Raw genomic sequence first — 53,512 nt, 5'->3', positions numbered from 1 at the left:
AACACGTCGCTAGAAACACAAACAATCATCAATACCACATTACATTATCACTTCAATTCATCATTCGCCATACAACTGTACGATCCCACATTGAAACAGCATCATTGCCATCTCACCCACTATATGGAATCATCCTTCTCTGTTGTTCCCAATGCGACGACAGACAACGCTAGTGCGTCTCTGCGCTTTCAGGAACAAGAACAACTGCACAACTACACTCAACAAAATAACCTCTCTCAAACACTAACAAACAACACAATCAACAGACACCACGTCATTCACACACACACACACAAACACAAACACACATAAACTAAACGCTCTTACACTTATCACGCAAACAAACACGTCGCTAGAAACACAAACAATCATCAATACCACATTACATTATCACTTCAATTCATCATTCGCCATACAACTGTACGATCCCACATTGAAACAGCATCATTGCCATCTCACCCACTATATGGAATCATCCTTCTCTGTTGTTCCCAATGCGACGACAGACAACGCTAGTGCGTCTCTGCGCTTTCAGGAACAAAAACAACTGCACAACTACACTCAACAAAATAACCTCTCTCAAACACTAACAAACAACACAATCAACAGACACCACGTCATTCACACACACACACAAACACAAAACACAATAAACTAAACGCTCTTACACTTATCACGCAAACAAACACGTCGCTAGAAACACAAACAATCATCAATACCACATTACATTATCACTTCAATTCATCATTCGCCATACAACTGTACGATCCCACATTGAAACAGCATCATTGCCATCTCACCCACTATATGGAATCATCCTTCTCTGTTGTTCCCAATGCGACGACAGACAACGCTAGTGCGTCTCTGCGCTTTCAGGAACAAAAACAACTGCACAACTACACTCAACAAAATAACCTCTCTCAAACACTAACAAACAACACAATCAACAGACACCACGTCATTCACACACACACACACACAAACACAATAAACTAAACGCTCTTACACTTATCACGCAAACAAACACGTCGCTAGAAACACAAACAATCATCAATACCACATTACATTATCACTTCAATTCATCATTCGCCATACAACTGTACGATCCCACATTGAAACAGCATCATTGCCATCTCACCCACTATATGGAATCATCCTTCTCTGTTGTTCCCAATGCGACGACAGACAACGCTAGTGCGTCTCTGCGCTTTCAGGAACAAAACAACTGCACAACTACACTCAACAAAATAACCTCTCTCAAACACTAACAAACAACACAATCAACAGACACCACGTCATTCACACACACAACACAACAAACACAATAAACTAAACGCTCTTACACTTATCACGCAAACAAACACGTCGCTAGAAACACAAACAATCATCAATACCACATTACATTATCACTTCAATTCATCATTCGCCATACAACTGTACGATCCACATTGAAACAGCATCATTGCCATCTCACCCACTATATGGAATCATCCTTCTCTGTTGTTCCCAATGCGACGACAGACAACGCTAGTGCGTCTCTGCGCTTTCAGGAACAAAAACAACTGCACAACTACACTCAACAAAATAACCTCTCTCAAACACTAACAAACAACACAATCAACAGACACCACGTCATTCACACACACACACACAACACAAACACAATAAACTAAACGCTCTTACACTTATCACGCAAACAAACACGTCGCTAGAAACACAAACAATCATCAATACCACATTACATTATCACTTCAATTCATCATTCGCCATACAACTGTACGATCCCACATTGAAACAGCATCATTGCCATCTCACCCACTATATGGAATCATCCTTCTCTGTTGTTCCCAATGCGACGACAGACAACGCTAGTGCGTCTCTGCGCTTTCAGGAACAAAAACAACTGCACAACTACACTCAACAAAATAACCTCTCTCAAACACTAACAAACAACACAATCAACAGACACCACGTCATTCACACACACACACACACACAACACAATAAACTAAACGCTCTTACACTTATCACGCAAACAAACACGTCGCTAGAAACACAAACAATCATCAATACCACATTACATTATCACTTCAATTCATCATTCGCCATACAACTGTACGATCCCACATTGAAACAGCATCATTGCCATCTCACCCACTATATGGAATCATCCTTCTCTGTTGTTCCCAATGCGACGACAGACAACGCTAGTGCGTCTCTGCGCTTTCAGGAACAAAAACAACTGCACAACTACACTCAACAAAATAACCTCTCTCAAACACTAACAAACAACACAATCAACAGACACCACGTCATTCACACACACACACACAACACAAACACAATAAACTAAACGCTCTTACACTTATCACGCAAACAAACACGTCGCTAGAAACACAAACAATCATCAATACCACATTACATTATCACTTCAATTCATCATTCGCCATACAACTGTACGATCCCACATTGAAACAGCATCATTGCCATCTCACCCACTATATGGAATCATCCTTCTCTGTTGTTCCCAATGCGACGACAGACAACGCTAGTGCGTCTCTGCGCTTTCAGGAACAAAAACAACTGCACAACTACACTCAACAAAATAACCTCTCTCAAACACTAACAAACAACACAATCAACAGACACCACGTCATTCACACACACACACACACAACACAATAAACTAAACGCTCTTACACTTATCACGCAAACAAACACGTCGCTAGAAACACAAACAATCATCAATACCACATTACATTATCACTTCAATTCATCATTCGCCATACAACTGTACGATCCCACATTGAAACAGCATCATTGCCATCTCACCCACTATATGGAATCATCCTTCTCTGTTGTTCCCAATGCGACGACAGACAACGCTAGTGCGTCTCTGCGCTTTCAGGAACAAAAACAACTGCACAACTACACTCAACAAAATAACCTCTCTCAAACACTAACAAACAACACAATCAACAGACACCACGTCATTCACACACACACACACACAAACACACACAATAAACTAAACGCTCTTACACTTATCACGCAAACAAACACGTCGCTAGAAACACAAACAATCATCAATACCACATTACATTATCACTTCAATTCATCATTCGCCATACAACTGTACGATCCCACATTGAAACAGCATCATTGCCATCTCACCCACTATATGGAATCATCCTTCTCTGTTGTTCCCAATGCGACGACAGACAACGCTAGTGCGTCTCTGCGCTTTCAGGAACAAAAACAACTGCACAACTACACTCAACAAAATAACCTCTCTCAAACACTAACAAACAACACAATCAACAGACACCACGTCATTCACACACACACACACACAAACAACACAATAAACTAAACGCTCTTACACTTATCACGCAAACAAACACGTCGCTAGAAACACAAACAATCATCAATACCACATTACATTATCACTTCAATTCATCATTCGCCATACAACTGTACGATCCCACATTGAAACAGCATCATTGCCATCTCACCCACTATATGGAATCATCCTTCTCTGTTGTTCCCAATGCGACGACAGACAACGCTAGTGCGTCTCTGCGCTTTCAGGAACAAAAACAACTGCACAACTACACTCAACAAAATAACCTCTCTCAAACACTAACAAACAACACAATCAACAGACACCACGTCATTCACACACACACACACACACAACACACAATAAACTAAACGCTCGCTTACACTTGACTTATTAATTCCAGTTTCTTTTATTAGTCTGTAGAGCTGTCTTGTGTTCCCTATAGCTGCCGCCTTTTCCATCTCCAACGACAAAAAGGCAACGACGTGTGTCCCTATCTTTCCGAGGTCTTACGGACCCGTTTAGGCGAACACCACGTTGACGACTGTTATTATTATTTTATTTGAACACATATATATTGGTACAGGCGCTGAATATATATGCGCGACACAAAACAATGGGAATCTAAGAGGAAAAAAAGTGAGGAACGTAGAAAAAACAATAACGAAGAGGTTGGTCAGTCAGTCAGTCAGTCAGTCAGTCAGCTACAACGTAGGACCAGGCACATATGTGCATCGGTCCAGGTTGCCATACCTCATTAGCACAGCAAGATGAACAGCGGATTCATAGGAGTGGTTAGGTCAAAGGTTGCAATAAGGATATAGTATAGGAAGAAAGAATTAGTTCGTAGACAGAAAGAATGAAGTGATTTTAGTCTCTTAGTTTAAGGGAAGACAGGGAGTGTATACACCGACGCCATTGTGATCGATTCTGAGCCATGTCACCAAGAGTCTCCAACCATTGGTTACGAAAGTCACGCGGACCCCAACCAAGTAGTCTGCATCTACCAACATAACATGGCTCAGACTAGAAGTTAGTGACTTCAGGCACTGATGCCACGTTTTGGTTTGGCCGCCCCTAACTTTCTTCCAACCATCCCCTACCCCGGTTAGCATTGCACGTCGTGGTAATCGGTGTTCAGGCATACGTAATACGTGGCCCAACCATCTCAGTCGATGAAGATTCATAACCTCATGAACTGATTTACCATCATTCCCTAATACCCTGCGTCTAACCTCACTATTACTTACCCGGTGATCCCAGCAGATGCCAGCAATATTTCTAAGGCATCTGTGGTCAAATACTAGTAGCTTACGGGTGTCTTCTACTCTTAAGGGCCATGTTTCGCTGCCGTAAATTAAAACAGAACGAACTGCCGCGCAGTATACTCGTCCTTTTATTGATAGACGGATATCTCGCCTTCGCCACAGGTGACGTAAGTTGGCAAAAGCCAAACGAGCTTTTCGAATCCGTGCTGAGATTTCGTCAGACACCAACCCATTAGGGCTGATCAGACTTCCAAGATAAGTGAAGTTGTCAACGCGTTCAACTACTTCACTCCCTATCCTTAGTTCAGGTGTTGACCCAGACCAGTCCTGAAGCAACAACTTGCATTTAGAGGGAGAGAAGCGCATCCCAAACATTCTGGCATTGTTGCTTAGTGCTACCAGAAGACTCTGCATTTTGTCAGCGTCTTCACCAAACAGGACTATGTCATCTGCGTATTCTAAGTCGATAAGTGGACCTCCTGGAAGGAGATCAATACCCGAGAATTCAGTCGACGAGAGTGTTATTTCCATCAATAGGTCTATGATGAAGTTAAACAGAAATGGAGAGAGTGGACAGCCTTGACGGACACCACTTGAGGTTGCAAAAGTAGATGACAGTTCGCCATAAGCTCTGACTCGACTAATAGTGTTCGAGTAAAGAGTCTTCACAAGGTTTATGTACTTCTGTGGTACGCCTTTCAATGACAGACACTGCCACAGAATCTCGCGGTCTACAAATTCAAATGCTGCTTTTAAGTCAAGAAAGACCACCATTGTCGGACGTCGATAAGTATGCCTGTGTTCTAGAATCTGACGAATGGTGAATATGTGGTCGATGCAGCCACGACTAGGTCTGAAGCCAGCTTGGTTCTCTCGTGTTTGCAGTTCACGAGTCTTAGTTAGGCGTCTGATAATTATCGAGGCTAGTATTTTAGATATTATATTAGTTAAACTAATCCCTCCGTGGTTGTCACAGGATGATTTTGACCCTTTCTTATATATTGGGACGATAAGTGATTGCGACCAGTCAGATGGAATAACGTCTAACTCCCAGATCTTAGCTAAAATATTAGTCAACCTAATCGCTAAAATTGGACCACCATCCTTAAAGACTTCTGGAGCCAATCCATCTGGACCAGCTGCCCTTCCTCGTTTCAGATTAACTATAGCCTTTTGAACTTCTGTTAGAGTTGGGGGACCTACTTCAATGTTCCATTCACACTGTCTGGGAATGGAGGGTAGTTGTAGAGTAGCTGAAGGCCAGTTGAACTGTTCCCTAAAGTGTTCCGCCCATCGTTCTAAACGTCTGGACTGAGAGCAGATGAGAGTATCGTCTTTTTCCGAAATAGTCTCACTTACACTTGACTTATTAATTCCAGTTTCTTTTATTAGTCTGTAGAGCTGTCTTGTGTTCCCTATAGCTGCCGCCTTTTCCATCTCCAACGACAAAAGGCAACGACGTGTGTCCCTATCTTTCCGAGGTCTTACGGACCCGTTTAGGCGAACACCACGTTGACGACTGTTATTATTATTTTATTTGAACACATATATATTGGTACAGGCGCTGAATATATATGCGCGACACAAAACAATGGGAATCTAAGAGGGAAAAAGTGAGGAACGTAGAAAAAACAATAACGAAGAGGTTGGTCAGTCAGTCAGTCAGTCAGTCAGCTACAACGTAGGACCAGGCACATATGTGCATCGGTCCAGGTTGCCATACCTCATTAGCACAGCAAGATGAACAGCGGATTCATAGGAGTGGTTAGGTCAAAGGTTGCAATAAGGATATAGTATAGGAAGAAAGAATTAGTTCGTAGACAGAAAGAATGAAGTGATTTTAGTCTCTTAGTTTAAGGGAAGACAGGGAGTGTATACACCGACGCCATTGTGATCGATTCTGAGCCATGTCACCAAGAGTCTCCAACCATTGGTTACGAAAGTCACGCGGACCCCAACCAAGTAGTCTGCATCTACCAACATAACATGGCTCAGACTAGAAGTTAGTGACTTCAGGCACTGATGCCACGTTTTGGTTTGGCCGCCCCTAGAACTGAGTTGTTGTTGCTTTGCAACTAATTGATGACTCGTGTAGTAGTATCACAGATGTAGTAGTATACTCGTCCTTTTATTGATAGACGGATATCTCGCCTTCGCCACAGGTAGAACTGAGTTGTTGTTGCTTTGCAACTAATTGATGACTCGTGTAGTAGTATCACAGACTTAGCACTAACGTTTACGTCAGAAACACCAGGGAGATCTGTTTCGGCAGAGAACATAACAGATGTTTTCGATGACATTAACTCGCCACTATCTGTTGGAAGAATTTTGTCTGGAGGAGAAATACATCTAAGGTCAATATTCACTACTGTATCGACATGACGATCGTTGGCAGTTTTTAGAAGGTACTCATCGTCAACAGCTGGTAATGAAATAACTTGTTCTAAATCCATTAGATTCTCGTCTGTCGCTTTAGATACAGAATCAAAGGTGTCTATAAGTCGGTTACTTCTTGAATCAGGTGGAGTGTCAAATTCAGAAGAACGAACTGGCGGTAAACCTTGATGAACCCTGGAATCTTCAGTCTCAACAGCGGCTGCTGCTACTATGAGTGAGTGTACATCATCATTATCGACTAAGAGTGCCACATCAGGAGAGTATTTAAGGCATAAACCAGGATCATCTATGAACGGCAACGAACGATTTGAAGAGTTTTCAGGCGCTACTGTGGCCAAAGAAAGGGGTGGCGTGGGTCTATCCTCGATAGAACTCTTTGCTTCTAAACCGTTTATGAAGACTGAAGATTTAATAAGTTGGTCCGTTGGTCCAAATAAAGCCCATCCTAACATAGTTAGTGAGGCATAGGGTTGTTTAGGTTTTCCGATACGCTGATCGAGTACCCAGTGGGCCTCAGGAACGTCAACACCAAGTAACAAACCAACCTTGTCACAGGCTATGGAGGGTAGTTGTACACCTTTCAAGTGTTTCCATCTTTCTTGGAAGTCCGTTGGTGGGATTTCTGCTCTTTTAATAGGTAGGTTATCTATAGTATATGCACCTTCGATTTTTATTCGGTTGGTCTTATCTAAAGACTCAATTTCGAAATTGGTAAGTTCAGCGTTCTGAGATGACGCTCCAATTACTGAAGATATGTTTAATCTTGTCACTGCACCAGAAATTCCTACCTGCTTTGCCACGTCACTAAGCAGTAATGTCGAGTCTGAGCCATTATCTAACAATGCATAGGTATCCACATAACCTGTGGGACCATGTAGTCTGACTGGTACAAAGCCTAAATACGTCCCAGTAGTATGAGTAGAGTTACAACATGCTTGTTTAACATCAGGTTCTGTGTTGTGAAGAATTCTATGATGGCGTCGCTTGCATCCATCAATTTCACACAACACGGGCTGTCTGCAGTCTGTGGCTCGATGATTGGGTTTTAAGCAATTAAAGCAAAGTTTAAACTTCTTCAGCAATTCTACTTTTTCGTTGTGACTTACTGACAACAGCTGAGGGCAAGATGTGACTTCGTGGGCATCGGAGCAAATTACACAATGGACTGATCCTTTAATCGACGAAGTATGGATCTTAGCTCTTATGGAAGACGACCGGTTGTTCGATGTCGTTTGAGCTTTATAGCTTCCGCTTGCTAATTGTCCGTATGTGTTTGTTGCGATTGACACTTTCTTTTCTAAGAATTGCAATAAATCATCGAAATTGGGCTCTAGCCCCTTTCTTAAAATATCGTCCGCGGCCTCCGCCCATTTAAACTGCATACTACGTGGTAGCTGTTTCACTATTCGTTTTATGTTGGTCGAACAATTCAGATCGGCATTCCTGCCCATCTGTGACAAGGCTATCTTACAATTAGTCATGAGTCTTGTCAGTTTCTGTAGGCCAGTTATGTCGTCTTGATTCAATGGTGATCCACTTAAGAGTTCTGTTAAGGAAGCTTCTACGATGTCGTGTGGTCTGCCGAACCGTTCATGTAGAAGCTTAATTGCCTCAGTATAACCTTCCTTTTCTGGTAATAAAACACGGTGTTCTATAGCATCCTTTGCTATACCTTCGCAATAGTGTATCAAGTACATTAATTTCTGAGTGTCATCATTTACTCTGTCAGCTATGTTAACCTTGAATCCCTTCATGAACGTCCAAATTTTCAGAGGGCTCCCGTCAAATTTCATGATTTCTATCTTCGGTAAGCTTACTGACATACATAACGCCTTGACACTATCTACCTGTGCTTTGAATTGCATTTCATCGCTCAAAAGTACATTGGTGTATCGATGACTTGCCGTAACTACTGAAGTTTTATCCTCGGATCGAGACCCCGACAACTCGGTAGTCTCCCTAGGTCTTCTCACTTTGTTTGAAGAGTTCGGAGTTAGTTCTAGCAATCGCTTGCGAAGTTGGAGTTCTCTAATCTCCAGCTCAATCTTTTCTACTTCCCTTTCCCTAGAGTCCACTTCGTCTTCTACACTGTATCTAGTCTCTATATAGTTGTCTCCTACCGAGCAACTGTCTTTAGGGTTAGGTTTAACAATATCAAAGGCAAGATTTAAAGGAATAGGTGAGTTCACCTTAGAAACTGAAGGAATAATATTTTCAGCACTGGAATTGTCTGTGTCTTGGGAACTGTCATCGTTGTACTTCATTCTTCTCGTTCTAGTCATCGTTGGGATGAATGAACCAAACAGGATTCCGACCAAATTCGTTACAGCAAGTATTCCCTCCAATTAGGACCAGAGTTCAGAACCGTATCCACACCAAATGAGACCAAAGTTGAGAACTGTTAATTCTATCGAAGCGTCCAAGTGACCCCGATTGAGATACGCGCAAAATCGAAGTTCCAAAACAACGATTTGTCTACAAAAGCGGTTCTTTATTAAATAATACACAAAATTTAGTTACAAACCTCAACTTGTGAGGTGTCTAGGCGTTTAAACGCGTCGTTCAAGAATGAAAATAGCAAAGACTTCCTGTAAGAGTAACATAAAGAATGATTACAACATACGATAGTCCAAAGACAGCCGATAGCTGTGTCTAAATTTGATAACAGTTTATGAACAACCGAAACTCGAACCAAGAGAAAGCAATATGGAAACTGTTGCGTTTAAACAAATGCATAAAACAGTGTATAACCGTTACAGTAATTAAATTACAGTGATTATAATGATAAATACAATGATAAGTAAAATAAACGTTAAAGATATCTGTGAACATTCCAGAATGTTACAGAACAACTTGAGTTACAACGTAAGTGTGAAAATTGTTGGGCATACAGCTGCCTACTGAATGTAAATAAGTAGTATAAAACAACATACAAAAGAGTAGAAAAGGAACATGTAGGAACAATGTAAAACAAAATTAACAGAGGTATTGATGATTATTTGTGTTTCTAGCGACGTGTTTGTTTGCGTGATAAGTGTAAGAGGGTTTAGTTTTTTTGTGTGTGTGTTTGTCTGTGTGTCTGTCTATGTGTGTGTGTGAATGACGTGGTGTCTGTTGATTGTGTTGTTTGTTAGTGTTTGAGAGAGGTTATTTTGTTGAGTGTAGTTGTGCAGTTGTTTTTGTTCCTGAAAGCGCAGAGACGCACTAGCGTTGTCTGTCGTCGCATTGGGAACAACAGAGAAGGATGATTCCATATAGTGGGTGAGATGGCAATGATGCTGTTTCAATGTGAGATCGTACAGTTGTATGGCGAATGATGAATTGAAGTGATAATGTAATGTGGTATTGATGATTGTTTGTGTTTCTAGCGACGTGTTTGTTTGCGTGATAAGTGTACGAGAGTTTAGTTTATTGTGTTTGTGTGTGTGTGAATGACGTGGTGTCTGTTGATTGTGTTGTTTGTTAGTGTTTGAGAGAGGTTATTTTGTTGAGTGTAGTTGTGCAGTTGTTCTTGTTCCTGAAAGCGCAGAGACGCACTAGCGTTGTCTGTCGTCGCATTGGGAACAACAGAGAAGGATGATTCCATATAGTGGGTGAGATGGCAATGATGCTGTTTCAATGTGAGATCGTACAGTTGTATGGCGAATGATGAATTGAAGTGATAATGTAATGTGGTATTGATGATTGTTTGTGTTTCTAGCGACGTGTTTGTTTGCGTGATAAGTGTACGAGCGTTTATTTTATTGTGTTTGTGTTTGTGTGTGTGTGAATGACGTGGTGTCTGTTGATTGTGTTGTTTGTTAGTGTTTGAGAGAGGTTATTTTGTTGAGTGTAGTTGTGCAGTTGTTCTTGTTCCTGAAAGCGCAGAGACGCACTAGCGTTGTCTGTCGTCGCATTGGGAACAACAGAGAAGGATGATTCCATATAGTGGGTGAGATGGCAATGATGCTGTTTCAATGTGAGATCGTACAGTTGTATGGCGAATGATGAATTGAAGTGATAATGTAATGTGGTATTGATGATTGTTTGGGTTTCTAGCGACATGATTGTTCCCGTGATAAGTGTAAGAGGATTTAGTTTATTGTGTGTGTGTTTGTCTGTGTGTCTGTGTGTGTGTGTGAATGACGTGGTGTCTGTTGATTGTGTTGTTTGTTAGTGTTTGAGAGAGGTTATTTTGTTGAGTGTAGTTGTGCAGTTGTTCTTGTTCCTGAAAGCGCAGAGACGCACTAGCGTTGTCTGTCGTCGCATTGGGAACAACAGAGAAGGATGATTCCATATAGTGGGTGAGATGGCAATGATGCTGTTTCAATGTGGGATCGTACAGTTGTATGGCGAATGATGAATTGAAGTGATAATGTAATGTGGTATTGATGATTGTTTGTGTTTCTAGCGACGTGTTTGTTTGCGTGATAAGTGTACGAGCGTTTATTTTATTGTGTTTGTGTGTGTGTGTGAATGACGTGGTGTCTGTTGATTGTGTTGTTTGTTAGTGTTTGAGAGAGGTTATTTTGTTGAGTGTAGTTGTGCAGTTGTTCTTGTTCCTGAAAGCGCAGAGACGCACAAGCGTTGTCTGTCGTCGCATTGGGAACAACAGAGAAGGATGATTCCATATAGTGGGTGAGATGGCAATGATGCTGTTTCAATGTGAGATCGTACAGTTGTATGGCGAATGATGAATTGAAGTGATAATGTAATGTGGTATTGATGATTGTTTGTGTTTTCTAGCGATGTGTTTGTTTGCGTGATAAGTGTACGAGCGTTTAGTTTATTGTGTGTGTTTGTGTTTCTGTGTGTGTGAATGACGTGGTGTCTGCTGATTGTGTTGTTTGTTAGTGTTTGAGAGAGGTTATTTTGTTGAGTGTAGTTGTGCAGTTGTTCTTGTTCCTGAAAGCGCAGAGACGCACTAGCGTTGTCTGTCGTCGCATTGGGAACAACAGAGAAGGATGATTCCATATAGTGGGTGAGATGGCAATGATGCTGTTTCAATGTGGGATCGTACAGTTGTATGGCGAATGATGAATTGAAGTGATAATGTAATGTGGTATTGATGATTGTTTGTGTTTCTAGCGACGTGTTTATATCCGTGATATGTGTAAGAGCGTTTAGTTCATTGTGTGTGTGAATGCCGTGGTGTCTGTCGATTTAGTTGTTTGTTAGTGTTTGAGAGAGGTTATTTTGTTGAGTGTAGTTGTGCAGTTGTTTTTGTTCCTGAAAGCGCAGAGACGCACTAGCGTTGTCTGTCGTCGCATTGGGAACAACAGAGAAGGATGATTCCATATAGTGGGTGAGATGGCAATGATGCTGTTTCAATGTGGGATCGTACAGTTGTATGGCGAATGATGAATTGAAGTGATAATGTATTGTAATGTTGATCTTCATTTTAAGAACATAATTTTTCCGGAAACTGTTATATCACCGAAGCGTGAGTTCCAATCATCAACGACAGAAATTAAGAAACGATGAGATTTGATCGAAGAGCCGCAACTATATATAGCTACGACTTTGAATTGACAATTCGTTTTACAGCTTTGAATACAGATCATTTTTCTCCCGCTGCGTTTTGTACCTGTTCATAGTTAAGCTCACGCTATTTATCATGAAATTCGACACATTTTGTGTATTATTATGCTTAGATGTGCAATCTTTAAAAAACAACACAATATCCTTTGGATATTTTATCATTGTTTCATCTGGTCTTACGGATGTACGCGAACTCAGACATACACAAATAAATATTATATTACACAGCCGCTTTACCTTAATTTAGCATAGCTCGGTGTTTTCTATGTATCATGGCCTTCCTATCCGGTTTAATACCTCTGTTACAAACACAGACATTTCTATATATATTTGTGGGAGAGTTATCATAGCACATCTATTACAGATAAGCTTGTTCGCGTTTTTGTCAAGTTCTTTAAATTCTTCATAAGCTGGAAACTTATGGGCAGAATTGCCAGTATGTCATTTCAATCGAATTCCTGCTTCGGTTTGGACACCCAGGTAGTATCCCAACCCTCACACAAATCGAATGACTTATGTGGAGCACATTTATTTGGTGCCTCCTTGTGCCAATGCTTATGTGTTTAAATAAAACAACCCAGTCGACTGCAGCGAACTCGAAGCTTATATTTAGTCGCTATTTGGAGCCGATAAAATGTCACTGATCCCCAACTATTCTTCGTGGTAAACCATTTCTATACTGTACGGTGAATCACTGAACAGGTCGAGGCATGTGGAAGCGGTTTCACTGTGTACGTTTCTAATCTTTTCCCGTAATAAATTAATTTGGTAATATCTTATTCATTCGGGCCAATAGCTAAAGGAACTGTTCACATGCTATCGAAATAGGATAAGCTAGGTTGATTGTTAATCCCAATGACATTGGTGTCAACTAGGTCACAGCATATGAGCTACACATCCAGTCAACGGGCAACACATAGTTATATATATTCCGTGTTCTTACAGTCAGTAGAAGACACAAATAAGCAACAGACCTCTTCCGTTCCTCAAGGTCGAAATTCGGACCAACGACAGTGACCAAGAAGCAGGAAGCTAGTGTCCGGGTGCGGTTTTAAACCAATATTAAGGTTTCCGAAAGTGGAGCGTCTAGTGACATAACACGTACTTGGAAGTTTACTGGCCTCGAGTTGCCGGGACCGTTACATGACAACCGAGATCCGATTCAGTAGTTCAGTTACCGCCTAAAGTGTAAGTGACCAAACTCCCGAAGGCAAGACTGCGATGTAAAGTTACAGCTTTGAAAAGTAAGGGTTTGACGATAAGATTTCTAACTACACTTTCCATATGAAGAATATTTATTTAATTTCTGGTAATCTGGAAAGTAATTTGATTGCTAAATACGACCACTGTAACAATATCAGTATTCAAAAGCACCAACTCAGGAAATAAGGAACTAGCAATGAAAACATGAAAAATTCCAGCGAAATATACAACCGACGTCAGATAAACGAGTTAGTTTATTCCCAGAATTGTTTTAAAACTCACAGGAAATCTGACCCAGAGTCGCACAGCTACTTTTTCCTATGAAATTCAGTAGCTACACCATATGTATATGGGGGTATGTACACTGGTACTGTGGGGCGTGGTGTACAGTCATTTACTCTTCGGTCAAGTGGTTGCGAAGATCACAATTCGCTACGTCCTGAATAATTAAAATGTCGTTTGTTTAGTACATTTAAAGTAGAACTACTTTTCCTCGTAAAGCCTGCCTAACTTACGAAGAAACATTCGTTGGGAAATTTATCGGTACTATCTACAAATGATGAAAGTCATATACTTGATTAGTTTGTGTTTAATTCAACAACTGTGACTATTTAAACAGCAAAGGGAAAATATTTCAATCGAACTGTAGTTCGATGTTCGGCTAATGACACCTTCAAATAGTGTCCCGTTACTGGTCCAAAAGTGAAGATAAAAGTAGTAAGTGTTTAAACCAGAGTTAATTAGAAATAAAACAAGGAAGAATCTAAGTGCATTGAAGTTTATTTAACTTAGAAGTCTGTACAAGAACTAAAACACACGAGAAGCATCAGAGAGCGACGATAGTCTGAATACACCTAGTAGGGAAAGAAAAAAACCAGTCACATTGGAACAAAACAAGATAAGAGAATAAAAATCTAGTACAAGTACCTAAATATTAGGTGTCTAACCTACATTTCAACTAACCACTCCATGCTGTTAAGCAAAAATGTTGAATACATTAATAACACACTAAAGGATAAGACTAAAAGTGCTATGCGTAATCACCTTCGAGAACTCGTTCCATGGACTGTGTCCATACTCTTCGGTCAGTAGAACCTTTAAAACAAATCAGCTTCCCTATTTAAATTTCAATCGCTGAGATTATTTCAAATATAATTTCCATATATAATGACAAATCAGCTTCCATTTACGGATCTTCAAGAAGAAAGATTCTAATACTATGTGGTTAACTGAGGAATGACAAATTCAAGCACAACCAACACTAGATAAGCTTGTCTTATTCACAATCTGACCCTTGTCTTCATATATTCATCCTGAAGCAGCTCAGAACGATAACGTTCAGATAGCTGGGAACACGACAACTATATATTAATAACTTAAAACAGATTACGGAAGACCAGCGGATTTTAGAAGCACCTACTAAAATGATGAATATAAGATGAATGTCGATATGATCTGTACATCACTGGCAGCGAAGTCGACTCAAGCATAAATTGACGAAAATTTATGCAGTCATTAGAAACGAAAGCAGAAGAGGTGATAAAAAGAATCGGTGACAGGTAGTGTTAGACATGTTTACACATCAAAAATACAGGCATCGACATGTCTATAGTAAGACTTAGAAAACGTTAAGAAGTGTCAAATGTAATTCATTCGCCATGTACGGTTCAAATCACACTGTTAGTGTGGGGCTATTATTCGGCCGTCCAAACCAAATTCGACGATAGTTTGAACTTGTAACTTACTGGTTGAAAAGTGAGTAGCTAGTAGAAGATGGTGTCATGATTTAATTTTAAAGCAGATGATTAGGGCGACGGGCAGGATGTTATGAGAGGCAGTTCAACTGTCCATAGTATAACAATATTTAAAGGAAATTAACTTAGTCCCTCGACCCCTATCAAGATTGGGAAAAAACATAACGAACTAGAGTCAGGAGAGAGAGAAGAGGTAGTGTAAGTAATGAGGTTAACTACAGTCGATTCTGTGGATAGTAGTTTGATATAATTAAAATTTACTAATTTTTGAATATCGTCCAGGAGCTAGAAACAGTCTTGACCGCGGTCTTCTCAGTACACAAGAATAAATCGATTTGTGAGGATCAAAAAAGAATCTGCTTTTACCAATATATTAGCCATAGTAACCTATCGACGTCCAAGTGCAGTTTAAGAACAAAAAGCCCGTAAAGTCTTCAAGGTTTCGGACAAGAAGGTGGATGTAAACGTGATAACTCCACCTTATAACTTTCTAGAAAACAAATATACCGATTCTCAACTGTATTTGTGATTTCTAAAACTAAAATACGGACATTCCGTTTGGTGGTAGAGGTCGGATTCGTCTTGCTCACTGACAGACGGCCATCCTGCTTATGGATGTAACCAAACAGAAAACATTGCACTACGTCTCAGGAACTTAAGGTACTAAAACGCAGTAGCAGTGTTTTTCACCAGAGGAGCTATGCAACGCACTACCAATTGCGAAGACAGAATTTAGTGAGAATTCATCGACTTTAAGTCCAGAATCTCAAGTAGTGGTCTCATTGAGTTTGGTTGAGTCCACGATATCAACGCTAGACTAACCTTCACAAGTCACTAATCAAGCAATCATAAGAAGATCGGTGACGTCTACAGCTATAGTACAAAAGTATATCAGGTGCCCTCATCTTTATCGACCAATCAATGTCCGCTTTTAAGAGGAAAATGTGAAGACGTTTTATATCATATGACAGTAAGCCAGTTGCGACTAATGAGAAAAAAGAAACAAAAAACCGAAGAATTCACGAAACAAGTCGATTATATCACCGCTATGTTAGTGTTGCAATAGAAGGATCCCACATCACTTCGTGTGGCAGATAATATGCTTAAAAAATAGTCCTAATATTTATGTTCTAATTAATCGAGTTAATGACAAATAAACTAACTTCATCTAACAGTTATTTTATGCTACTAATCCTTACGACACCATAACACTTCATCATATTAAAAGCCAATTCCTCTGAAGTCTCGATCAATAAAGGATTTACTGAAGGAAGAAGAAACTTATGGAGGACGACTGGAAAGGTATCAAAGAAGCATTAACTTCAACGTGTCAGGATGTTCTGGGTCGCATGAAGCATCATCATAAAGAATGGAATTCTATAGAAACACTGGACAAGATCAAGGAAAGGAAGAACAAGAAGACAGCAATTAGCAACAGCCGAACACGAGCAGAGAATATTCAAGCACAAAGTGAGTACATAGAAGTAAACAAGCAAGTGAAGAAGAGCATTAAAGCCGACAAGCAGAAATACGTGGAAGAACTAGCAACATGGTGGAAAAAGCCGCAACAGAAGGAAATATGAAACAGCTTTACGATACAACGAAGAAAGTAGCAGGCAAATATAGTAATATAGAGAGACCGGTCAAAGACAAAAAACGCAGGCCAACCACTGATATTCAAGAACAGAGGAACTCTTGAATAGACCAGCTCCACTGAAACCCTTGGACATCGAACCAGCACACACAGACCTTTCTATAGATGTCACTCTACCAACGACCAGAGAAATCGGGATGGCCATCAGACAAATCAAGAACTGGAAAGCAGCAGGACCTGACAATATACCAGCTGAAGCACTGAAGTCAGACATCGAAGTAACTACAAACATGCTTCACCTTATATTCAAGAAGATTTGGGAGGAGGAACAAGTGAAAACTACAGAGGCATCGCATTACTGTCAGTACCAAGAGAAGTCTTTAACAGTGTTGCTGAACCGGATGAAAGATGCAGTAGACGTCCAACTTCGAGATCAACAGGCTAGATTCCGTAAGGATCGGTCGTGCACAGACCAAATTGCGACACTGCGTATCATCGTCGAACAATCAGTTGAGTGGAACTCGTCACTGTACATCAACTTCATTGATTATGAAAAGGCGTTTGACAGTGTAGATAGGAGAACATTATGGAAACTTCTTCGACACTATGGAGTGAGTACCTGAGAAGATTGTCAACATCATCCGGAACTTATACGACGGACTACAGTGCAAAGTAGTGCATGGAGGACAGCTGACAGATGCATTGTAAGTAAGGATCGGAGTCAGACAAGGCTGTCTACTCTTATCCTTCCTTTCTTCTAGTGGTCGACTGGATTATGAAGACCTCGACATCTGAGGGAAAACACGGAATACAATGGACAGATCAGAACCAATTAGACGATTTGGACTTCCACAGATTACCTAGCCCTCCTACCCCATACACACGACAACCAGTGTAGCAGCAGTCTCTGTATCAGTAGGCCTCAACATACACAAGGGAGAAAGCAACATCCTCAACTATAACACGGAGAATACCAACCCAGTCACACTTGATGGCGAAACTATGAAAGATGTAGAATCCTTCATATACCTGGGAAGCATTATCGATGAACAAGGAGGATCAGATGCAGACGTAAAGGGGAGGATTGGCAAAGCAAGGGTCGCATTCTTACAATTGAAGAACATATGGAACTCAAGACAACTGTCAACCAATATCATAGTCAGAATCTTCAATACGAACGTCAAGGCAGTTCTACTGTACGGAGCTGAAACTTGGAGAACTACAACAACCACCATCAAGAAGGTACAAGTATTCATAAACAATTGTCTACGTAAGACAGTGTCCGCTGGCCTGATGCCATCAGCAACAGCCCTCTCTGGGAGAGAACAAACCAGCTTCCAGCTGAAGAAATTAGGAAAAGACGATGAAAATGGATAGGACATATATTACGCAAATCATCAAACTGCATCGCGAGGCAAGCCCCAACTTGGAATCCCGAAGGGAAGCGGAAAAGAGGACGGCCAAAAAACATACTGTGTCGAGAATTGGAAGCAGACATGCAAAGGATGAATAACAACTGGAAGGAGCTGGAAAGGATCGCTCAGGACAGGGTTGGATGGCGAGTGCTGGTGGGCGACATATGCTCCTCCACGAGGAGTAACAGGGGTAATTTAGTTGGCTATCGTCAAGTACCTAGCCTGTCGTATGCCCTGATGGCGTTCTCATAACTTTCGGGTTGCCTGATCTGCCAAGGGCGATGGGACAGTACATGATGCTATTGTTGTGTGCTAGGTTCAAAGAGAATTGTATGCTATATGCATGCAAATCCGCCCCGTTATTGTTCCTATTTAGCCCCCAAATGCCCTGATATGTCCGAGAGTGGGGAGATTCCGCTCTCCCTCTCAAAATGCTCTCATATGGCCACGCATTTATAGCCTTTGCCAGGGAAGTCCTACTCACTGCCTTCTCGTGGCGGGGGTTGTTCACGAAAATGAGAGGACGAAAAGCGAATGTCCGGCGCTTTAACCGGATTCCAAACCAATAGTGCACATGGGCTCTAGGATCCTGCGGGAACAAATGGCGTGTGGACCAATTGTTGGTCACCGGCTTCCATGGGACTGCATCTCCTTATGATGCTCCACTGCCTTGTGGGTCAGACCTTCAGGTCGAAGGCTCTGGGAATGCCCCCCCCCAAGAAAAGCACCTGCTTCGGTTTGGGCACCGGGGTAGTACCACAGTCCTCACACATATCGAATGACATTTGTGTAGCCCATATATATTTGGTGCCTCCTTGTACCAATATCTATGTGTTAAAATAAATAATAAATCATCAAGTAGAACCCTAAGAGATTTCCTCGCAGCGTCTTTCTTACGTCTAGTAAGACGCAGACAGATACGCGCTCGCACTAGAGCATGATCTGAATCTCAGCATGTGCTCCAGAATGAGTGGCAGTCTCCTATCGAGCCCCTCCATCGGTGGCTGATAGCGATGTGATCTATTTTGGTCCAACATTGGGACGAATTAGGGGGTCGCAATGTTAAAAGATGTTTTTCTTTATGCTTAAAGTTAGTATTTGCAAGAAACAGGTGGTTATCTGAGAATAGCTGCAACAGACGGTTGCCATTATCTGTTCTTTGAGCCACGACTGCATACGATCCATCCAGGTGTCTTTCCCTTTCGCTTAGTTTACCTACTTGAGCATTAAAGTCACCAGTCACTATTACTACATCAAAGCGCCTACCTTTTCGGAGAAGGTCGGAAAACTTTCTGTAAAACTCTTTTACATCTGAGCTGCAGTCAGTGGGAGAATAGGCAGAGACGACGAAGAGGCAACGACGAGTGTCCCTATCGCTTGGAGTCCTTACTGTTCCGTTTGGTCGGACAGCGCACAAGTGACTGTCTACTGGGATCCAGTAGAAGACAGCTAGTTCTGCCCTAAGATTCAATGCTATACATACATTAGCGAGACCATGGGGAGCAGCATCAGGGCTTCCAGACACACGAAGCGTGAATCGAGTTGGTTCTTTATTTTGACATGGTGAGGTCAAATGAATGACGCTACTCGAATCCTGTACGTGCGTTTCGGAGACGCAGCACACACCGATGGCACCAGATTCCAAAGTCCAAGCTAAGTAAGCCTGTTGTCCTATTGCGCACAGCGTTCGGACGTTAAAAGCTCCGAGGTATAGTCTAGAGCGTGGTTTCAGGAGACCAGAAATAACGTCCCGCGTACTCGAATCGTTCGCCCTAGCGGTGCAAGGTGATAAAGGGACGTGAGAAGGGTTATTCGTGGAGGTAAAAGAGTTATTAGGAGGTGTAGGAAGGATTTGAATGTGACCAACTTGGTCTCTTGTGTTTTTACAGTTATGAGGGCTGATATCACCTCCCGGCTGCCCACACCGTGAAAGAGTATTTCTTGAGGAACCTGAAAAGGAAGTTGGATTAGTCTTGGTCTTAACGACCTGAAACCGTGACCACAGAGTCTAAGGGGCAACTGCTTGAGGTCGGCCGCGCACGACCTTTGTGTGAGAGGATTTTAACGTGTTAGCTCCGTTCTTCAAAAGGCCTTATCCCCAGAAACCGAAATCCGTGAAATAAGGTGAGATGTAACATTTCTGGGTCGATCTTTTCTAACCCCTTACTTCCTTGTGAGAAGGCAGAATCGCTGCGGATGCTGGTTGTCCGAGGGAAACATCTTATTGCTGTCACACTCCTCTACAGTCAGCAGTACGACTTCGCCCTCAGACCTTGAGTTACTGCTTTTAGTCTTACCGTTCTCCAATCGACCTGCCTGGCATGGTAGAACCTACAGGAACATATGTTCTAGTCAATATAGCTCAGTTGGGTCACCACGATAGGCAATCCCGACCACCACGTCAAGGTAGCAGCTACGGTCGCACTAGCTAGCTAACACGAAAGAAAGAAAGCTTAGTGCAAGAATGTATTAATTAGCGACGTATCAGTATTTGACTCCATTGATAGACAGGCTTTGTGAATAAGTCTGTAATTGAAAGATCATCTTTGGAGTACATCAACCTACGTACACCTGTTTAATCAGAAATAGCTAACAAACTTAAAGACTGTAGTGAAGCATCATCTAAATTGGCTGTGATAAGTAGTCAGTGCTGCTCACTTTTCCCACTTTTATTCAATTTTCTTACAAAGAATTTCGGAGTTAACACTTCACAGGTTTGACGTTTTCGTGATTGATTCACTCATTTACTTATATACTACGTGTATGATATACCTGTTTGGAAGACTCAGACTTAAGAAATACACTGAGATTTCTACATAACTTTGAAGTCCCATTAAGCCTAGTAGGTTGGTAAATGTCATGATTTTAATGCGGATAGAAAAACCCTGTCCGGTTTCCGCCACCACCTGTGACGTAGGAGACACTTGTTTGGCCATCAAAGGGGAGGAGAGCAGCAATTTAATAAGTTTTAATTTAACTGCGAAGCATTCTTTTTGAAAGTAGGAGACGCACTTTAATACTTTCTCGGATATGGCGAAATAACTCAGTAGATTATGTTGCGGTTAAACGTAAGGTTCTAAAATAAAATGCCGAACTGGTTGATGACGCTGTACATTCTCATCCACTGAGCTGGCTGATACATGCATTACACAGAAAACGAATACTCGTTTGCATAATCATAGATGGCAAGAAAGCTACTAGTGGCCAAGCTAAAACGTTGCATCATTCTATGAAGTCAATGACAAAGGGGCAGGTAAACTAGTTGATTGAAATGAACGGAATAATTCCGATCAACTGTGACATAAAGTGACAGTTCAAAATCGGCAGGAATGGTGGATTTGCTCTAAACTGTTCTTAAGGTCACTACAAATTAGTGGTAAGTGGTTGAAAAATTCAATAATGTAAAACACAATACCTCCCCCTCACTGATGATATATTAATCTGTTTGATATCAGAACGGTCAACGTGATCAGAATAATCAATGCTGTACTTTACTTGTGAAGGTGAATGAATTTAAAATTCGCTTTATTATATTTCACTTCAGGTTAGTCATTATTCTCAATCAACGTTGAAGTGGGCAGTACTGAGATTGCATGCGACAGATAAGTACATGTGGAGACTGAAAAGCTACCTGGTATGAGTCGTAGTCTACCTGTAATTTAATAAAAATGACAAATTTTCATAATCTTATCAAGCATATACCTTTTTCAACCCTACTGTTATTTGAATTGCAAAAATCAGCGTAACACTAACATAATTCGTGTTTGTAAATGTTACAGAAAGCAACGGGTTCATCTCGGCAAAGAACTGGATAAATAGAGAATGTATATATCTAAATATTTGGCACGTAAATAAAAAGCAAGTAAATCTAAATAATTGGCACTCCTACAATAAACCGTATTGTAGTTCCCATCAACAGGAACGGTTTTTTGTCGCATTTAGACATTTCTGTTAGTTTCAAAAAGCAAGACGGTTTAAAGGCAAGAAAACTTCTAAAAGTTGAACAGAATGTAAATAACATGGATAAATAGTTTAAAAGCATAAGTAGTGTAGTGTAACACACGAACATAAAGGAATACTTACATCAACCAGCTATTTGTGATGACGACTGCTTGTAGTGTACGTTCGTGACCCTCCACTTGAGACAACACGAGGGGATCGTGCTTGGTGTGAAGGAACTCGCCCCTCTATTTGCTGGTGTCGTTGTCTATTTCCAGTTGAATGAGCTACAGAAGCCTGTGGAGGCTTTCTCCATTGTGCTGGAAGTTCACGACCGAAGCTTGCAGGAGAGCGGCTGTGAGAACATGTATGGTCTCTCCTACGAGGAGATAAATATTGAGATGGTGGGCGGTGACGATAAGCATCAGGATCTATCTCTCCACGTCGAACCTTAGATAAAAGTATGCTTGGACAGGAAGGAGACCTGGATCTGGAGTAGGATGATGAACCCCTGCAATATTCACGACGACGGTTGTGGGGATGAGGTGGAGGTGGACTATATGAACAGCTACGGCTAGGACTGCGTGAGTAGTGGTGATCATGTCCTGAAACTTTTGGACGTGATCCAATACCACGTAAAAACGCATCTACTTTTTCTTCATACTGAAAAAATACAGAGAAGAGATGCACGTAAAATTACAATCCAACTGTTAACAACACGAAGAAAATAATACAATTTAAAGCATAATATATGAAGCAAGTAATTAGTAGAAAGCTTACTTTCAGATCATTTTCATGACTTTGGGGAATTTGTAAATAAGCACTTGAACCGGCAACTCGACTTCCCTACAAAATAAATAATTGAATTATTAGTCTGGTTACCAACAAATAATAATCGACGAATTTCGACGTTTAGAATATTTGGCAGACTCAAGTTTTTTTTAATAGTTGAATTCATGAATCAATCTAAGCTATATCACCATTGAAAACGTGGAAGTATTGGACGGCCGTTTCGTCCTAGTATGGGACTCCTCAGAAGTGAACAACATTGGATTGTTTGAGATTTCCTCATGGCATGTAATAAGTTGATTCCCAACACCGAGTTTCCTAATAAATATAATGGTCCCAACAAAATAATAATCGGGGCCTGGAAAATCTAACTTAGTATTACTTCAGTGAATCGGAGAACCAAAAAACAAATTTATACCAGAGTATTAACCATCAAGTAAAAAACAATTGCGACAGATAATTCAAGTATTCTAGCATAATGACTTTAAATACAGAAAAAGGAGCTTGTGTAAAATTACAAAGAGGAAAGGCAAAAAACTGGTCCGAATGCCAATTACTGTATACCACGAACACGCTCTATGACTGACCTGACAGTTCAGGATTTAAAGTGTGACAAAAGACTTTTTGAAAAAAAACTGTCTATAATAAGTTATGCAAACCCATAGACATAAGAAACATGAAGTTCTACTCAAGGCAAAACTCACCAAGTCACCATACATATTTGGTCGCATACCACGACTAACTTGTTGAACATAGTCGTCATAGTCCTGCAGGGAAAAATTATGACGTATAACTTCGAAATTCACTAACATACCCAAGTCATCAATAAATTACGATCAATAGGGAGAGAACTGGATCGACTACGAGATCTATGCCCGCGAGGTCCTACACACGATAAAAATAGCAAAACAAGTAGATGTAAGATCATAAAATTAGTCATTGAGTAATTACTTACAAGTATATAAACGATCACAACTTGGGTCAATTTCACTGGTGTTTTTTAGGGTTAGTTGGAAAAAGCTTATTTTATGACAATACTGTTTTTAAGCAATGGGTGTAACAAAGAGGATAAAACACATTTCTATGATATCAGTTGCAAGCATACACATGAACGTTTTGTAGATATTTTTATTTTTAGTTAGGCATAAGCGATACTTTACATTTATATACAAATACAAATGATGTCTCACAGAGCACAAATTATAATATTCATTCGAATGAATATTGACAGCTATATGACAACAAATGTAAAATAATCATTAATTCAAAACCAGATTATATCTATTGCGGAAGTACATGTAAAAAACTCCATTGCATGACTCAACGTAAACATTTTAGAGCTTGTTTGAAAAGTTGAACAGATAAGTGATTGAAAGTTGAATTCAGTTGTGCAGAGGAAGTTAAAATATTGAAGGTTTTGGAGATAATAGCATAAACTAATGATTAGAACAGCTGTGACTAAAATCACTTTACGTACAAAATACACCTCCTTGAAGGCTGAAAAATTACATCAATAATAAAATAATTCTCCTTTCATGTCGTCAAGAGGTTCTGAGACCTCAAGCTTATTCAATACTTACTTACTATCGATAAAGTTTCACTTCTTACATTAGAAGAGAAATTACTTAAGTAGGTACCATATACTCATACTTTCTCAGAACGCTTTATAGCCAAACCTAGCTTTTAATACTTGATGCACAAACCAAGTGACCAAAAATATTAACGAAGAACCCAACCCCATGTTTGATAATGAATAACAAAGTATTCAGATATTTTTGGTACCGGGAATAGTAAACGGTAACCGAATGTAGTCCACAGCTTCCTTTTTTACGGTTCTGGCAAGAAAACGTATTCGATCACCACCGTTTTACTCTCAACCCAGTGAAGAAGACGAGTGCTTTATGTGAAATTTTAAAAGGACCGTGCACAAATCTAAAAGATGAAGGAATCACCAGAAAAATGTCAGTTTCTTAGTTATTAACTGTACAACAATGTTTTTCCGGATTGAGAACTCTGTATGGAGAATTGTTTTAAGACACCTTAGTACACTAAAACGATTGCTAACCTAGAGTTGTAAAGTACTTCTCATGAATTATTATGGGAAAAACCTAAATAAAGTCGATTGAACTTCGCGAAAAATGAGGCTGTGTGAACTGGGAGTTTTAAGTTGGTTCTTCAGCTTGGTGTGGTATTCAAAGTAACCAAAAGCAACGTCTGACATAGTAAAATCTAACATGAAATATGATCCATTATTATTTCCATAAAGGTGTTACGAAAGTAAACCCTCAACGATTTAGACTGTATGCTCCGGGCGTAAATGATTCAGGCACTGAAATTGGTCTCTCTTCCACCAATCAGATTCAAAGGAAGATTTCAGATGCTAAAAATCTCCAAAAGAACTTTTGTCCAGATACCTGTCTTTAGTTCTGTAAGTTCATCCTGACCAATGACTTTGGGATATACTTCATCCAGCTCATTATTTTTCCCTTACGTATCAAGTCGAATAAGGTTAATAGATTGAAGCGTATGGAGAAAGAGTACAACACATTCGAATGATATCACCGGTCTACAGTATGTAAATGATACATACGTTTGGTAAGGAAGTCGATAAAATTGGATCTACTAAATGAAATTGTTCCGGATGAGCTTCGATACATTCGGATATAAAGTGTTGCTTCTGGACTGGTTAATACTTATTTTGACAACACAATGGTGTTTTTGAGCAAGTTGGTTACGTACTTTGGTAATCTCGCCAATTACCACGGGTCGCTGACGAAGTTTCTACCAATTTGTTACCAGGATCTGGTATTTTATGCTGAATATCAGTAATACTTTCCCTGTAGTTATATCTAGTGCTTTGAACATACTTAGGTTCAAATGCTTGTAACCAAGTAGTCTATACTTTACGGTCACGACGAAACGGTCTGGATTGATAAGTTTACATGCCTATCGATAGACAAACAAACTTGCTTGAGTTACAGGCGATGTACGTCGACAGTTTCCGATTAATTTATGATAATTTTGAAATCCTGATTCACCAAACTTGACAAGATTACGGAAACACGTGACCAACTTGCTCAAAAACATCATCCTGTGTTGTCAAAATGAGTACCAGCAAGTCTAGAAGCAACATTTTTCAAGCAGACGTATAGAAACTCAACCTGAGCATTTTCAAACAAATAATTTAAAAGACCCATTTATATTATATATAATCTACATACCCAAAGTCATTGAGTCTCCAGCCAAGAGACTAATTTCTTGTCAGGCTATCTGATGCACTTAATTCCAATGGCACTCACAAATTTAGTTTAGAAAGCAGATTTTGGAGTTAATTACCGTACTTAACCGATGAATCTACAGGTAATCCAAATTACTTTAACACCTCTTAACCCACGTCATCTGTTCCCCAAGGATCGAAAATTGTTAAAGAAATTAATTATTCAGTAGGTACCTTGGTATGAGTCATACTCTAAGTGGGGGCTGGTGATATTACTTAGCCGGCCGAACCAAAGCAAGTGGAGCGAAGTTCAAATCATGGACTGTGACTGGAAGTTAAACTCCCTACCCACTAAGCAACCACTCCACACAGAACATGAAGCAGATACATCCCTACTATACCAAATAAATCTAAGGCGAATACGTGGTAAATAAGCTCATGTACAAGTTTGGAAGCTGCTAGGTTTTCACGAATTCTTTAATAAGGTAGTTGAATTTTAGGAGTGTTCGGTCAAATCGTATATCTGCGTTATGTTGGTATATATAGTTTCGGAAAACGGTTGAGTTCGGTCAAAACGAAAAACCTCATCAATCAATCAACCCAAAACCTGGTCTCATACGAAATTGTGTAGCGGACGAATATCCGCAAGTTAAGCATGAGTTGTCGGTAGAGACCATTCATGAAATAGATCAAAATGGTCGCAATGAACTGAATGCATTTGTCTTCCCCTATATTTTGAATTTGGGTATTAATTTAGGCTTTTCGTCACACAAGTTAATTTGTCAACTATCATTACTACAGTCCATATCCTATCACCAATGCCATAACCGCCTTTATTTTTTGCCCTTCGTGCCTTTTATAGTTATTCCTGAAATATATTCTAAGCTTTGCTATCATTAACTCCGCCTGAAGCTCTTCTAGAGTTACTGCTGGTCCCAAGCCTAGGTAAAAGAGAAGGGTTGGGCATGGGGTTAGCGACCCCATCCCCTAGAAAACTAACTCGCCAAGTAAAACGCTAACCAGAAAAATTAATTCAAACCATTTAAACTCTGTCCTGGGAGTTAGAAGGTCTTCATTTAGTAGAACTATAACGCCTCATGGTGAAAGCCGAATTTTTTCGGAAGTCACGAGGCCGACGCCCTTTCTAAGGACTAGAGCAACAATTTTTATAGGTACATGGAACGTCCGGACAATGTGGGAGACCGGAAAGACCAGCCAAATAGCAACGGAAATGAGGAGATACAAATTGGCAGCACTGGGAATTAGCGAAACCCATAGGACCCAAGCTGGACAACAAAGGCTAAATACGGGAGAGTTGCTGACATACTCCGGTCACGAAGAGGAAAATGCTCCACACACACTCAGGGAGTTGCTCTAATGCTGTCCAAAGTAGCACGAAAGGCACTTGTACGATGAAAATCTCACGGATCCAGAATCATCAAAGCATCATTCAAAACAAAGAAGGAGGGAATTACAGTGAATGTTATCCAGTGTTATGCACCCACCAATGATAGCAACGACGACAATAAAGATCAATTCTATGAGTGGCTGCAATCAATCAATCAATCAAAGTTGGAATAGACAGCACCGGGTATGAAAATATCATGGGACGACATGGACTATGAGAGAGAAACGAAACTGGGGAAAGATTTGCAAATCTATGTGCATTCAACAAATTGGTTACAGGCGGCACAATATCTCCACACAAACATATGCACCAAGTTACATGAATCTAACCGGACCACACCACAGAGAACCAGATAGATCATGTATGCATCAATAAAATATTCCGAAGGACAATGGAAGATGTGAGAACCAGGAGAGGAGCTGGCACGGCCTCAGATTATCACCTAGTTGTGGCCAATTTAAAACTGAAGATAGAGAAACACTGGACAACTGGAGAACAGCATTACAAAGGTTCAATACAGCCTTCCTTCGAAATACTAACAAACTCAACCAATTCAAAATAACTCTCAACAACAGGTTCAAAACCTTACAGAACCTACTGAAGGAAGAAGAAACTTATGGAGGACGACTGGAAAGGTATCAAAGAAGCATTAACTTCAACGTGTCAGGATGTTCTGGGTCGCATGAAGCATCATCATAAAGAATGGAATTCTATAGAAACACTGGACAAGATCAAGGAAAGGAAGAACAAGAAGACAGCAATTAGCAACAGCCGAACACGAGCAGAGAATATTCAAGCACAAAGTGAGTACATAGAAGTAAACAAGCAAGTGAAGAAGAGCATTAAAGCCGACAAGCAGAAATACGTGGAAGAACTAGCAACATGGTGGAAAAAGCCGCAACAGAAGGAAATATGAAACAGCTTTACGATACAACGAAGAAAGTAGCAGGCAAATATAGTAATATAGAGAGACCGGTCAAAGACAAAAAACGCAGGCCAACCACTGATATTCAAGAACAGAGGAACTCTTGAATAGACCAGCTCCACTGAAACCCTTGGACATCGAACCAGCACACACAGACCTTTCTATAGATGTCACTCTACCAACGACCAGAGAAATCGGGATGGCCATCAGACAAATCAAGAACTGGAAAGCAGCAGGACCTGACAATATACCAGCTGAAGCACTGAAGTCAGACATCGAAGTAACTACAAACATGCTTCACCTTATATTCAAGAAGATTTGGGAGGAGGAACAAGTGAAAACTACAGAGGCATCGCATTACTGTCAGTACCAAGAGAAGTCTTTAACAGTGTTGCTGAACCGGATGAAAGATGCAGTAGACGTCCAACTTCGAGATCAACAGGCTAGATTCCGTAAGGATCGGTCGTGCACAGACCAAATTGCGACACTGCGTATCATCGTCGAACAATCAGTTGAGTGGAGCTCGTCACTGTACATCAACTTCATTGATTATGAAAAGGCGTTTGACAGTGTAGATAGGAGAACATTATGGAAACTTCTTCGACACTATGGAGTGAGTACCTGAGAAGATTGTCAACATCATCCGGAACTTATACGACGGACTACAGTGCAAAGTAGTGCATGGAGGACAGCTGACAGATGCATTGTAAGTAAGGATCGGAGTCAGACAAGGCTGTCTACTCTTATCCTTCCTTTCTTCTAGTGGTCGACTGGATTATGAAGACCTCGACATCTGAGGGAAAACACGGAATACAATGGACAGATCAGAACCAATTAGACGATTTGGACTTCCACAGATTACCTAGCCCTCCTACCCCATACACACGACAACCAGTGTAGCAGCAGTCTCTGTATCAGTAGGCCTCAACATACACAAGGGAGAAAGCAACATCCTCAACTATAACACGGAGAATACCAACCCAGTCACACTTGATGGCGAAACTATGAAAGATGTAGAATCCTTCATATACCTGGGAAGCATTATCGATGAACAAGGAGGATCAGATGCAGACGTAAAGGGGAGGATTGGCAAAGCAAGGGTCGCATTCTTACAATTGAAGAACATATGGAACTCAAGACAACTGTCAACCAATATCATAGTCAGAATCTTCAATACGAACGTCAAGGCAGTTCTACTGTACGGAGCTGAAACTTGGAGAACTACAACAACCACCATCAAGAAGGTACAAGTATTCATAAACAATTGTCTACGTAAGACAGTGTCCGCTGGCCTGATGCCATCAGCAACAGCCCTCTCTGGGAGAGAACAAACCAGCTTCCAGCTGAAGAAATTAGGAAAAGACGATGGAAATGGATAGGACATATATTACGCAAATCATCAAACTGCATCGCGAGGCAAGCCCTAACTTGGAATCCCGAAGGGAAGCGGAAAAGAGGAAGGCCAAAAAACATACTGTGTCGAGAATTGGAAGCAGACATGCAAAGGATGAATAACAACTGGAAGGAGCTGGAAAGGATCGCTCAGGACAGGGTTGGATGGCGAGTGCTGGTGGGCGACATATGCTCCTCCACGAGGAGTAACAGGCGTATGTATAAGAATACAAAACAAAACATTAATAAGCGCTCGATTAACATGTTTCTCGTTTTGATTACCAGACATCTATGGGTTGTCAGTGGAAGTAACTTACTAGCAGATTTTCTTGTCAATCAATCAGTAACAACGTAAAACTTCGAACGTACGTACATCAGTTCGAGCTACCACACCACATCAGCATAGAGATGCAGTGGTCGATTCAAATCTCGTAGTGGTAGAGGTAATAAGAGTGTAAGCAGTAATCGGGAAGATTAGTGTTTGGAGATGTTACTTAAAGAGTATAATACAGTGAAATAAATTTGAGAGGAGAAAAAAAGAGACAAGGAGGAATAAGGAGATCAAAATTTGGGAGAACACAAAGATTGTATGCACCTGCGCCATTGCAAACGATTTTGAGCCATGTCATTCAGGGTCTCTAACCAACGGTTGCTTTCGTCTCGCGGTCCCCAACCAGGTAGTCTACACCTACCGACATGACTCAGACCACTTGTCAGTGACTTCATGGACTTGTGCCATGTTTTGGTCTGGCCGCCCCTTGCTTTCTTCCAACCTACTCCTATACCACTGAACATCGCACGTAGAGGCAGTCGGTAGTTGGGCATACGTAACACGTGTCCCAGCCATCTCAACTGATGAGGTTACACTACGTCATCAATTGATTTGCCATCCTTACCTAGTACCCGTTTCCTAACAACTGTGTTACTTACTCGATGGTCCCAGGATATACGAGCAATGTTCCGAAGACACATATGATCAAATACTAGTAACCTACGAATATCCTCTACTCTTACCGGCCATGTCTCACTGCTGCGCAGTAAATCCGTCCTTTGGTTGATAGACGGATATCTCGCCTACGCCATAAATGACGCAAGTTGGTAAAAGCTAGTCGAGCCTTCTGTATCCGTGCTGAGATTTCGTCACACACCAGACCACAAGGGCTGATGAGACTTCCAAGATAAGTGAAGCGATCGACATGATCAATTACTTCACTCCTTATCATTAGTTCGGGTGTCAATGAAACCCAATCCTGAAGCAACATTTTGCATTTCGAGGGGGAGAATCGCATGCAGAACATGCCTGCATTGTTGCTTAGAGTGGTCAGAAGACTCTGCATTTTGTCAGCGTCTTCACCAAATAAAACTATGTCATCAGCATATTCTAAGTCAACAAGTGAACCTCCCGGTAGAAGTTCAACCCCTGGAAATTTAGATGAGGAGTGTTATCTCTAAAAGCATGTCAACGACAAAGTTGAACAAGAATGGAGAGAGTGGACAGCCCTGACGAACACCACTTGAGGTAATCAATTCTGATGATAGTTCGCCATAAGCTCTCACTCTACCAGTTGTGTTCGAGTAGAGAGCCTTTATAAGGTTAATGTACTTCTTTGGTACTCCTTTCAGTGACAAACACTGCCATAGAACCTTACGATCAACAAATGCCGCCTTAAGGTCGATAAATACTACCATTGTGGGGCGTCTGAACGTGTTCTAGAACCTGACGTAATGTGAATATTTGATCTATACAACCACGTCCAGGTCGAAAACCAGACTGATTTTCTCTAGTCTGCTCTTCACGAGCTTTGGTTAGGCGTCGAAGTATTATTGAAGCTAATATTTCAGACACTATATTAGTCAAACTGATTCCTCTGTGATTGTCACAAGAGGACTTTTGTCCTTTCTTGTACGCACTTATCAATCAATTAGCACTATTAATTGATCAGCGATGGGTTATTTGAACACGAGGTTCGATGGCTTACAAATACATAATCGGAGTTACATAGATCCAATCAGTGGAAAATCATTTTACATGATATTCAGTCAACTGATGACGTAATTATGACTGTGCACGCTATGAAAAACTTTTACCGATGTTTGAAATAATAGTTCACCAGTGTTTATGTATGAGTCACATTACACAGGGCGTTACTCGACGAATATACTTCGACACTAAGCGATTCACGGACGAAATATGCACGAACCAGAAAGCTAGAAACAACAGAAATATTTTGACTCACTTTCATAATTTCCATGCCTTGATGTTATTTCACGCCTCCTTGACGATAGAAACCAAACCAAGAGTTCCCATGTGAGCGAAGACACATTATTGAAAATGAAAACAAATGTTAATGCAAAATACGTGAAAACAGGGAATTAAATACCCACAAACATCGTTTACCTGTATTATTCCTAAAAAGAAATGGATTAAATCATATGCCACCAAACATTAACTTCACTTCAGGAAATGAAGACTAACAAAACCTCAACACAAGCAAACTTAAGCCAAATTTCACTTACAAAATGGGCATATTTGATGTACACAAGAACCTCTGAAGATTTTTAGTTCTTTACGTGCCTACTATCATAACTATGTTAGTAACCGGACATTCAAAAATATGAAATCTAATGTTAATTGTTCATGGAAGCCACATGTGGCCATGGTACAAGCAAGTTGCTAGCATCAAAAATGAAAAAATTCAACAGTTCACGTAAAGCACGATAAAACAATGTGGTTAACTAGATGTGAAACAGTCCATATATAAATAATATATAAATTAGCACAAATTTTTGATTCTTGTGTCCACTGTTCAATAACACCTAACCTCGGGGAATGTGACTTCCGTCGAATTGTTTCAAATCGTGAAGACTCTTCTTCTACATAACCGTCAGTTCTCCGATGCCTTGGATTACGTTCACGAGCATAACTGTAAGCTGTGCTGTCGCTAGCAGAACGCGAACGACTTCTTTCGGCATGAGACTTTACAGGCACACTGTTTGCCACAGGATTGAGTGGTATTCCTGGTCGACTTATCACATTAGGATTGGATAGGCTACGAGCTTGTTGTATTGCTTGTGAAAGAACAGCACCTGCGGCGGCATTCGCCGCTGATCCAGATATACGAAGTTGCTGTTGTTGTAAAAACGGAAGCAGGGTTGCGTTAGAGGAACTAGATACATTCAAACGTGAGAAAGAACCGCCCGAATTTGGGAAGGTTGAGAATATGTTAGGGAAATTAGGTGGTTGTATGGGCAGTCTGGAGTTCATTGTGGGATTGAGAGTGTTCGCTCCACTTCGGGCAAAAGCACCTATTGACTGTGGTCCAGATGATTTGATTGCAGCCATAGCTGCAGCTGCTGCCATTGCAGCGGCAGCTGCGTTTACTTGCAATAGTGGTGTAGTTCCCGTTGAGGTTAGCCGCGAACCATCGTTGTTGATCAAAGGTGTTATAGAAGGGTAATTCATCAAGCTCCTTCGTTCAGTAGATGCCATATATCGTTGGTTTGTCCCAGTAGCATCCCCCAACAGTCCAGTGTTGTCTTGATTGCTCAACCCAACAACACGAGAACCATTATGACTCGTTTGACCATGGCGACCAACGATTTTTCCAAGTCTCTCAAATGCGTTTCTACGACTGATTCTTTCGCCAATAGCTTGAACTGTGTTCGGCTGTTTCTGTTCTTCCCCAAGTTCATCTTTACCGAAACACCGGCATAGTGCCTCGCCACATGTAGGTTCGATTTCCTGAAATGCAATGAGTTGATATTCAATATACTCACCTGACCATCTCTCCCGATTTTCACAGGTTTGTCTTCATTCCATGCATTCAAGAGATGCCCAGTCTTTGTGAAAGGGAGGTCAGACCTAGCAATCAAAACAACTGAAATGAACAACAAACTTGGATATCCATTTAATTCGAAAAGGATTACTCAGGAGACCAGTACTCATACGTGAAGATAACACCCAGTCAACCTTGATCCGAGGGTCTGACGATGCGATAATGCGCGCAAATCCTTGAAATCTACCACTCTCACGCACAGAAAATATGAGCAAAACATTGTTGTAGTCAAAAAATGCTTTATTCAGTCTTGTCTCATTGCCCTTTGTCGTAGCCCATACATTCCGAGACTTCGCTATTTCGATATTCTCAAAATTATTGCTCTTGATAAGAAAATACTTTGTAGAACGGAAAAGACGCGAATCAATGTGATTTCCTCTCTCACTTGTGCAGGTATGAGCTCTGACACCAGAAAACCGAACTGAGTTTTGGGCTTCTTCCTCTTTAGAAAACTCATCACCTGGGACGTCGGCATGAAGTTCGTCTCTGTTCTCGCTTTCGTCATCAGAAACTCTGTCCCATTCAATCGGTGAAATTGTTTTTCTGTCGGTTATTTCATTAGTAGCAGCAGTGACATCCTCAAAAGGATCGACATCCTCTGATGTAACGGTAGAGATTTTGACGAAATTGCTTTTTTTCGTGTTGATGGAAAAGTCACCACTCCCCTCTTCCGAATCGTTAAAGCCTTCAACTGCAGTGTGGAACTCACTAAAGCTACCGGTTTCGTTAGAATGGGTTTCATATGACAAGTCGTGATTTTCATCTGATCTACCTAACAGTTCGTCTTCATCCTGGATCCTGGATTTTTCGTCCCAATCGCGCTGTCCAGTCTCATCCATTGCACTGCCTTTAACAACATCATTTTTGTCTATGTTAGACGTAAGTAATGACACAAAACTACTAACATACCCAAGATACCCTCTTTTGTTTCAGGAACATCCGATGATCGACCACATAACATTTCCCGCTGAAAGATAAACGCTCGTTCAATATCCAAACCACTACCAGGAATTCAACACATAAAAACGCTGCTTATTCCAAAAATAAATCCAGTGGATTCTTTCAAGTGATATGTTCTGAAATGAGTGTAACTTATGTTTATGATTTCATGTGGCAATTCTAATATCTGTAAGAGGTATATATTCTTCCTTAAATATATATTTAAATCGGAAGACACAGGATACATAACCAGGTTTATGCACTTTATTCCAGACTTCTAATACTACCTAGACATCCGACAATTTTTTCACAGCTTTTTGAATTCCATTGCTCACATGTGACACTCATCTCTTCCATTCTCTTCTTATTTGTAGGGGTAGATAAATCCCCAAAATTAATAGTCCTTTAAGTCTTCAACATTTGATACCGACCTCATTGATTTCACTGAACTCACCTGGATTATTGTGTTTGGTCTCGCATCCAATGGACTGGAAAGAAGGACACCTCATCAAGATTCCAAAGAAAGGAGATCTGAGCAAATGTGAAAACTACAGAGGCATTACACTACTGTCAATACCAGGGAAAGTCTTCAACAGAGTGTTGCTGAACCGGATGAAGGATGCAGTAGATGCCCAACTTCGAGATCAACAAGCTGGATTCCGAAAGGATCGGTCGTGCACAGACCAAATTGCAACACTGCGTATCATCGTCGAACAATCAGTTGAGTGGAACTCGTCACTATACATCAACTTCATTGATTATGAAAAGGCATTCGACAGTGTAGATAGGAGGACATTATGGAAACTTCTTCGACACTATGGAGTGAGTACCTGAGAAGATTGTCAACATCATCCGGAACTCATACGACGGACTACAGTGCAAAGTAGTGCATGGAGGACAGCTGACAGATGCATTACAAGTAAGGACCGGAGTCAGACAAGGCTGTTTACTCTCTCCCTTCCTCTTTCTTCTGGTGGTCGACTGGATTATGAAGACCTCAACATCTGAAGGAAAACACGGAATACAATGGACAGCTCAGAACCAATTAGACGATCTGGACTTCGCAGATTACCTAGCCCTCCTATCACGTACACGTGAACAGATTCAGATAAAGATAGCCAATGTAGCAGCAGTCTCTGCATCAGTAGGCCTCAGTATACACAAAGGGAAAACCAAGGTTTTCAAATTCAAAGCGGAGAACGGCAATCCAATCACCCTTGATGGCGAAACTCTGGAAGATGTAGAATCCTTCACATATCTGGGAAGCATCGTCGATAGACATGGAGGTTCAGTTGCAGACGTAAAGGCGAGGATTGGCAAAGCAAGGGCCGCATTCCTACAATTGAAGAACATTTGGAACTCAAAACAACTTTCAACCAATATCAAAGTCACAATCTTCAATACGAACGTCAAGGCAGTTCTACTGTATGGAGCTGAAACTTGGAGAACTACAACAACCACAATCAAGAAAATACAAGTATTTATAAATAGCTGTCTACGCAAGATACTCAACATCCATTGGCCGGATACCATCAGCAATAGCCTTGTGTGGGAGAGAACAAACCAACTTCCAGCTGAAGAGGAAATTAGGAAAAGACGATGGAAATGGATAGGACATACATTACGCAAATCGTCAAACTGCACCACGAGGCAAGCTCTAACTTGGAATCCTGAAGGGAAGCGGAAAAGAGGAAGGCCTAGTAACACATTACGTCGGATAATAGAAGCAGATATGAAAAGGATGAATTACAACTGGAAGGAGCTGGAAAGGATTGCCCAGGACAGGGTTGGATGGAGAATGCTAGTGAGCGACCTATGCTCCTTCACGAGGAGTAACAGGTGTAAGTAAGTAAGTAAGTCTCGCATCCGCACCAGATCACGAGTACTGTGCTACACACCTCAAAATCAATAGCTCTGTTAGTCTTCAACATTGGATGGTGACCACACTGGTTTTAATGAACTCACCTAGCTGAGGGCGCTCGGTCATGCAGCTGCACCAGATCACGACTGGAAACGACATGCTCAACATCCCCTACAATCGATAGCCAGATAAGATCTTTCGATCCTCGATATATTGGTAGTTTATCAAATATATATCTTCGAACCTCCTCTTTTCTGTCTTTGGATTTCACTTGGTGGGTACGATTCATATTAGGAGGTGCTACTGGTTAAAACGTTGTCAAACTCCAAATGTCCATGGCATCTTCAACATCTTCGAACCTCTTCACTTCCAAATTCTGATTTGACTTGGTTGACATACTTCGATTATAAAGGTGTTACTTATAAATGCGTTGTTAAACTCTGAACACCCGCGGCATCCTTATAATTGACTAAACTAACCCGGTATGATCTAGTACTGCAACTAAGTGGATGGACTGACATTGTTCTTTTTCACAATGATCGATTAATTATTCAAGATTTATAGAAAATATAGCATTCCGAAAATTATGCATCAGTATAACACGATTGTTTAGTATCGAGCATGATTAGTGGTGAACAAAACAAAAACCATGAGCTGGCCCCAAGAGTTATCGTTGAGAACTAGAATTATATCGATCTTGTGATGGGCCACATCTGGCTAAGCCAACTGTTCATTAATTATTTAAATTACATTCACACTAAATTATTGACCAAGTCAACTGGTGCCCACTGAATGCATGCACATCTTACTATTGACTAGGCATTTAAAATTATATACACCTTATTTTCGATTGTGAGATAATTTTAATCCAGCGGTCAGGGAGCAAATAAATTGTCAAATACTGTTTTGTTTTCATACCGGCATAGGAGCAGCCTTAAACTCTTTGGACAGTAATATTCTTTGGGATTGCCTGTTGAAGAAGCATGTGATTTGGACTTTTTTAATCATCCTTTTGGCCTTATGTGCGAACATCTCAGGCAGAATAAATGCGTACAATGCATACAGAACTGAAATGTTCATGTTGGGTAGTTTGATCGAACCGATATTCCAATGGAAGTCGATTCTAGGAGAAAGCTAATGTGACAACCAATAGAAGAAACCAGACTTGTATTGAATAGGTTTTTACTTCGAACTCTAGTAAGGTGTAGTGGAGAGCAGGGTTACCTTTTCAAACACACAGCGCTTCTTGACATTCATTACGGAGTAACAGGAAATGTAATCCCCATACGAAATAAGGAAGTGAATGAACACTTGAGCTCTATTGTCTTGACAATTAACACATTCAGTGTTTGACTTTCAATTAATGACGACCAACTCCTTCGGTATTCGACGACACTCCATGGATGTCTTTTTCCTTTCTAGCAGGTTATCTCACCTCGTAGAATTTAATTTCTTCCACAGCTATCGCGTATGATTTGCTGCATGCCCTCTATATGGTAACAAGATCTCGGAAGAGAAAAGGGGGTAAGAAAATGAAACAAGAACAAATGAGGAAGTTCCGCGAGCGGGCTACCTAACACCATGTTGGAGTGGTATGATTTTCCCATGCTCTGTTAGGATATTCGGAAAAATATACCAATAATTATCATGTTAAGTCTAATGGTGTCCTTGGACTTTAAATATACACTTCCTATTGGTCAGTATTTATTTCACATATTAAATATTGTACAAATGTTGTTTTCTATTTTATGGTACGGTGTGGTTTGTTTGATTGGTATATAAACAGAGTATGTCTGAAATGTAATGATTCATATCTCAGAGGCTGATACTTGTATTCTGGACTCAAGTGGTTGGGCTAGACAAGGAAGCAGGGCCAATCGAAACTCTAGACCGTTCGTGAGTGTCTTATGTGTCATTATTCCGATCGATAAGTCGCTGCTCCATAATCAGCATTTACCCCACAACAATAGAATAATACGGTTCAAAATGGAAATTAAAAGTTAAAAAGACGAAGTTCAGTGAAGGGTCTTTTCCTCAAGAATTTATACTCAGGCTTTCAGTCGTATTACACTCGTTAATTTAAATCAAAGCCATCGGCACCTAAGAGTGTAGCTAGTGAGGCTATGCAAGAGAATAAGCTGGGGACTTTTATTCGTCATGTTGTTGTTAAATAAATATAATCTATAAAAGTGAATATCAGTTCGTTCCTTCAGATATACTGAGTAATCTTCAAAATATTTTCCAAAGTGACATCGCTTTCACGTTACACGCCAGATCCAATCTGAGCATAATTGTGTTAGGATATTGGTCGTGCTATGTGTTCATGCAATGCAACATTTAAGTTTATGGTTGTTATAAATAGACTTGTAGAGCGCTTGGTGTGAACTATGATCTTGAGAAAACGCGTATGTCGAGTTTGTTCCAGATGTCAGACGTTCCGTAGCTGTACCGTCAGAGAAAGATTCTGAAAAACAGAGAAACCGACTATCAGCAAGGTACTTGGATATGAACGGTGAACAATACTTAACATTTCGTAGTGGAACAGACAGGATGTCTCCCTAAAGTCATAAAAATTCGTAGTTTTCCACAAACTTTGGGGAAATATTGACGAAAACATAAAACTTTTGGGGATTTCCCGAAAATAACTTGAAATTATAAATAAAAAGCCTCACTTCAGGGTAATTTTGATTTTTTGATTGAGTCTCCCCAAGGTTTTTCAATGCAGCTTCCTCGAAACTGATAAAGTTTTCCCTGAAAGCGGGAGATCGGAGACTGCTGCATCGAGCAGTTCAAAATCTGGCATATTACTAGGATAGATATTGAATGTGATAAGTCTGTAACCTGTTCCCAGAGTAAGACGGATTATATTCGCATGGAGTTACGAAAGGCAACTCTGTTCAGAAACACACACGTATAAACGGTATATTTTATACTGTATGTCAAGATCTCAGTTAAATATATTCATAACATACATGACCATGTGCATATAATTACAGACCCGTCTTGACTATCTGACAGAACCCTAATCTATTATTTCCAAAACATTCATAAGCCTATATGATGATAATTTGTATTTTAGATTGTGCATACTACAACTTACGTTGTGTTTGGATGCCATAACCCTCATACTTTCTGGATTAGTTGGTTCAATTCGGACCCCTATCTTAACACTTAAAATTGTATAACCATATATGATTTGGTACTTATGCTCTAGACTTTGTACACTGCCCTATATAATATCCTTTAAATTGTATTTGTATGCTATAACTCACTTTCTGAGATTACCTGTTCACTTCGGTGTGTTATAGTTTTTGGTCAGTACTTCTACCTAAAAAACAGTTTCATATACTTTGGTTGTTTGGTATCATATTAATTGTAGACGGTGTTAATCCTCTTTAAGACTACATATCGCTGCATTTTCTAATTCTAACTGAGGCTAGTTTTCAGTCAATATATGTACCACATACACAACCCATTTTGAACATTTAATACTGAGTATCTGTAGTTCTAGATTACTTTTTTGTATAAAACATATCTTTCCATGTGATCTTTAGGTTAAATGTATACAATGTACACAGTTTTGTTCTGTTTTATATCTAAACATGTACTTACGTAATGCACCTCTACTACGATCTTCCTGCCATTTCTCCCTTTTGCATTTGTCGTCTTCATTATTGCTTGCGATACCCTCACACTTGTTTCAAACACAGGTCTTGATTTTCGAACTAACTTGAGCACTCCACCTTGATTTTTTCATCCCTGTTTCTATTTCAAAACTTTCTTAAATCCATTTGCTACTAATTATTTTCCAATCATGCCTCGTAAAAATTTGAATGTCTCTTCCTCCAGGCGTACAGACGAACGTGGGATAGACGACGTACAGTTTGCTAGGAGGATAATACTTGACTCCATATAAGTATCTATAGTAACAGTATTAAGAACTGTAATCTCAATCACTTTTTAAAAAAATGAGTATGTAGAATTATGGTCTACTCCGTTGTTTGTATTACTATAATAATAGACTTAATCCTTAAGTTGTAAATATGTCATGATGTGACTGCCTAATATATAAGATTTTACGTGGAATTCACATCATTGTCTACATTGACTCATCGTATCATAACGATTAACATATCTGAAGTTTCTAAACACATTTAGGCTAAAGATAGAATAATATATTTAATGTGAGTAAAGACAAGTTATACAGAGTGACCACGCCTGCAAGGCTGAGAGATGCCACCTGATGTAGTTGAATTAATTCTTCCCACCTTCTCTGTTGTTGGTATTTTCTCCGGCTTAAATGTTGAATATCTATTTTCCCAGTTATCTCGTGTTCAGTGTTGATGACTTTGTGTTTAGGGCCCAATGCCACCACAAGTATTTCTAGTTCTGGACACGTGTTTCAATTCAGAGATGAAAAATGCACAATTCAGGTCATTCCGTACAAAGAAATAAAAAGGGTAATGAATCAATATCACAACCGCCATAACCACAATATCAAGTAAAATAACACAATTTAAGATAACCCTAATGGAGTCATCTATAGCATCAAAACATTCAGTCTCAAAGTTACAATCTTGGATTTTCAAACAGACATAGATAATCGTACCATTTTCTATCCCATGGCGTCCATCGGGTCTCAAGAAAACATAGTTATTTACGTTTAAGGAGTGATGAAACATGGATGCATTGCACCACGTCTTCGCAATAAGTAAAATGTTTGAATTTAAAATGTGTAGGTTCACTAATTTTGTTGGAAAGAGAAGCATTGGATGAAAGAATAAAAAACTGAGAGATATCATGAAGAAGCATGTTAGAGAATAGGTCATAATTCTGTGAATACTCGTGGTATTTGCTAATATAAGAACCGTATTTTGAGAGGGAGTAAATTCAACGACGTTTTCATCATTTGTAATATATTTACCGTTGCCGGCAGAGTAACAGGGGATGCGAAATAAAAGTCTCCTGACTGTTCTTGACCTTAACATATGATAGAGCCATAATGTAAATCTAGGGAACTGGATTAGCAAGATAATTCGGTTTATGTATGCAAATAAGTGGTTATCTAAGACTGTATTTACGTTTTACGCCTGATGTATATGTAACATGTTCCATACATTGATTTCCAAGGTATCTGGTCTGTTTTAACTCCATTTTAATTTGAGGAGAATTAACTGATATTAAGCATACTTTCGGCGATTTGCACAGTTTAAATAAATCGATGCCAGTTGCAATTACCTTGCCCGTAGAGCACTGCACAGTTACTGCAAGTGTGTATTACAATGACAGGAATTCGAATTATATCAGATGACTCGTTATCGGTACAACTAATTATCATTGGATCTAACTTTACAATTTCACAAGGATAGACAACATTTAAATTTGGATTACATTCTTCGGGGTTACTGATTTCGAGAAATACGGGAACGTTGATGCAAAACTGAATTACGTAACTCAAATAAGAGAGTGAAATTTTGAATACGTATATTGTGTACAGTCGTTGCTCGGAAAGCGAAGCAAAACAAAATGATGCGAAACGAAGAAGGTGAGTGAGCCAAATCGATTTAATCGATGTTCATAGTCAGATAAAATAAACCACAGACATATGATGAGTGAGATAAGAAGTACATACACATACGTCCATGTAAAAACAGTCGGGACAAATAAGCCAATAAGTGAAAAGTTCAAAACGTGGATTAAGAAGAATGGATAGATTGGCTTGTTTGGAAGCTAGAATAAAGTGTGTGGGTTTAAGATAGCACATGACGTTACACCATCACCCACAATCTTTATACTTAATCAATTTCTTACGACTCACCTCTAAAATCCTAATACTTGCGCTAACCAAACTTGACGGACGACTGTCCTCAGCATTGTACTGCGAACCTGCTAATCAACGAGCTTGCTATGGTGACAAATTCAGACTTATAGACAAACTACAACGTACACCAAAACGAGTAGAGATTGAAGATAACACAGGTCTTCAGAATTTGAAAACGCTTTAACCATTAATACCCCCTAATATGAATCGTACCCACCAAGTGAAATCCAAAGACAGAAAAGAGGAGGTTCGAAGATATATATTTGATAAACTACCATTATATCGAGGATCGAAAGATCTTATCTGGCTATCGACTGTAGGGGATGTTGAGCATGTCGTTTTCAGTCGTGATCTGGTGCAGATGCATGACCGAGCGCCCTCAGCTAGGCGAGTTCATTAAAACCAGTGTGGTCACCATCCAATGTCAAAGTCTTACAAACCAATTGATTTTCACGATTGATTCGCCGATACATGTTGAACCAGTTAAAAAATACAACTTAAATTACTCACATTAGATAACATGCTACGAAGACAACTATTATATCCTCAAAAACCACCGAAAATGATCTAGCAACACAAAAACCTAGTTCCATGATATCAGAACAGAAAATCCAGAGTTTAAGATCAAGGACAAGTACTCAACGCGCCAGTTTGATCTAGTCAACTGTAAGAGTGGGAGAGACTTTGGTCGTTAGATTTTGAAAGAGGTTATTTTGTTGAGTGTAGTTGTGCAGTTGTTTTTGTTCCTGAAAGCGCAGAGACGCACTAGCGTTGTCTGTCGTCGCATTGGGAACAACAGAGAAGGATGATTCCATATAGTGGGTGAGATGGCAATGATGCTGTTTCAATGTGGGATCGTACAGTTGTATGGCGAATGATGAATTGAAGTGATAATGTAGTGTGGTATTGATGATTGTTTGTGTTTCTAGCGACGTGTTTGTTTGCGTGATAAGTGTAAGAGCGTTTAGTTTATTGTGTGTGTTTGTGTGTGTGTGTGTGTGAATGACGTGGTGTCTGTTGATTGTGTTGTTTGTTAGTGTTTGAGAGAGGTTATTTTGTTGAGTGTAGTTGTGCAGTTGTTCTTGTTCCTGAAAGCGCAGAGACGCACTAGCGTTGTCTGTCGTCGCATTGGGAACAACAGAGAAGGATGATTCCATATAGTGGGTGAGATGGCAATGATGCTGTTTCAATGTGGGATCGTACAGTTGTATGGCGAATGATGAATTGAAGTGATAATGTAGTGTGGTATTGATGATTGTTTGTGTTTCTAGCGACGTGTTTGTTTGCGTGATAAGTGTAAGAGCGTTTAGTTTATTGTGTGTGTTTGTGTTTGTGTGTGTGTGAATGACGTGGTGTCTGTTGATTGTGTTGTTTGTTAGTGTTTGAGAGAGGTTATTTTGTTGAGTGTAGTTGTGCAGTTGTTCTTGTTCCTGAAAGCGCAGAGACGCACTAGCGTTGTCTGTCGTCGCATTGGGAACAACAGAGAAGGATGATTCCATATAGTGGGTGAGATGGCAATGATGCTGTTTCAATGTGGGATCGTACAGTTGTATGGCGAATGATGAATTGAAGTGATAATGTAGTGTGGTATTGATGATTGTTTGTGTTTCTAGCGACGTGTTTGTTTGCGTGATAAGTGTAAGAGCGTTTAGTTTATTGTGTGTGTTTGTGTTTGTGTGTGTGTGAATGACGTGGTGTCTGTTGATTGTGTTGTTTGTTAGTGTTTGAGAGAGGTTATTTTGTTGAGTGTAGTTGTGCAGTTGTTCTTGTTCCTGAAAGCGCAGAGACGCACTAGCGTTGTCTGTCGTCGCATTGGGAACAACAGAGAAGGATGATTCCATATAGTGGGTGAGATGGCAATGATGCTGTTTCAATGTGGGATCGTACAGTTGTATGGCGAATGATGAATTGAAGTGATAATGTAGTGTGGTATTGATGATTGTTTGTGTTTCTAGCGACGTGTTTGTTTGCGTGATAAGTGTAAGAGCGTTTAGTTTATTGTGTGTGTTTGTGTTTGTGTGTGTGTGAATGACGTGGTGTCTGTTGATTGTGTTGTTTGTTAGTGTTTGAGAGAGGTTATTTTGTTGAGTGTAGTTGTGCAGTTGTTCTTGTTCCTGAAAGCGCAGAGACGCACTAGCGTTGTCTGTCGTCGCATTGGGAACAACAGAGAAGGATGATTCCATATAGTGGGTGAGATGGCAATGATGCTGTTTCAATGTGGGATCGTACAGTTGTATGGCGAATGATGAATTGAAGTGATAATGTATTGTAATGTTGATCTTCATTTTAAGAACATAATTTTTCCGGAAACTGTTATATCACCGAAGCGTGAGTTCCAATCATCAACGACAGAAATGAAGAAACGATGAGATATGATCGAAGAGCCGCAACTATATATAGCTACGACTTTGAATTGACAATTCGTTTTACAGCTTTGAATACAGATCATTTTTCTCCCGCTGCGTTTTGTACCTGTTCATAGTTAAGCTCACGCTATTTATCATGAAATTCGACACATTTTGTGTATTATTATGCTTAGATGTGCAATCTTTAAAAAACAACACAATATCCTTTGGATATTTTATCATTGTTTCATCTGGTCTTACGGATGTACGCGAACTCAGACATACACAAATAAATATTATATTACACAGCCGCTTTACCTTAATTTAGCATAGCTCGGTGTTTTCTATGTATCATGGCCTTCCTATCCGGTTTAATACCTCTGTTACAAACACAGACATTTCTATATATATTTGTGGGAGAGTTATCATAGCACATCTATTACAGATAAGCTTGTTCGCGTTTTTGTCAAGTTCTTTAAATTCTTCATAAGCTGGAAACTTATGGGCAGAATTGCCAGTATGTCATTTCAATCGAATTCCTGCTTCGGTTTGGACACCCAGGTAGTATCCCAACCCTCACACAAATCGAATGACTTATGTGGAGCACATTTATTTGGTGCCTCCTTGTGCCAATGCTTATGTGTTTAAATAAAACAACCCAGTCGACTGCAGCGAACTCGAAGCTTATATTTAGTCGCTATTTGGAGCCGATAAAATGTCACTGATCCCCAACTATTCTTCGTGGTAAACCATTTCTATACTGTACGGTGAATCACTGAACAGGTCGAGGCATGTGGAAGCGGTTTCACTGTGTACGTTTCTAATCTTTTCCCGTAATAAATTAATTTGGTAATATCTTATTCATTCGGGCCAATAGCTAAAGGAACTGTTCACATGCTATCGAAATAGGATAAGCTAGGTTGATTGTTAATCCCAATGACATTGGTGTCAACTAGGTCACAGCATATGAGCTACACATCCAGTCAACGGGCAACACATAGTTATATATATTCCGTGTTCTTACAGTCAGTAGAAGACACAAATAAGCAACAGACCTCTTCCGTTCCTCAAGGTCGAAATTCGGACCAACGACAGTGACCAAGAAGCAGGAAGCTAGTGTCCGGGTGCGGTTTTAAACCAATATTAAGGTTTCCGAAAGTGGAGCGTCTAGTGACATAACACGTACTTGGAAGTTTACTGGCCTCGAGTTGCCGGGACCGTTACATGACAACCGAGATCCGATTCAGTAGTTCAGTTACCGCCTAAAGTGTAAGTGACCAAACTCCCGAAGGCAAGACTGCGATGTAAAGTTACAGCTTTGAAAAGTAAGGGTTTGACGATAAGATTTCTAACTACACTTTCCATATGAAGAATATTTATTTAATTTCTGGTAATCTGGAAAGTAATTTGATTGCTAAATACGACCACTGTAACAATATCAGTATTCAAAAGCACCAACTCAGGAAATAAGGAACTAGCAATGAAAACATGAAAAATTCCAGCGAAATATACAACCGACGTCAGATAAACGAGTTAGTTTATTCCCAGAATTGTTTTAAAACTCACAGGAAATCTGACCCAGAGTCGCACAGCTACTTTTTCCTATGAAATTCAGTAGCTACACCATATGTATATGGGGGTATGTACACTGGTACTGTGGGGCGTGGTGTACAGTCATTTACTCTTCGGTCAAGTGGTTGCGAAGATCACAATTCGCTACGTCCTGAATAATTAAAATGTCGTTTGTTTAGTACATTTAAAGTAGAACTACTTTTCCTCGTAAAGCCTGCCTAACTTACGAAGAAACATTCGTTGGGAAATTTATCGGTACTATCTACAAATGATGAAAGTCATATACTTGATTAGTTTGTGTTTAATTCAACAACTGTGACTATTTAAACAGCAAAGGGAAAATATTTCAATCGAACTGTAGTTCGATGTTCGGCTAATGACACCTTCAAATAGTGTCCCGTTACTGGTCCAAAAGTGAAGATAAAAGTAGTAAGTGTTTAAACCAGAGTTAATTAGAAATAAAACAAGGAAGAATCTAAGTGCATTGAAGTTTATTTAACTTAGAAGTCTGTACAAGAACTAAAACACACGAGAAGCATCAGAGAGCGACGATAGTCTGAATACACCTAGTAGGGAAAGAAAAAACCAGTCACATTGGAACAAAACAAGATAAGAGAATAAAAATCTAGTACAAGTACCTAAATATTAGGTGTCTAACCTACATTTCAACTAACCACTCCATGCTGTTAAGCAAAAATGTTGAATACATTAATAACACACTAAAGGATAAGACTAAAAGTGCTATGCGTAATCACCTTCGAGAACTCGTTCCATGGACTGTGTCCATACTCTTCGGTCAGTAGAACCTTTAAAACAAATCAGCTTCCCTATTTAAATTTCAATCGCTGAGATTATTTCAAATATAATTTCCATATATAATGACAAATCAGCTTCCATTTACGGATCTTCAAGAAGAAAGATTCTAATACTATGTGGTTAACTGAGGAATGACAAATTCAAGCACAACCAACACTAGATAAGCTTGTCTTATTCACAATCTGACCCTTGTCTTCATATATTCATCCTGAAGCAGCTCAGAACGATAACGTTCAGATAGCTGGGAACACGACAACTATATATTAATAACTTAAAACAGATTACGGAAGACCAGCGGATTTTAGAAGCACCTACTAAAATGATGAATATAAGATGAATGTCGATATGATCTGTACATCACTGGCAGCGAAGTCGACTCAAGCATAAATTGACGAAAATTTATGCAGTCATTAGGAAACGAAAGCAGAAGAGGTGATAAAAAAGAATCGGTGACAGGTAGTGTTAGACATGTTTACACATCAAAAATACAGGCATCGACATGTCTATAGTAAGACTTAGAAAACGTTAAGAAGTGTCAAATGTAATTCATTCGCCATGTACGGTTCAAATCACACTGTTAGTGTGGGGCTATTATTCGGCCGTCCAAACCAAATTCGACGATAGTTTGAACTTGTAACTTACTGGTTGAAAAGTGAGTAGCTAGTAGAAGATGGTGTCATGATTTAATTTTAAAGCAGATGATTAGGGCGACGGGCAGGATGTTATGAGAGACAGTTCAACTGTCCATAGTATAACAATATTTAAAGGAAATTAACTTAGTCCCTCGACCCCTATCAAGATTGGGAAAAAACATAACGAACTAGAGTCAGGAGAGAGAGAAGAGGTAGTGTAAGTAATGAGGTTAACTACAGTCGATTCTGTGGATAGTAGTTTGATATAATTAAAATTTACTAATTTTTGAATATCGTCCAGGAGCTAGAAACAGTCTTGACGGCGTTCTGCTTAAATATCTGTGCTACGTGTTTCTGCCATCTAATTATTTCAACAGGTTATATGTTTTTTATTTGTTTTAACTTATCGTTATGTCCATTAATCGCATAGTTATTTCAGGCGCTTTTATGAAAATCCTACGACCTTTCACTGCACAAGTTGCAAAAAGGTACTATAAAAGACATCGTGGTGGCTGGTAATATGCTTTAAGGAGAAAGAACAATAATATTATGTCGATTCCCGAACTGCCCATTTCTAACTGCCGATCACTAACCAACAAAGTAGACCATCTGCAATTCCCACTAAGTCAAAATATGTATCGTAATTGTAGTGTCATCACAATTCGAGAATCTTGGTTAAATGATTCACAGGACGACTGCCTAGTACCACTACGTGATTTCATAATTTATCGTCAGGATCGATCATACAATAAAAAGAGGTATGGCGGCGGTGTAGTTACGTTTGTAAACGTAAACTGGTGTCAATCTTCGTTTGTGTGTTTCAAGTTTTCAAATGACTTTATCGACTGTCTAACTCTAAGATGTCGTCCAAAACATCTGAATAAATACAAATGTGTTTATGTTAACAATATCCACGTGACTCCAGACTGTATGTCATCTGCGCTATCTGTTTCTGCTGATGAATTCGCTGTTACTGCCTTCAGTGATTCACTTTCAGTTGCGTGTGGTGATTTCAATTTATGTGATTGTAGCTTCCTTACGTCACTAGGTCACCAAAATGTAGTAGATTTTCCTACCCGTTTGAATGCTCATTTAGACTTCGTTTTCATTAATGATGTGGTTATATATGCGACTCGTAAACGTGCTCCATTGTCTAGCTCGGATCACTGTATAATTCGTGTCCTACCCAAAGTATATGGAAAGCATGGGAAGAGTACACTCTTACATCGAACCAAGAAAGTCAAATATAGGAACTATTCAGAAGAAAATATCCGAAATCTGAAAAACATGTTTCATATGACTAACTGGGAATTATTTACAGATGACTCACTAGAAATCACTACTGATGTTATCACTTGGTACCTTAAATACTGTTTTGATATTTGTTGTCCCACTGAAACCATTTCTGTAAGTTTTGATCGACTTACATCTTCACAACTAAAATGACTACGGAGGGTGAAAGAAAGAATGTACAAGGAGGAAAACTCTAATGAATTTCGTAAGCTAAATGGTCTGATAAACCTAGAGATGAGACGTCTCAACTGTATGTTTACTCAAAAACTCTTGTTTTGCAAAAAACTCTTGAAGTATGTGAAAACTCTTTAAAGAACTTACAGGTGACAGACAGTTTAGGAGTGATAACCAGCTGAATGTTTGTGACTTAAGTATTTTGTACGTCAGTCATCTTATGTGATACTCCCTCTATCCACGGGTTTAAATAATAGCTGTGTTCCTACTTTCACTGAGACTGATGTACGAAGATGTCTCCAGTCGCTTAATTCATCCCGATGTTTGGGACCTGATGGTATCCCAAACATCCTTTTTAACAAGTGTGCTGACGTCCTATATTATCCATTCATGACCATCTTTAACAGATCCTTTTCATCTAGTCTCATACCGAAAGTGTGGAGAGGGACGAAGATAATCCCTGTACCAAATAAAGTATCTGGTGATAAGAATGTGAAATTTAGACCTACTGCAATAAATTCACCCTTCCTCAAAACAATGTAAAAATTATTGATACTTCCACTTCAGTCTGCGACAAAAGAGCATATTGATCCGTATCAGTTTGCTTACAGATCCAAAAGAGTCACCTTAGATGCTGTTGCTGTTCTGCATCACAATATAATGTTCAACTTAGAGAAGGGTAAGAAGTATGTTCGATGCGCTTTTCTGGACTATACTTCAGCTTTTGATTCTATACCAGGACAACGTTTAATTAACAAGTTAATCAGCGTCAACACTGACAGCTGGATAATCGACTGACTATGTTCCTACTTCCCTGGAAGGGAACAGTACACTGTACTTGAAGGAAAGTGTTCAGAGTCTCTACTGTCCCATGAAGGTGTACCACAAGGAACTGTTCTCTCACCTCTTCTTTTCTCTTTTTTTCTGCATGGTCTGCCATCATCCACAGTAGACACTTTTATGAAATATGCGGGTGATCTCACTGTATGTATGCCTATCTCTTCCTCTTTACATCACATAGAAATGAATGAGCTTTTTGTCTCGCACTGATTGTTGGTCTGTTGGTAATGGTCTATAATACCTTACCTAAAAAATATACTCTGTGACGAACAGGTAGTTAGAATTAACCAAGTCAATAACCTGCGTTCTTAACATGTCTTTAATTTGAAAAGTTGTACAGTTTTTCGGTTTTTTAAACTCTTTTATTCCCTTTTTGTATTTGTTGCTGTTTTTGTGCGCAACTTGTTGAAATACCCTGTGCTGAGAATTCTATATTGTACAAAAATATACTGTCGAATAAAGCCATTAATAATAAATAAGTAGTAAACAAATAAACAAACACACAAGAATAAAATCGATTTGTGACAATCAAAAAAGAATCTTAAATAAGAATTTTCGTCTAAATTTGAACGAATAGTTTCACAATATTTGGGCGCCGAGTTAATTTGAGACATTAAAAAGAAGAATATATTTGTAAAATCTCAGCGAATGAATTTTAAGTAAATCCAACGTTTCGCCTGGCAATCTGGTCCAAGCTTTTTCAAGGAAAATATAATCAAACAACACAAAATTATCGAATATAAATAGGTACATGGTTCTTCGGTTTACTGTATACTGAATAAGTCATCCAATCAACGTGAAGGATTTTTTTATAAATAGGTATTTGCATTAATGTGTAAGAGACATGTTTATATGAAAAAATATGAAAAATAATAATAAAGGTCAACCAAATAAAAGTTCATTTGAAAATAATCAATGGAAAGAATGAGAAAAATTGTCGTGTTATCCTAGGCCATAGAATGACTTAAGGATTACAAAGTAAATTCAAGGTTATGACAAATTGTTTTTGTACTCATAAGGGCAAGGTATGTGTTATGGAACCAAAAAGTGTTAAGACAACAGAATGTGTTTATACGCAAGTGATGTGAGAAGAAATTTCAATCAACTAAATATTGAATTCGGTCTGTGTATATTAAGAAAACATATCATTTTTATATATGAAATCAATTACAAATGCCACATCCTGCATTAAATGAAGATAAATAAGTAAGATAAGTAAACAAAATAAAATAAAAGGCTGAATTCAAAGAGGAATGTATATGTAATTGAAAGTGTGTGTTGTTTTTAATGTTCCAGTCAATTGTTTAACATATTCAGATAAGATAACGGATTTGAATCGTTGAACGTATTATCTATCAATTAGTTACTATGACATAGATATATCAAATTGAAATAAGGAGATCAGGTTTACTTATTAATTATTAGTTGCCAGGGGACAGCTAGTTATATTCCATCTCTCCTATTAATATTGTTTGAGTTAGCCCATATATTCTTCTTTTTAATGTCTCAAAAAAGAATCTGCTTTTACTAATATATTAGCCATCGTAATCTATTGACGTCCAAGTGGAGCTTAAGAACAAAAGGCCCGTAAAGTCTTCAAGGTTTCGAACAAGAAGGTGGATGTAAATGTGATAACTTCACCTTATGACTTTCTAGAAAGCAGGCATACTTGGCAGTTCCATGATTGTATATCCTAACTCGTCGTATAGTAAGGATCAGGAAATTAACGTCTAGAGCTTCTGAAGAGCATATTTTGGGGTAAAGATAGAATAATATACTTAATGCGAGTGAAGGAAAGCTGCACAGAATGACCACGTCTGTGAGACCGAGCCATGCTGTTTGATTTAGTGAATGAATTCTTTCGCATACACCCATCGACTATTCCCTGAAATCCCGCCAACCAATGGGGCACTTTATTATGGATATAAGCACCTCTATTTAGAACCTTTATGGTATCGTCGGCTAAAGAACAACCTAATATTTCTATACAAAGCAATATGTGGACTCTCATTTCCAACCTCCTGCCCAACTATGATCCATGACCGAGCCTATGGACTGAGAAACAACTCACATACACTACTTACCTTAAAGCACCAAAAAATGCGTTGTACGTTTTTACAGTACGGCATAGTCTATTATAGAACAGGTTGCTAGTACTTATCCGTAACTAAAATTCTTACCAAATTCAAAGAGCTAATAACCCTGTTACTAGACTCGAAAGAGCTTCAATTATAACTTGAACTCCCGCCGACCAACTGGGCACTTTATTATGGACCGCCTAATATCTAGATAGAACAAGAATATAACTAACCTCATTGTTATTAATATGAAAATAACCAAATTACAGAACACATGGTTTATCCTCTCCTATTATTCATTGATTATTAATCATGGCCTTATGCTCCTAACTCTCACTGTCAATTTTCTAATCTCTCTAAAAGTTGAAGACATTATTCTTCCTAAGTGGCATGCCCTATTTTTTCTATTGCAAGTACATAGATAACTCACCAATCCTATGGATGCTGATCAACTAAGGCCGATCATAAGAAGCTTATAATGTCCTAAATTATTATTATCATCAAATTCTTGTGAGTTTCTCAATGTTTTGTTTTTCTCACCCTGAAAAGTTTACAATCTTATACTCTTTCATATACTTTGATTTGCTACTAGACCTTGTCATCCTTAAACCACATATAGTCTCACCTGTTTTTTAACTTTTATCATTAGTTATCTTCATAGCAGTGTGATATACTAAATGGGTGTCTAACCCATAATACAAATGCTTTAACTATCTGATTTGCTTGTAACATGGAACTAGTAGAGACAGTGTATTCCAACAAGGAGCTTAGATTATAGCAATCTTCATACATACCACAAGCGTAAGATAGCTTAACATCACAAAGGGAGGGAGGGTGGTGTTACTGACCAGCAAACATGATGATGAAGAGATACCTTCAATCCACCCATGTCTGTGGGGCAGAACATTTTGTAGTCATACCTTAAATATTCCTCCATGAACATTGTCTGCTCTGCTTCTCGACCTTTCTTTTTCTTTTACCCTCTTTCAGCCCCCTTGAGATATGCCACCGAAAACAGATGTGGAACAGGTGACTTCGTCCTGCACCATCATTAAAGCCTCAGATATTCCAGAGGGATATAAGGTTGAGATTTCTAGAAGCCCCTAACTTCACTTGGATCTAGCCTTGGCCGTCAGTTGCA

At 39.6% G+C, this 53,512-nt stretch overlaps 1 protein-coding gene across 3 annotated transcripts; it reads right to left on the bottom strand.

Annotated features, from left to right (window-relative positions):
- Nucleotides 1-8,981: 8,981 nt before the first annotated feature.
- Nucleotides 8,982-34,982, bottom strand: YTHDC1_1 (YTH domain-containing protein 1). 3 transcript variants are annotated; one of them, XM_051212014.1, is made up of 10 exons: nucleotides 34,910-34,982; nucleotides 34,061-34,868; nucleotides 33,942-34,026; nucleotides 32,987-33,906; nucleotides 32,402-32,439; nucleotides 24,037-24,107; nucleotides 23,927-23,989; nucleotides 23,214-23,279; nucleotides 22,578-23,096; nucleotides 8,982-14,585 (listed from the first exon to the last, which is right to left on the bottom strand). In XM_051212014.1, the coding sequence occupies exons 2-9, from the start codon at nucleotides 34,837-34,839 to the stop codon at nucleotides 22,587-22,589; spliced, it is 2,532 nt and encodes an 843-aa protein (XP_051072150.1). In that variant the 5' UTR covers nucleotides 34,840-34,868; nucleotides 34,910-34,982; the 3' UTR covers nucleotides 8,982-14,585; nucleotides 22,578-22,586. The 3 variants fall into 3 exon arrangements, with proteins under 3 accessions (XP_051072150.1, XP_051072149.1, XP_051072151.1); XM_051212013.1 differs by having other exon boundaries at nucleotides 8,982-23,096; nucleotides 32,402-33,906; XM_051212015.1 differs by having other exon boundaries at nucleotides 32,402-33,906; nucleotides 33,942-34,868; nucleotides 34,910-34,980.
- Nucleotides 34,983-53,512: the final 18,530 nt, after the last annotated feature.

This window comes from Schistosoma haematobium, chromosome ZW (genome assembly GCF_000699445.3).
Source record: "Schistosoma haematobium chromosome ZW, whole genome shotgun sequence".
NCBI lineage: Eukaryota > Metazoa > Platyhelminthes > Trematoda > Strigeidida > Schistosomatidae > Schistosoma > Schistosoma haematobium.
This window is presented reverse-complemented; position numbering and strand designations above follow the sequence as displayed.

Excerpts from the sequence above, each read along its gene's own strand:
- YTHDC1_1 (XM_051212014.1), bottom strand. The coding sequence starts at position 34,839 with ATGGATGAGACTGGACAGCGCGATTGGGACGAAAAATCCAGGATCCAG. Across the intron at positions 34,027-34,060 it reads CGAATTAAATGGATATCCAA|GTCTGACCTCCCTTTCACAA; the intron begins GTTTGTTGTTCA and ends TTTGATTGCTAG. Across the intron at positions 32,440-32,986 it reads CGGAAGTCACATTCCCCGAG|GAGGCGTGAAATAACATCAA; the intron begins GTTAGGTGTTAT and ends TCTATCGTCAAG.